This window comes from Aedes albopictus, chromosome 3 (assembly GCF_035046485.1).
Source record: "Aedes albopictus strain Foshan chromosome 3, AalbF5, whole genome shotgun sequence".
Classification (NCBI taxonomy): domain Eukaryota; kingdom Metazoa; phylum Arthropoda; class Insecta; order Diptera; family Culicidae; genus Aedes; species Aedes albopictus.
Window position 1 is genome coordinate 449,565,887 of NC_085138.1, and position 72,089 is coordinate 449,637,975.

General features: G+C 38.2%; 2 protein-coding genes across 8 annotated transcripts in view; one reads left to right on the plus strand and one right to left on the minus strand.

Moving 5' to 3' along the window:
- Positions 1-15,465: 15,465 nt before the first annotated feature.
- Positions 15,466-49,498, plus strand: LOC109425782 (cysteine-rich motor neuron 1 protein). 7 transcript variants are annotated; one of them, XM_029864595.2, is made up of 7 exons: positions 15,466-15,981; positions 17,234-17,649; positions 27,112-27,239; positions 27,448-27,614; positions 27,687-27,771; positions 27,870-27,907; positions 46,991-47,149. In XM_029864595.2, exons 2-7 carry the CDS (start codon positions 17,435-17,437, stop codon positions 47,012-47,014), a joined length of 657 nt encoding a protein of 218 aa, XP_029720455.1. In that variant the 5' UTR covers positions 15,466-15,981; positions 17,234-17,434; the 3' UTR covers positions 47,015-47,149. The 7 variants fall into 7 exon arrangements, with proteins under 7 accessions (XP_029720455.1, XP_019556651.2, XP_062712762.1 ...); XM_019701106.3 differs by lacking the exons at positions 15,466-15,981; positions 17,234-17,649; positions 27,112-27,239; ... (1 more) ...; positions 27,687-27,771; positions 27,870-27,907 and adding exons at positions 28,426-28,546; positions 30,017-30,284 and having other exon boundaries at positions 46,991-49,498; XM_062856778.1 differs by lacking the exons at positions 15,466-15,981; positions 17,234-17,649; positions 27,112-27,239; ... (1 more) ...; positions 27,687-27,771; positions 27,870-27,907 and adding exons at positions 28,446-28,543; positions 30,017-30,284 and having other exon boundaries at positions 46,991-49,498.
- Positions 49,499-62,465: 12,967 nt separating this feature from the next.
- Positions 62,466-72,089, minus strand: part of LOC109407520 (homeobox protein six1b) — a 13,086-nt gene continuing 3,462 nt past the window's right edge. Inside the window, exons 2-4 of the mRNA XM_019680579.3 lie at positions 64,096-64,230; positions 63,386-64,037; positions 62,466-62,878 (exon numbers count right to left, since the gene is read on the minus strand). Coding sequence (XP_019536124.2) covers positions 62,752-62,878; positions 63,386-64,037; positions 64,096-64,230 — 914 coding nt within the window. The 3' untranslated portion in view covers positions 62,466-62,751. The remainder of the gene's footprint in view (positions 62,879-63,385; positions 64,038-64,095; positions 64,231-72,089) is intronic.

The following is a 72,089-nucleotide window of genomic DNA, read 5'->3' on the forward strand; positions in this document are numbered from 1 at the left end:
TTGCTCAGCAGCAGAAATGTGCAGGTTCGTCACGATAGGGATATACATTAGCGTGGGACACCAAAAGACATTCTACTCCTGTACACTTTTTGAGTTCCATTTTGGTCCCTTATCAACTGTGCAAAATTTCAGCTCGATCGGAGAAACTATATTTTAGCGCCAGCCATTTTAAGTTTTCATACGATTTACTATGGAGAAAATCACTTTTTCAAAGAAAAATCGCCACAGGTTGCTCCTTAACCCCTAAAAATAAATCGATGAATGATTTCTATTGGAAATTTTACGACGAACTAACCCTCCGAAGACCGCAAAGCGATCTAAGGCATGTGGAAAAAGTTATTGACTGAAAACCGAATGGGATGTCAACGCTGTTTAACATGTAAGAAATAACAATAAATAATAAAATCTCGTCATTTTATCGATCGGGGGAGGCTTAATAACTTTTTCCACGAACGTCGCATCGGTTTGTGATCTTCGGAGGTCTGATTCCTCGTAAAGTTTTCTACTGAAATCATTCAGCGACTTATTTTTAGGGATCTAGGGGTGACTCCTAGCGATTTTTCTTTGCAGAAGTAAAATTTCCCCATAGTAAATCGTATGAAAAACTAAAAATGGCGGGCGCTAAAATATAGTTTTTCCGATCGATCTGAAATTTTGCACAGTTGATATGGGACCAAAGTGGAACTCAAAAAGTATACAGGAGTTGGAGTTTTTCCATTTTTTGTAATTTCCCATATAAACCGTGTACCAGGCTAATATACATACAGTATCGAACAATAAAAATGCACCAAAGCTGTTTTTCCATATAAAATAGTTAACTTTAGATTTAGAAGTCTTTCTGCTTGTCTAGAGGGAGCCTCCTGCCCCATCTAGATACCGTACCCAATTCACATCACTTCCACTTTTCACTGCTAAACGAACCGAACAAGAACCAAATCCAAAAACTACTTATAGGGTAATTGTTCCCTTTGTTGTGGTAGTACCTAATGTTGCGGTAATGACAATAGAGCACTTTTTCGACAAAAATGTTTCCAAAAGGCATTTTTAAAAGATGTATTATGATTAAATTATGAGATTACACTTTTTGTGTCCTTAGATTTGTCCGAAAAATATATTTCTTTAATATTTTTGCTGCTGTGTTCCTATTGTTGCGGTAGTGTTCCCAATGTTGCGGTATCCCATATATGATTTCAGTTCGGTTTCTATTTGCTTGCAATATGTCATTTGACAATTTTTTGCTATCATACTCAAAATGAAAAATGATGTTACTGCAGAAATTGAAGCTTCAGACTTCAAAGATGATGCTGAAATGCTAACAACGTTTTTCAAGTTATGTTTCAGGTCGACACTCGTGATGACAAACTGAACAAATATGATGGAAGAATAATTTAAAGATAAGATGAATAATTAAAAGTTATGAGTAAATCAAAACTATTATCCAGGCAGAATAAAAAAACAGCGCATCAATTGATCAAAAACTATTCTAACACCAAGATGACCGCATCAAAAGAACAATTATCTTTTCTATGCTTTCACAATAGAATAATAGCATGAAACGAACTCACCAATCTCGATGATCATCACTCCATTGCTCTGTTGCTAGTGGCACCTGCAACACTTCACAAACACTTTTTTCGTCCTAGAGAACAAAATAGAAACGAACTGGTAACCGATTGTCTCCACCAGCCAATTTCATTAAGAATTATTTTCTCAACACGAACATATGAATTGAATTAATATTCTACCACCATATTCAACGACCTACACACACGAACGGTTCAGATTAAGATAATTTATTTGGTACATAAACCAAATTTTCCACACATTTTCTCTGAATTTCCGATGATTTTCTTCGTTTCCTACAATTCCGTAAATCTTAAACTGGCCAAAGTAGTTTCACGGCTAAACGCATGACCCACAATGGTTCAATTTTTAGAAAAGCTGACAGAAACTCAATTTTTGAACAAGCATTTAATGGGATGCAATATATTGAGCATTCATCCGTAATAACAGGATCACTGACTGGCGCTTAAAAATTTTGGAAACATTGATTTTGTATCTTGTTACAGCATTGAATAGCTGCTGATGGAAGAAGTACTGAATTTTTGATAAAGAACACAAACAAGTTCAACCACTACAACAGTATGTTAATATAAGTAATACAATTATTTTGAAAAGTTTATTTGTAAGTTCTTGTGTATATCAGACATCTGCAATGGAACAAGAGATCAAAATGACACTTTTGGCTTCAAAATTGTCCTTGCATGTCATTGATACGAGAAATTCTTACACTTCATATTCAAAGTGTCTTACAAATCGCTCCGCGCTACTCCCCGCGGGGATGTTCCGTTCAAATGCTCGTTTATGTATGCAGAATCGGTTAAGAAAAAATGCAACTGCCAAGAGCTGCCAAAACAATAGTGCCATGCTGATATGTGTATAGTCAAATTGTATGAAAAATATCAATTTTATTCGGATTTTGTTCGAAGAAATCGGCAAATATTGAAAATGTCAATAAAATTAAATTGAGCGTCAAATCATGTTCCAGTACATTCATTTAGGCTAAAACTAGCAGACTACTATGATTTGGCAATTTTTGCCAGGTTTTTTTTTCAAATCTGGACCACTTTGCGACCTACGAGTACTAGCTCCAGATCTGCCAGAGAAAAAATTGATACTACGGGACGCGACGACGAGAAAATTAACGAAACGACGACCGATTCCGACGGAAACATTGCTGCAGTAAAAAAAATCACTTGCCAACGTTGTGTTTCAAACCGTTCAATCACTGTTGTTTTCGGAGAAATGCCAATTTTCCCGAAAACTCTCCTTCCACTTCGCCGAATGTTACTTGCAGCTTCACTTTCAACCCAACAGCACCATCCAAATACAAATTCGTACACAACATTGAATTTTCTAATTTTTGAACAAATAAAGTTACACAATTTCTCGGCCAAATCTAAAATCACACGGAAGCGAAAAAACGTGACAGCAGACCAAAACCTCGAGCAGCCGCGCGAGCAGCCTGCTACGATGTCGCTATAACTTCTTATCGTTTGGTAATTAATCAATGCAAATCAATGAACCTATTTATACATTTTCTGCTTTATTCATGGAAAAATGTCTTTTTATAGATCGTTTATATTTCTGTCTTTAGCATCAACTTACTTAATTCATAAAATTTTAACTTTTTGTTCGAACTACGAAGAGAGAACAAGGCCAGTTTCTAGGCCAAAATTGTGGGGCTTTTGTTATTTTAAACGATACTGAATATTTGTAGTTTTGTAATAAAAAATGATTCATTACATACAGCTTCAGAATTTTGATACCATCATAAGTCTTATATATGTATGTAGCTCGGGCATGATTACCCAAAGAAAGTAGACGACCGAATCATTTCTAGCCCCGACAACATATGTCAGTACTTTTGGCGCCTCGCGATGGTGAGTCAGCAGTGAATTTCTGTGGAATCGCCTCTTCGCCAACTGACAGCAATATTGAATTAAACAGATATTCATTCATACGGACAGAGCAAAGGAATCCCAGGAATGTGATCGTATATTAAACAGCACGCGTTCCGATTGAGCACTTGAATGCAGGGCGATATATTAAAATAGATTCTCAATCAACGGCGTCGAAACGCAAACCTGTCAAAGCTATACAGATGACTAATGTTGTCATAAGCATAACAGAGGCACTCATCGTTCTAAGCCTCGTCTGGGAATGGGAATTCTGTTCTATTTACTGACCATTCAACGAGCTTAACTTTTACGTACATTCGTGATAAGATGATGTGATTTATTGGCGCAGAGCACCCACTCTAGCGTAATAATCCTTCTATGTTCGAACCGATACTTTGTTTCAATTGAAAACGTCGATATCTCGAAGAATTCTCGCAATACACGCTACCCTAGCAATTTCAAGTGCATTCCTTCAACTTTGATCATGCATCTACGCTCGCTGACGCAACACATTACGTTATCACCCAGTTAGCTAGGAAGCTCTGTCACATCACTTCAAGGGCTTTGTATCTATTTTATGGCACATCAACACTCAACAGGCAGGTAAATAATGTGGGGTGTTAAGAAATCTGGAAGTCTGGTAGGGAAATGGTTAGTTTGTAATATGCCTTATTTATTAGTACATTAACATGAAAGAAGCAAAGCTGGTTTTGCGTCTTTATTCAATTAGAAAATTATTCAAGATCATTTTTCCTGGTAGCTTGTATAGACTGCACACAGCACTGTTTCTCACGCAAGCACTGTTGTAGTCATGTTTGGTACCTAGTTCTCAAAAACTGATAAGGGGATTCACTAAACAGCTTAAATAAGGGCCGGCCCATAAACAACGTAGACTCTTAAGGGTGATGGGGGCTTCTGGCCAAAGTCTACGCTTCATACAAATTTCAAAAATTTTGAGTGGACAATATTCTACGAGGGGGAGGGGGTTGGTCCTGAGATGGCCAAAATTGGTCCAAGTACGTAGTTTATGGATAGCGCCTAACTGAGTTAGCCGCTAGGTTAGCCGTGATTTTCTGGTTCATGAATTGGTTCATAAAAAGTTGCGTATGAGATAATTCCAGATTGTCTTGGTGATCGCGACGCTGATTAGTGAATCCCTTTATTATGTTATTTTCAGTGCCAGTCCAGTGGTTATTTTTGCGTTTGTACCTATTTTGTGACAGGCACAAAGATACTCTATGCCCAAGGAAGAAAAGTATATATGAGCTTCTTGGTCGTGAGATTAGTCGCGTCAGTCGCTTGGACGTTTCATAAGCACCGGAATGTGGATTCGATTCCTGCTCCAGTCCACTAAGGGAATTTCGGTGGTCAAAAAACAATAGGTCTATTCAATTTGAGTTTTCTGTTCGGTTGTTGATATATAGTAGACTACTGGGACCACTAAACCTTAGAATGTTAGTTTGGTGGTCCATATGCTTATCGAGATATTGGCAGCCGAATCAGATTATTTGAATTTTGTGGTGTATTGGACACTCTAAAAACAGTGTAAACATCGCGATCAAAAATTGCCTTGGGATTATTGAATCGACAAGCTTCACCAATTTGTAAGATTTCATTCGCATTTTAATGAAACCAAATATACTATATTAACAATATAGGCCACTCTTACGTTTTTCTGGCGACACCTTTTTAGTGAATGTGGCGCCACCAAGCGTCAGAAGAGGTACTACTACACACTAAATGCATGCGCTATCTGAATGACGTTTATTCTGTCGAACTGTCATTGCATGGTGGGGATGCCCATTTCTTCTGAAATAATCGATTAAACATTAATCGATTTTTTTTCAACTACTCAAATTAGAACAAATTTTATTCTCTCTTCTTAAACAATTTCTGGCGTATATTATTGAGGCAGCACCAAATCGAAGTTGTGACTCGTGCGACATGCGAAGTTGCAGATGAGAAGTAAATTTGAACCAATAAACGTTCATAACAAACTAAAACACAGACGACCCAAATCGAACTTTCCGTTAGCGAGCGATGAACGGTATTTTCTCCGGAAATTATATAAGAATTTCTTTGTGGAATCCCTTTAAGATTTGCACCCTGGATTTTTTTTTTCTCCAAGATTCCTCCTGAAGCTCTTGGGGGATTCCTCCTAGAAATTATTCTGGAATTATTTTAGGAACTCCTTTCGGGATTGCTCACGAAAAGCGTTCCAGCGTTCCTCCTCCATCCTCGAACATTCTGGGATTACATCTTCTTCTCCTTCTTCTGTATGGCTCGACGTTCTCACTGGAACGTGGCCTGCCTCTCTCCAACTTAGTGTTCTTTGAGCACTTCCACAGCTATTAATTGGAGGGCATTCTTTGCCTGCCATTGCATGAATTTTGTACCTTGTGAGGCCAGCACAATGATACACTATGCCCAGGGAGTCGAGAAAATTTTCCCGACCGGAACGGGAATCGAACCCGCCGTCTCCGGATTGGCGATCCATAGCCTTAACCACTAGGCTAACTGGAGACCCCAATTACATATCTCCATAAATGAAACGCAATCAGTGAAGTACTAGATTTGTAGTATAATGATTTGTATAATGAGAAAGTAGATTCTCCGTTACTGCATTAAAATTGTAACTGCAATAATGGTAACAAAAACACAAGGGTTTTATGACTGCTTGCGTGATTTGATGCTGTTTGAGCAAAACTTTGGGTAACTGTGTTGTTGTATTCTCATTTAATGCAACTTCAACAACATATTTCCCCAAAGTTTTTCTCAAGCAGCATCAAACTAGGCTAAGAATCATAATACCTATGAGTTTGCTCCGTTTCAATGCAGAAACGAAGAGTTTGGCATCTCACCATACAGAAAACCAACTCATTACTACAAATCTAGTATTCACTTATTCCTACTGGGAATCCCGGAAAAAGTACTTCTGAAGACATTCCAAATTTATAGAAATCTCGGAAGGAATCACAAAAATAATTCCTGGAGGATTTCTGATACTTCAAAGAGGGAACTTCTGAAGAAATCCTGGAAAGATCCCTCGAAAAATATTAATTAAATTGTTCATATAAAATCGCGTCGGTGATTTACAAAGTCACTTTGGAATTTCTCCGAAATTTCATAAGAAATTCCTTGAAAAATCTCAGAAGACTTGGTGGAAATCCTTAAAGGACGGAGTGAATTCCAGAAGGAACTTTAGGAGGAATACTGGTAGAAATCCTGGTTGAAATTCCCAGAAGGAGGGATTTTTGAATGAACTCTTGGATAAATCCTTGAAACAACTCTTGGTTGTTCTTGAAAAATTTTGGAAGAATTCCAGAAGGAACTCCGGGAGGTATTCGTAAAAAAAAAACTCCTGAGGGAATTGTTGAAGAGCTGAGCTTCTGCAGGAATACAAGAAAAACTCCAAGAAACTCCTATAAGGAACTCCTTGACGAATCCTAGAAGAGAATTCTTGAGGATTCCTAGAATTAATTCTTGAAGGAACATCAGAAGAAATTGCTGGAGTAATTTCAGTAGGCACTCCTGGGAGTTCCTTGTAGGAATCTCTGGAGAAATTTAAGAAAAAAAAATTACATCAATCTCTGAAGGCACTGCTGGAAGAATTTCAAAAAGAGCTCCTGAATTAATCTCAGAAAAAAAACTAGAAGGAAACCAAGGGGAATGACATATTCTTTTCTAATCGGAAAATCCGCATATATCCGTTCCTTACCGTCGCTAACGGCTGCTTACTGAGCCGCAGGTGTAGTTAGACGCGATTACCGATGGTTAGCAACAGATAAACAACAACGATTTTTTTTCCGGTTAGCAAAGGAAAAGAGAAAACTGAGAAGGATCTTCCGTTGGAAAATCAGAAGAAATTCATCTGAAGTAATGCCTGACTAAATTTATGGAGGATTATCACTCCTGCAGCAGGCGAATTTGCTAGAATATTTTTACTAACTGAAGTTCATCCAGAAGCCCATGACTGTATATTTAAAAATAATGAGCTTTGCAAGGATTTCGCGACGATCGTGTAAATGTTCAATCTTTGACAGCACAATGTTCACACATCCAACAACAAAGGAAACCGATTAGTCCGAAATAAAACAACCAGTATTCGAATAAACTCACAGTTCACTTCGGAAGAACAACGAAATTAATCGAAATTAAATTTAACGGATTCTATTCTCAGGTCCGGTCCCGGAGCTCATTTTTTGTAAGCACGGAACGCTCAAACGTTGAAATTTTGTGCATCTATCCATTAGCTCGTGCACCCTTGGATTCAATGTCTTGCACTCTGCCATAAGAAATTTGACGTGGATTTGGTTGGTGGTCTTCCGCGTTTTTGTAAGGTATTCAATCCGATGTATGTATGTCAGCGTGGACATTAAGAAAGATGATATTAAAAGCCACTGTCAAAGGAAAATAGCAACCACCAAAATATAAGTTTTTTTTTCCCTTGTTGGGTACATTTCCACTGCGACCAATTGTTGATCTATTGTGGCGGGCCCCTATTTAATATATATGCCATATGCCAGTTTGTAATATCACTATGAGTTAAGTGATTCCACTTGCTGACTGTAGGCATTATCCCAGTAAGGTATTACAGATCGAATAAAATGTATAACCTTGCTAGGAGAAGTCATCCATACGTCTGATGGTTGTATTACGCTCTTATCAAAATATACAGGGGATGGCCAAAATGTTTGGGATAGGCAACTTTTTTTCTCCCACAAAAAAATTCAACATGCTGTAACTTTTCATAGAGTGCATCAAAAAATCTCAAATTTTGACTGTTTGTCAACCTATTATATGTGCATCATTGGTACAAATTTGGGCTCGATTGATTAATTTTTCGCGAAGTTAGAACCGTTCGGGTGAAACACTATTATTTAGACAACTAATTTTTGAGCTGTCATATCTCGGAAACCAGTGAACCGAATTGAATGAATTTTTGAACGTTTATCGACAATATATTGATACTCAATACGACGTTATAAAATGTAATATTTTATCACGGCGAATTAAGTTAAACCGGATTGAAATTTTTACCCATATAGAGGAAAACAAGTCAAATTTACAATACCACACAAAAATTACTAAATGTGTTCTTCCTTCAATCTAAATAGGCTCTAATATATCTGATTAGAGATAACTTGAGAACAGAAGTTGAAAATCTTTGGATATCAACACTAAAATTTATTGACATTGATGTAAAAAAATTACATTTTTTCGAGAAAAATCCAAAAAGTGTCAATCCATGATAACTTTTTTCAACGTTTAAAAAGTACCTATGTTTTAATAGTTTGTGAAGCATTTACATATTGTTAGTGTACGTTCAAAATTTCATTCAATTCGGTTCACCGGTTTCCGAGATATGACTCCTCAAAATTGAGTTGTCTGAAAAATAGTGTTTTCCCCGAACGGTTCTAACTTTGCGAAATATTAATCAGTCGAGCCCAAATTTGTACCAATGATGCACACATAATAGGTTGACAAACAGTCAAAATTTGAGATTTTTTGATGCACTCTATGAAAAGTTACAGCATGTTGATTTTTTTTTGTGGGAGAAAAAAAGTTGCCTATCCCAAACATTTTGGCCATCCCCTGTATTTGCATGCTTATAGTTACGTCGTAAACAAATTGAAGTACATTCAATTATTGCCTGTATTTCTGCTTGAAATACAGTTGGCCATTTACCCATAGATATAGATATGTTAATTCCAGGGCCAGTGACACCAGCTCCAACCCTGTCATTTATTTTTGAGCCATCTGTGAAAAAAACCACTGAGCCTGGCCGAATATTAGGCCCCCCTGATTCCCACTCAGTGCGACTTGGAAATGTTACATTGAATAATCGTTCAATGTTATACTGCCTGTTCATCCAATCTTCATGATTAATTAAAGAATTGATTTTAAAATCTTTCAGAACACTGAGATGACCCCTAAGGTCTCCAGAAAATAGATCTCTGGTTCTTCTCAACCTTAGAGCGGTTTTCTCAGCTTCTAATTGAACAAACAAATGTAGTGGTAGCATATTTAGTATTGCATCTAACGCCTTTGAAGACGTACTACGTATAGCTCCAGTAATGGAAATAGTAGCAAGTCTTTGCAGTTTCTCCAACCTCTGTTGAATATACTTTACTTTGGTTCTTGGCCACCAAACTAAAGCTGCATATGTTATTCTGGGTCTTACTATAGCCGTATAAATCCAATGGATCATTTTTGGCCTAAGTCCCCATTTATTACCAAATGTTTTCTTACTTATCCATAAGGCATTTATGGCCTTACTTATATAAGTTAATTTTGAGGGTGAACATTTTAAATTTCGAAGTGAAACGATTTTGGTGACGTTACAATGAGGGAGCATTCTAATTCTTCTACAGATGTATTCGTAGATGTCATCTAATGAAATATAGCGCATTTAGTTCACCACTGGAATATCGCACGAGTTTTCATGAGTGCGAAAACGTTAATTAAAGTGCGCGATTGCAACAAATCAACTCGGTGTGTTCAGAGCACTTATTCAGCATAAATCAAAGAAATAGTCCAGTGGTGAACTAAATGCGCAATATTATTTTGTTTGTGTATATTGTAAATCGATTATATATTATTCGATTATTTTGGAACAAAAAACTTCGACACCCCTAACATCTTTTTTTCAGAAATGTCACCTTACACGGTAAACAAAAATTGATCAAAATACAATTATTGACTTTTTCTTACAGCAGGTGGTGCTGTTATCATTCGTAAACGGCGTCTCCATGTCGTTGTATGTGAAAACACGAAGTGACCTATATTGTTAATATAGTATATTTGATGAAACTCAACGATTTACGCTGTTTAGTGAATCTGTCTTATAAATTATAATTATAATTCAATTATATTATAATAATATATAATAATAGTTATTGAACCTCGCGTATATTTGGCCTAAATAAATCTTTTGTACTTTTTAAAAGCTATTGCATGTAGTAAAATACACTGTAAAGGGGGCTGGTGTGACTGGTGTAAGAGCAACAGAGTTTCTGACTAAACATTTCGTGTGCCGGGGCTGGGAGTCATACTAATGATCATGACTATCCGTTTATAAAGCGCCACGAGTCGTGGCTTTACCTACTAGTTCTTCACAGACCTGGTTAAACTCACCTTACGACGTAAGGTGACACTTCATTAACCCACGTACATGAGTAATTCTTCGTAAATCTTAGCGGATCACTGGGGACCTGCACATCCCTTCGTGGACAATCAGATATGGACTTTCCTAGACCTGCAGGAGATATAAAGGGTTATATTCCATGGAGTCCTTGGAAAACCTGCACTATCGTATAGCTCAATCCAGTACTTCATTTACTGGTTAGAAAGGGTCAGGGTCTGTGGCATATAGAGGATTCCTTCATAAAAAACTAGTCTCGTTTGTAGACTACGATGCCTACATTTCATGAAATTTCTACCTAGACGAGTTTAAATATCTATGAACTAAAAATTATATCCTTATGTGAAATTTCAAAGTACATATTAACAAATGGATTACAACACTGTACTTGTAGATCAAGACTACTTTAACCTTCTTCGTGCATTAGCAGATGTACACCCTGTTGACGTAGCGAACGCGCATTGTGGTTGCACACGGCTAGGGTTAATAGATAAAGCAGGCCACAATTCCAAAGAGTTTGAAAATCTTATAAGCGCTCTTGACTTGTATAAAATGGCATAATTTGTTCAAACTGGTGCGAAAGATTATAGAATTGACGTGAACATATTTTTGGGCTTGAAAATGTTCCTGGACCAACTGGGAATCAAACCCATCAACCTCAGCATGGTGTTGCAGAATACCCACAAGCTTTTGGTTAACGCTTGGGATCCACTTTTTTATGGATTAACGTTACACCATGCCGGAGCTCCTGGCGCAGTGGTCACACGTTCGCATCATAAGCGGAGGGTCATGGGTTCGAGCACTTTGTCAGTTGCTCTTCACCCCGGACACTGTTGCGGATGGCCCAAAAACGTGATCGAAATTGTTTTGACCATGAAAACATGATTTTTCATCTTGTGGTGTCTTCGGCAAAGTTTTTCTATAAAATAAGTCCTAATTTGTGGAAACATCAGTTTTGTGATCAATCCCCCTAAAAGTGAGAAACGATTTCTAACTTTTTTATTTATAAACTAAAAAAATATGTTTGTTCAGAGAAGTTGTAGACAATTTTACTTGTTCCTAGATACAAAGATACAAAATTCCTATCTTTTAATTTGTATGTACTTTTGAGACGTTTTTTTTTATGAAGCACCCCCTAAAAACCAGTTTTTGCTTATAAATTTTTCTGTACATTTTTCACAATTTTCTAATGTTCTGGTAAATGTTTTGCCTTACCAAATAACGTAACTTTCTCGAAGAAAGTATATATCTATCTCTCATATTTATCAAGTTATTGAAAGTTTCACTTTAAAAATGCTTATGTTTGACATGTCCATTTGTTAACTTTCGCACGTTTTCGCAGACCAGGATTTCCACATTTGAACATATGGAACGAGTTTTATCTATTGCAAATACAGCAATTTTTAGCCTGTTTTCGCCTGTATATTTAAATTCACATACTAGAAATGACTATCATTATAAAATGTGTCAATATAAAACAATGAACATTTAAAAAAAAATGTACTCAGTGCTTTTTCACATGAACACGCAATAACATTTTCACAGTATCGCTTGGAACTGCATCAGATGATTTCCCATAAAATTTCAGTATTTTTTCAGATAAACAATTGTTCTTAAAGTGGCACGATAAGTCTATTATACTAAATAAACGATATTGTTAAATGCTCGTGCTAATGCTCCTATTTTTTTATTATGTTTTAAACATTTTAGAAGAAAAAAATGCTCAAAACTGCAGTTTTCTTTATTTTTTTTTTTCGATTGCAAAAAATGCTAGAAAACCGAGTAGCGAAAAACAGTAAGGGCAAAATGAACAAACGATGGGGGTAAACGTGTAATTTCGATATTCTCAACTGCATGTCAGTATACTTGATATTAATTATATGTGGTGCGATTTTGAAACTTCTTATATAAAGTTTGCAATGTACTGAAATAATTATTTGAAATTTTTTTTACTAAAACAGGTGGGTTTTCTAATTACAATCTTATATTGTTTAAGTAAGATATGTTTTCTTAGCTTTTTTATATCGTTAGAGATTTCAGTATACCGAGTTTGAACAAAATATTGTAAAAATTATATAAAGTTTGAACCAACTGTTCATTTTACCCCCAAGCTCTGCTTGTTTTAAAGTTACTTCGAAAAATTTATTGAAAACAATTTTTTTTTCTAGTGATAGTAATATTTTGTTCTAGGAGTAAATTAATAGAATATGGTATCACACATGTAAAAATTTACGAAAAATAGACGAATTGATCTTAATTACGATTAGCTCAGTTTTACATCAGACCATATTGTTTGCATGATTTTTGCTATTTTCTTCATTTTAAAGTGGTTTAGTTATTTTTAAGTCCAATGTCAGCTGCACTTCTGATTTATGTTGATCTATGCAACAACCCAATCGTTAAAATATGCAAAAATAGCCCAAATGCTGTAAAACACCACCCTGCTCATTTTTTACCCACAATTCCCCTATCTCTAAAAATGAAGTATATTTGGCTTGTTGTTCGGCAAGTTTTCGTATAAAATGATATTCCCTACAACTTTCCTGAAGACATCAGTACACATGGTATCTTCACATATGGTGAAAATTGTATTTTCATCGCACCACTAGGTGAATTGATCACAAGAGCATTACTTTCAACAGAAGTACCCATGTTTATCAAACAACTTCTACGAACGAACTAAGCATGTAGAACCAACTCTTAGGATCAAAATAAACTATGATATGGATTTGAACATTGATCATAAATTAACTAAACAAATACTTCAAATAGGATTATTTGCCATTGACTGAAAATTTTGTACCACTAATGACACTGAAACTGCACAATTATTAGGGTTAGTTTTTTAAGAAAAGTCCGTTACGAAATAAGCTTTACTGGCAAACTGGCCACAAATATCAAAGTCACACCACAGTTACAACAACTGTAAGGATGTCCGTTACATACACTTTTACATTGTTGAAGTTAATATTTTCGTTGTTAGTTTATTTTTAAAATGATTGATGCAATTCAGTATCATAATTTCTATTTTATATGCTCATATCGGTGTCATAATGGCCAACTTTTCCGCACTAGTTCGTTATGCAACTGAAATGAATTGCATAATGGAAAATAGTAGCATAAACTCATTTGGGTTGCATTATGAACTCGGCAAGCCACTTTGAATAAATGTACGACTCGTGCTGAAAAAATCAACTTTTTGCAACTCGTTACATAAATAACTGTTATGCATCCATGATTCAATTTATGAACACTAGCATAACCTAAGCTGTTAACGTGACTGCCAGTTTTTTTCCACATTTACCTATTCTTTCATTTTAAGGATTTTCAGGGGCATTCCAGGGATGTTCTATGGGTGTTCCAGAGGGCTTGTGGAACGCTGCAGGGGTTTCAAGGGGTTTCAAGGGCGTTCTAGGGGGTGGTACAGAGAGATTCAGAGGGCTAAAAGAGTCCAGGGGGTTTAGGAGCGATCCAGGGGTTTCAAAGTATTTCCTGGGTCGTTCCAGGGGTGTTCCATGTGATTAATAGGGATCCATGGATGTTCCAGGGGTCTCCAGTTAGCTTAGTGGTTAAGGCTATGGATCGCCAATCCGGAGACGGTGGGATCGATTCCCGTTCCGGTCGGGAAAATTTTCTCGACTCTTTGGGCATAGTGTGTATCATTGTACTGGCCTCACAATATACAAATTCATGCAATGGCAGGCAATGAAAGCCCTTCAATTAATAACTGTGGAAGTGCTCAAAGAACACTAAGTTGAAGCGAGGCAGGCCAAGTCCCAGTTGGGACATACAGCCATAAAGAAGATGGATGTTCCACGGATTTCCAGGAGTGGTCTAGAGTTTTAGGTGCGTTCTATGGGGCTTTAAGAGGTACTAAGGATTAAGGAGCGTTCTAAGGATTTACAAGGGCCCCTTATTCATGGGATGTTGAGGGGGTCAGGGGCGTTCCATGTAGTCTCAGAGGCGTTCCAAGGGGATCTTAAGGGGTTTCAGGGTTGTTCCATGGAATCTATTTCTGATATCACCTGAAACCCTTCGAAAAAATCCCTGAAAATTCCTTGAAGGCCCCCTGAATCCCTTGGAACAGTGTTGCAAAAAATCATGTCATTCATATGAACAGTAACCAACAAATCCTTCCTGCTTTAAGGGCGGACGGGACGGTCGGGTAAATATCCGCCATTGCTCTGTTGCTACTAAGATGGTAATCTCAGATTCTGCTTCATATTTTGCAACAAAAACCTATCATTGTGTATGCTCACTTGCACTGCACATGCTGATTGTTTTTCATCATCTTCAGTGCAATAGAACTCGAGATTACCATCTTCAAAATCGCGAGGCAAATTGTTAGAAAGAGAGGCAAGATAGGAAAAATAACACGGCGTCCCGTTTCACCTTAAGTAATGTTTAAAGCGATGTTTTTAAACTTTAGACTGTAACGAGACATCAGTAGCCGAAAGAGATCCGAATCCCGATCACTAGTTTTAAACTATGGTTTTCCAGATAAAAACGGACGGGAAACTAGAAAATCTAATGACGGTTGAAAGATTGAAAAATCTGTATATGGAGTAGAAGGATGAAAATAGGAGAACCCTGTTGAACACATGAAACAGTTGTTGAGAATATGCGTGAAAGATTTGCCTCTTCATTGAAAAATGTCACCAACCTCAAAATGACAATAAAACGCTTATTCCAAAGGTTTCCAAATATTTCCTCGTCATCTCCTATGTTTTTTTGGTAGCGCATGCGTTCCCTAGAACACAGAGCACGCGAGAAGATTCCACTTGTTTGGGAAAAGCGTATCTACTCATGTTTGGGAAAATGCAGGCCACCGCTCTCCTGTTTATGCTTCATTGTTGTTTCCTTTGAGCAGCAGCAGTCAGTGGTAAAACTTTGAACTCTCGGTGGCATCGCATTTTCGACCGATTGATTCATTTTAACTCAGGCCGCTGTCGCAGAAGAATGCAAAACTGAATTAATTGTTCGAGGAAGTTAGCTACAAGTTGATTATATAAACCGCGTCGTACGGAAAAGCCGTGTTAATTGTTTATCCAGTATGTGACAAGCTGGAATAAAGAGTGCCGTGGGGTGGAATAAACAGGAATTGATGTGATTTTCATTGGAAACCATTAGAATCTTAAATGGATTTAGGATGTGCATGTGACGTTTGACGACTGTGGAATAAGTGGAAAATAATTGCTGTTGTTTCTGGATTATTGATTATTCTCAAAAAGTGCAAAACAGTCGCAATAAGAATTACTTAAATATGATAACATACTTTTGTGGTTGATGAAGCACAAACGACCATAAATCATAGAAAAGGTGTTTCTAGATAACATTATGGATTACATTGCTGTAAAAACTCAAGACGCACTCTTGGTAAGATTTATGTAATATATAAACAACGTTTATTACGATAACTTACTTTGAAGTACATAGGTATATACAACATCAAACCATAAAACTTGATTGTTTTCAATCATCTGATAACAAATGAATAAATAATTTAACAAATTTCAAGTAATTTGCTGAAGCTTAACTTTGGCAACAGTTGTGAATATCAAATAATAACTAGGTCATTTCAGATTTATCATACATTCAAAGCTCAACATTGTATCATTGATTGATATGCAGCATTTTTTTTTTTTTGATTCATAACCGGATGCTACTGCAGGCAAGGTTGTTGGATTCAGTGTGCATAGTCAAAAGATTTTCGTTCTTCTATCTCAAAGAATGTCACTTCCGGGATACGTTTATGCACAGTTTCGTTTGTAGTTTCCGATCCGCATCTCTTTCAGTTCAGTCTGCCTCCGCCGCCGCCTCTATGGTTGGGTGTACATGATACTTTTATTTGTTGTCCTTTCAACTGGTGCTCTGGCATTTGCCATATGCAAGCAAAAATGGCTCGAGTATGCGATTATATGATGGCAGTTATGATGTGTCATCAAAATAATTGCGAGCACTGGACCAATCTTAATCCGCTTTGTTTTTTGAACAATGAAAATACTTTTGCTTAATATAAAAAACGATTACTGTTCCAATATGTATATTTTTGTCCATACATGTAGTGAATGTAATAGTATTCAAAACTTTTCTATTTGTAATAGGATCGACTGTTCAAGTTAATTTAATAAGAATCAACTAGCAAAACATCAGCAAAGCTGTTAGGTCAAACAATTTATATATTTTGTTGTCATCCAAATGTTTATAACGTTTTTAGAAAGATACATCTATCTCATTTTTATAAGTCGGTATATCGATTGACATCACTACGACATTAGAACGGAAATTTTTCAGTTGTGTCTTGATGAATAATCACATAAGTAAACATCGATATTGTAATGACGTTGGTTTTGATGTAATATTAGATCTTAAAATGTATCTTGATGCTTATGCGTACATAATTTTACATCGATAAGACATTAGATATTAATGTTACGTTTAAGTCTGGTGTATTATCATGTTTTCAAATATCAGGCTGAAGTCAGAATACAATAAAACTGTAGCATAAAACGGCTGTTTTATTCATGTAGAAATTCCAAAAATGTCAAATTATAAGCATGTCAATGTTTTGACCCTTAAAGTGGCGCACAAGAAATTCACGTATCTACTTTCATTTTATTTCTTGCAGGTTGTCCAACCAAATAATGTGCTTTTGGATTCCTAAGCATCCAAATGGTTTGAATATGGAAACTGGCTACACGTCTCGATCGAGAATAAACTAACAAAGTGAACATCAAGAGCAAACATGACAGTGCCGTGAAAAGTCATAGTACCGGAAGTTTTCGGTTTCTTTGGTTGAATGGAATTGTGCTAGTAGAAATTTAGTAGAATGGATTTCATTGCAATGAAACTACGTAGTGCGATCAGAAGCGTATTTTCCAACATATCACAGTTTGATACTATAGTGAAGTTTATGATATATTTTCTGCTGGTTCTCGATGTGAGAGCTTTTGCGCTTAAGTGTGTGTGTAATCCAAATGAGTGTGACATTATTAGATCGGAAGACTGCCCCGGTAAAGGATACATAGTATGGGACCCATGCAGGTAAGTGTTTGCTGATAATTCATACAATTTTTACACCTCCACGTTATGCTATTCTCAGGACTGGATTCAGAGGGGAGCCAGGGTGGCCACAACCCCGGGCCCACACATTTTAGGTGCCCCATAAAATCTCACTACACAAAACTAAATGAGGGGGTTAGAAGCAAAGGGGTGTAGTAAGTGGAAAACCCCACTTTTGAGTAATGAGATGAATTAGTTTCACGAATATTTAATCCCATACAAAATGCATGAAGTTTCATGGAGACACCGATTTATTGTACTTTTTCAAATCATCGAAAAAACTAACTTAAAAAGTTCCTTAAACCTTGAAATCTGAATAATTTTTTGGAATGTTTGTCTTAAAATCAACAAAATGGTCCCTTATACCCAGGATTGACAGAAACTCCCTCGCTAGGAAATGAGCAAGCGATTTCGGCGATTTTCTGAGGAGAAAAATCAAACTAAGAAATCACAACGCAAATCCTCAACAGCACCGAGCGCGAGCTTGTCGCACAGCGAGGAGGTCGTCCAACCCTCATAATTGTTTGTTGTGGTTTCACGTCCACTGACACTCAAAAAGCTCTCGCGAGTTCCACTCCCATACGAAGAAAGACTCTCGAGGCAATCTTTGCCTGAAATCTGCAGGACCTCAAAACAAAAAAGAATCGAAAGTCGTTACTGAAAATTCTTGAACATGTTTCAAAGCGTTATCTGCAGAATTCTTAGAGAAATTTAATGAATTTCCATTGGAATTTAGAAAAGCTTTTGGAATTTCAAGGTTTGGTGGTACATACTAAACCTAGGATCTATTTAAATCGAATTCCAGAAAATGTCAAAACATTTTAGAAGAGCATTTTAGGTAGGTTATGTTGAAGAGATTTGCTCCAAATTGTTTTAGAATAATATGCTTGAGATTTCATTCCTTAACTAAGGATGTAGTGAATATTGCGAACTTCTGGCAAATTCCTTGAGGAGATCAAGAAAACTGTGTAAAAAGTCTAGCAGTTCGTGAAAAATTTTAAATAGTTTTGCAAACATTTTCTGTAAAAATTGGCTAGAATTTTGTCTGAGATTTCCACCAATAATTTTCTAGGAATTTCACAGAAGTTATATCAGGACCTCATCATGCATTTCTGCTAAAATTTCTGTAACTATTTCCATTACAATTTTCACTTAAAACAATAGTATTTTCAATTCTTCATGAAGTTTCGCTGAAGTTTTGTTAAAAATTGTTTTGTGAAGTCACTAGAAATCCCTCTCCTGGCAATTGGTATACTTAAGATCCACAAACATGTCGACCAGCAAATCCCTCGAAGTTGCACCAAGTATTCCACCAGAGCTTTTACAAAAAAAAAACAGCTACAATTTCGTTCAAGAAATTTCTCGGTTATATCTACTATTGATTCTCCGCGAAATTCCTTTTTAACGAGAAAAGTTAGAAGATAAGTTGCCTCAGAAAACAGCTTCAAACTTTTCAATGATCACACTTAAATCTTTGGATCATTATGCCACGAGGACACATATGAACAAAAGAGTTAGAAAGATGGCCCCCAAAACACTATGACCCCCCCCCATTTATAAATCCGGCCCTGGCTATTCTTGACAGCATTAGTACTAAATGAGCTCACTGAACATTAAAAATAACAATAAAAAAAAATCAATTAATATCTTTTAAATCAAATTTGCTGCTACAATTTAGATGAAGATTCCTCGCGTCCACTTTCTAAATAATGCGTTTACCCTCTCGATTTTGCGAGCACAAATCTACAGATCCGTTAAACGTACACACTTAAAAAATAATCTTGAGCTCGGCAGAAAAAAATGCTCCTGAATCGGCAAACCGCGATTTTGCTGATATTTCGGCAACCAAAGTCATTTTTCCGAGATTGACCAAAAGTAGTTGCCGAAATATCAGTAACTTATATTTACAAATTGGCTTCTTTAGGGGTGTTGAGATAATTCCATATTCTGAATCTGCATGTCAAACTGAGCCGAAATCCAAATTTTCATGATTTTTGGAGCCCGGGAACCTATTTAAAAATAAACTTGAAGTTTGTATGGGAGCGATTTGTCGAATCACCCCTTGTCGTATTTTGTACTGGGCGGAGCTGTCAAGCAGTTGCCCAGCTGTCAAAAGGTGATTTCAAAAAATCTCTTTGAAACTGATTTTAGGTATCAAAATAAAGTTCTAAAAATCTGAAAAAAATCATAGTGGCTCAGAAAAAGGTGCTCTTTCTAATAGAATCGAAAAATCAATACATTTTTCAAAATTTAAAAACCCAATTGGAATTTGACATTTGTTTTTGCTGAACTAGTCGGCAAACAAAAAAAATACTGATCTCAGCAAAAAAGTTCACTGAATCTTCGGCATGGTGTATCTCCTTTGTCGAGTTTCGGCAATTTACTTGTCAATTTTTCTGTATTTTTTTTTCATACTTGTCACTGCCGTCGCCACAGTTTCTTAGAGTGGAAAAGAAATATAGCCGGAGATTGCGCTGGAAAACGGTAAAATATCGGAAAGAGCTGATCAGAGTTCGTAGAATAAACGTATTTATCGGATTCCTCTACAAGTAAGTTGAAAATGCTATGTGAGTATTGAAATCTATTGCTTTTTACAGAACGCAAGATGCTGCTAGTCCGGGGAGAGATTATTCAGAGTGACCATTTGACCGCCGAAGTCGTTGTTTGGAGTTTGGACTGTTATGAAAAGTTAATGGCTTTTACCGACAATAAAACAAAAAAACTGGTTCTTCAAAGTGTTCAAAGTGCTACATTTGATGAATAAAACAATAAAATTTGCAGTGGTTTTGTCCTGATTCGAATTTTGATTTTGTGCTTTTTTTTTCATTTTGCTTTTGTGCATACAATAAAAACAAACCCAAATGGCAAAGTTCAGTAGATGTTTTTGCCGAGATTCTCAGCAAATTTTAGGACAAACATCAAATTTGCGATTGCCGAGATCCCGGCAAATTAAGTTTTTGGCGAGCTGGTTGCCGAGCACTCAGCGGTGCCATTCTCGGCAATTGTTTTGCCGAGATTCGGCAAAAAAATCTTAGTGTGTAACAGTCTACTAGATAATCAGATTTGTGCTCTTGAAAATTAGAATGAATTGCAAGGCGACTATTATGGCGGCCATCTTTGTACTCTATCAAACGTGTCCTTGAGGATAAATAACATTTTTAACCCCTCCTATCCAATATCCTTTGTTTCGTTTCGGTCAGGCTAAGGCCGGGGTGGCCTCTGCTGTACATAGTAGCCGCCTCCATTCCACTCGGTCCATGGCTGGATGGCTGTTTGTCTCCAGTTCCGCACTCTGCGTAGGGTCCGCAGATCGTCCTCCACTTGGTCGACCCACCTAGCTCGCTGCGCTCCACGTCTTCTTGTACCGGTCGGATGACTCTCGAGAACCATTTTAGTCGGGTTGCTATCCGACATCCTGATGACGTGACCCGCCCACCGTAGCCTCCCGATTTTCGCGGTATGGACGATGGTTGGTTCTCCCAGCAGCTGATGCAGCTCGTGATTCATTCGCCTTCTCCAAGTCCCGTCTTCCATCTGCACTCCGCCGTAGATGGTACGCAACACCTTCCGTTCGAAAACTCCAAGGGCGCGTTGGTCCTCTGCACGTAGGGTCCATGTTTCGTGCCCATAGAGGACGACCGGTCTAATCAACGTTTTGTAGATGGTTAACTTCGTGTTACGGCGAACTTTATTCGATCGTAGAGTTCTGCGGAGCCCAAAGTAGGCACGATTTCCTGCCACAATGCGCCTCTGAATTTCTCTGCTGGTGTCGTTGTCGTCGGTCACCAATGAGCCCAAGTACACGAATTCTTCAACCGCCTCGATTTCATCACCGTCGATATGAATTCGGGGTGGCGGGCGCGGTGATTCCTCCCTGGAGCCCTTTGCCATCATGTACTTTGTCTTCGACACATTAATGACTAATCCGATTCGCCTGGCTTCCCTCTTTAGTCGGATGTACGTTTCCGCCATCGTCTCAAATTTACGAGCAATAATATCAATATCATCGGCGAAACCAAGCAGCTGAACGGACTTCGTGAAAATCGTCCCACTCGTGTTTATCCCCGCTCTTCTTATTACACCCTCCAAAGCAATGTTGAACAGCAAGCACGAAAGACCATCACCTTGCCGTAACCCTCTGCGAGATTCGAAGGCACTCGAGAGTGTCCCTGATACTCGAACTACGCACATCACTCGATCCATCGTCGCCTTGATCAACCGTATCAGTTTATCCGGGAATCCGTATTCGTGCATAATCTGCCATAGCTGTTCTCGATCGATTGTATCATACGCCGATTTGAAATCGATGAACAAGTGATGTGTGGGCACGTTGTATTCGCGGCATTTCTGCAACACCTGGCGGATGGCGAACATCTGGTCCGTTGTAGCGCGTTCACCCATGAATCCAGCCTGATATTGCCCCACGAACTCTCTTGCAATCGGTGATAGACGGCGGCATAAAATTTGGGAGAGTATCTTGTAGGCAGCGCTCAGTAGTGTGATCGCGCGGTAGTTTCCGCAATCCAACTTGTCGCCCTTTTTGTAGATGGGTCACACGATACCTTCCATCCATTCCTCCGGTAATACTTCCTCCTCCCAAATCTTGGTAATGACCCAGTGTAGTGCTCTCACCAGTGCTTCTCCACCGTATTTTAGAAGCTCGCTTGGTAGTTGATCTGCTCCAGCGGCTTTGTTGTTTTTCAACCGGCCAATCTCCTCCTCAATCTCTTGAAGGTCAGGGGCCGGAAGTCTTTCGTCCTGTGCACATACTCCTAGATCTGTTACCACGCCACCTTCGGTACTTGCAACGTCGCCATTGAGGTGCTCATCGTAATGCTGCCGCCACCTCTCGACCACCTCACGCTCGCTCGTGAGAATATTCCCGTGATTATCTCGGCACATGTCGGCTTGTGGCACAAAGCCTCTGCGCGAGCGGTTCAGCTTCTCGTAGAACTTTCGTGTGTCCTTAGCGCGGTACAGCTCTTCCATCGCTTCGCGATCTCGTTCTTCCTGCTGGCGCTTATTCATCCGGAAGACTGAGTTCTGCCTGTTCCGCGCCTGTTTGTAACGCGCCTCATTCGCTCTCGTACGGTGTTGCAGCATTCTCGCCCATGCTGCATTCTTCTCGTTTTTCAACTGCTCACATTCGCCGTCGTACCAGTCGTTTCTGTGATTCGGAGTCGCGAAGCCTAGTGCTGTAGCCGAGGTACTACCTATGGCGGATCGGATGTCCCTCCAGCCATCTTCAAGTGTAGCTGCGCCAAGCTGCTCTTCCGTTGGTAGGGCCACTGCTAACTGCTGCGCGTAGTCTTGAGCCACTTCTACGTTACGAAGTTGCTCGATGTTGAGCCGCGGCGTTCGACTTCGACGCGTGGTGATAACTGTCGAAAGTTTTGAGCGCATGCATACAGCGACTAAGTAGTGATCCGAATCTATATTCGCACTGCGGTATGTGCGGACGTTGGTTATATCCGAGAAGAATTTACCGTCGATTAGAACGTGGTCGATTTGGTTTTCTGTTTGGTGGTCGGGTGATTTCCAGGTGGCTTTGTGGATATCTTTGCGGGGAAAGAAGGTGCTTCGGACTACCATACCACGGGAGGCTGCAAAGTTTACGCATCGCTGGCCGTTATCATTCGATACGGCGTGCAGGCTGTTTCGCCCGATTGCCGGTCTGTACATTTCCTCCTTTCCTACCTGCGCGTTCATGTCGCCGACAACGATTTTCACGTCACGCGGCGAGCAACCATCGTACGTTTGCTCTAACTGCGCGTCTAACTCTTTCTCGTCATCGGGTCTCCCTTCGTGTGGGCAGTGGACGTTGGTGATGCTGTAGTTGAAGAAACGGCCCTTAACTCTCAACATGCACATCCTTGCGTTGATCGGCTGCCACCCGATCACACGTTGTCGCATCTTGCCCAACACTATAAATCCTGTTCCCAGTTCATTGGTGGTGCCACAGCTTTGGTAGAAGGTAGCCGCTCGATGCCCGCTTTTCCACACTTTCTGTCCAGTCCAACAAAGTTCCTGCAACGCCACGATGTCGAAGTTGCGGGGATGTAGTTCGTCGTAGATTATCCTGTCACATCCTGCGAAACCTAGTGACTTGCAATTCCATGTTCCAAGTTTCCAATCGTAGTCCTTATTTCGTCGCGTGGGTCTTTGCCGATTGTATCGAGTCGTATTTTCTCCTATGTTATTCGCAATGGGGATTTTTACGGGTGGCTTATTGGGCCTACGCCAACACTCCTGTCTCGCCGGAGGGCCATCGTGCCAGTTCTGTTTAACGTCCCAACCAACACTGGGACGACCACGCTGATGGGGCTACCACCTTGGATCTAGCTGGGCGTGGTGCAGCGTTTCTTATTCAGCCGCTGGATGCCAGACGCTGTTTGAGCCGCACCTCCTTGGTGAACAGACGCTCGTACCTCCTCAATCTAGCTGAAGTCAGAAGGACAACAGTGCCCAGGCTGCGCTACCAGCTAAGCACACAACTCTTAGCTGGCGGTCTTTGTCATCGTTTGACCCGTGGAAGCATGAGGTAGGAACTTGTGAGGACCAGAGCTATATTGCACGCTCTCCTTATCGACTCACCGTTTTGCAGCCCAATCCAATATCCTACTAGGGTTAATAAATAACAAAATGAAGCATAATAATCTGTTCGCAACAGTAGTTTTATTTTTCAAAAATTGAAGCAGAGTAGAATAATTAGGAATCTTAAACAAACAATAAACAAAGCATAACATAATGTAATAAATGTTTGAAGTGGGCTTCCCACAGACTGAATGTTTACTGAAGCATTTGGTCAAAGACAAACAGACGTAACACTGGCGAAATTTCCATCGACCACGATCATTTTTAATTCATAGTTGTGGCTTTCACAACCAGAGGCGCGCGCATCGTTATTCTTTGCGTTTGACGTTTCATACTAGCGCCCTGCTGACGATATTGCACAACGCAGTGTGCAAAGGTGAATAACAAAATGATAACAAGTTCTGTTACCTGGTTATCATTCGTTTGATAATTGAGTTTGTTATCATGTAGGTTGAATTAAGAGCCAACATAACAAAAATGGTAACTCAAATTTACTTCTCGAATACAAACATGATAAGTAGAAGTTATCATTGAGTTCAAGTTGATTACTAATTGTGTTATACAATAATTTGTTTTACATTGCATTTAGTTCTTCTTCTTCTTCTTTATGGCTCTACGTCCCCGCTGGGACTTGGCCTGCCTCGCTTCAACTTAGTGTTCTTTGAGCACTTCCACAGTTATCAATTGAAGGGCTTTCTTTGTCTGCCATTGCATGAATTTGTATACTGTGAGGCAAGTACAATGATACTCTATGCTCAGGGAGTCGAGAAAATTTTCCCGACCGGAACGGGAATCGAACCCGCCGTCTCCGGATTGGCGATCCATAGACTTAACCACTAGGCTAACTGAAGACCCCTATGGGGCATCCATTTAGTACGTCACGCAAAAAATGGGAACTTTCAACCCCCCCTCCCCCCTTCGTACGGGTTTTTCTTATACTCAATACATTGCTTGTCACACTTTTCAGAACCCCCCTCCCCCCTTTAAGCGTGACGTACTTTATGGATGCCCCCTATTGCATTTAGTTATCAACATGAAAAAATACAGCTGATGATAACAGATTTTATTATCAATTAGTTATCATTCATAGCTATTTTATCGACGAAAATAGCAAAAATCTACTTTACCGACATCGTCAGCAATTGAAAAAAATATCTTATAAGTCACAACCCATGTTTTCAACTATTGCGCCCAGCGGGTCTCGAACCCTGATCGAGTGATTGCCGGTCGCAGCCTATAGCCCCTACACCAACGGGACTCAGTGAGAGCGAGAATAATTGAAAGCTACGCTTTCGTACGACTATGGAATGTGGAAAGCGTAATCTATTTTTAGCTTTGAGGTTCCCCAGACTCTCAGTTTTGTGAAAGCTTTGAAATATGTGTTTGGAAACTGTTAACATACTTTGTGGCCGGGGCCCGTAGCGTAGTGGCTACACGTTCACTTCATAAGTGGATGGTCATGGGTTCGATCCCAGCCCCGGCACTTGCAATTTTTCGTCAGTTGCTCTTCCCCCCGAGAGAAGCCTGACCCTCTTCTGAGCGTATGCTCTAACGGACCCGGAAACTTGGATATCGGCTAACGGAAACTCATAATGGTCCCCCAATCGGACTGGAAATGGAACAAGAGCCACACAGCAACAACGTGCTCATCATTCTACCATGGACAGGGTAGAAAAGTGACAGCAGCGCAAAGGCTACCAGTTCGAATTAGAATTAGTGAAATTACAATAGAATACATTTAGGCGCTGTACAAAGTGTAAGTGCTGCCGCCAATTGGAATCGCTCGCGCAGTGCCCTAGTGGGCAAAACAGCTGAAAATGAGGTTAAGTGGTTGAATGTAATCCTTTCCTGTCACTCCTGTCAAGTGTCAGCATACAACCAAAAGTTCCATCGGGGGGCCTTTCAGAGCTCGTCTTTGATGGAACACACTCAGCGAGGTGACGAAACTGAGGCCATGAAGGTATCCTTTTTAGGGTTAAGGCTGCTTACAGCCCGGCTGGTGTCACGAGGACCTTAATATGGGTGCGTATTACGTGTTACCCAGACTTTACCGTGCCAATTCAATTATGATATCATACTGTTATAACGATCTGAACAAATTTCATCTACTAAGTCGCCCACAATTGATTTAAATACCCTATGTGCTAAAAATGGCATCTTCTAGAAGACTGGCACTTATGGAAATTCATCGTATTTAAATTGTCTATCTAATTTGAGATATTTTTGCTTGTTTGTAAGATTTACTAAATGAACGGATCTCATCTTAACCTTCCTTTTGCATCACGTTGGAAGCAGCTCGCTCAGGCAGTGTATGGCTTGGTTCAAGAATTACCCTAAAGCCAAAGGAGGGTTAAGCAAAGTGCTCCTATTTTCGTCCTATCGAAAGCAAATCTAATAATCGCTATTTGTTTCGTTTTCTTTCTTTTTTTGTTAGAACTGTTAGTTTGTTTGTTGTTTGTTAGAAAAAAAACGGAATCAATCGGTTCTGTTTTTTGAATAGGCATAGGCTGAAGAAGCGTACCCATAGCCTTTTCATTTTGTTTTCAATCTTTTGTTGCTGAACAGTTTGGTACACAATGGAGACGCATGGTTGTTGGTGTATCAAGCTCATCTCCCCATGCTGAAGGCGGGCCGTTTTGGCATTTTTGATCACATTCCCTTGGCAAGGGAATCATAGAATGAACGTTTTTAGATTTACGTACACTTTCTGTCTATTCACATAGTTGAAAGCTATTAATCTACGCTATGGAAAGCAACTATATTTGTGACATGAACCGCGAATGTTTTTTTTTGCTTCTCGTAGATTTGGGATGTAATCAATTATTTTTATGTTCATATTCACATTTACAGGTGCTGCAAGGTTTGTGCTCGCACATTCGGCGAAGCATGTGGCGGTCCTGGAGGCTTTTCCGGTACGTGTGAGCCTCCGTTGAGCTGCGTGTCCAAAATACCTGTCGGAGGATCTGGAATATGTTTAGGTAATTAAAAGCTTCGTTTTCATTTATATCCGTTTATAAAAAAAAGTTCTTTTCCAAATTAGTTTCAATTTTTGAATTGTTCCATATAATTTTAAATATTGTATAAGAATGGAATTTGTAAATTAGCAAATTACTGTAAACTACACCCAACCAAAGAACACCAGAATTTCATTAACTTTTGGTTTCAAAAACATACCACACGTTTCAGATATTCCAACGCACAACGAGACCGATGTGGACCATTTCAAAAACTGTACCGAGACAATCGTTGTGGAACCGGGCTGCGAAATTGTGAACCGAAAATGCAAATGCTGGAACCGGATGCAACTTTGCAAGTCCAGATCCATCGTCAAGTGGGATTTTAGGAATATGCAGGTAGGATTCGTTTGAGTACATGTTTGAGTTCTTGATTTCTAGACAGCACTAAAATGATTCTCTCTCGTGTAGGAATGTCAACTGAACGTAGCTAACTTAGTTAAATCAGAGCTAGAGTTCGATGAGGACTATACCGTTACTCCAAGGGGTAGTTATGGTATGTTGAAACTGATGAATCACGAGTCAACTTAATGTTGTTTCAATCGTTATTCAATACCCTCAATATAAATTTGTTTGTTCTTGTTTAACCAACAGAAGCCACTATAGTGCGAGGGCATAAGGAATCCCCAAAGGTATGTTCTATATTTTTTTTATTGCTATTTAAGTTTTCTTATGTTACATGTTTTATTTTAATTTAATTCTTTTGTTTTACCATACTTGTACTGTCTCACATCGTTTTACGGTAGTGTTAATTGATAGTCACTTCGAAGATCTAGAACTGCATTATCTCGTTCGTATAGAATCAACAAAATACAGTCGAAATAATGCCTTGTAGTTTCGCTGCATATATCGTAGTAGTAGCTTACCAATACCAATTTATGTGGTTTTTATCACTACACGCAAAGCCACATTTTCATATGAACGAAGAATTGTAAACATTGGTTGTTTTTGCAAGCAAAGCGATGACCTAAGCACGTGAAATATGTTGGTGTTAGTCCAATGTTACGATATGAACGACGATCACTATGAAGATATAATTTTACCACCATACAACTGCTGCTGAACGTGTACGCATGGCGCATGACGCTTGAAAGTGTGCACCTTGAAGTGCGCACCGTTTCTGTATTATGGATTACCATATGTGTATAGCGCAGACCACAGTTGGCGTCAGGCTGGTTGACTTAGCGGACCTATTTAGTTTCATACTATCGCTCTAATAAGACGGATAGGGCTCTGAAGAACAGATTGGTTAAAATCAACCTTGTGAAGTAGTACGAACAGTTTCGGTTTATTGTGCCATAATATCGTTTGTGTTTCTTTAATTTACGCTTCAATACACATCGAACATAAATCAGTAGTGAAAGATTCGTTCGTTTACGGATGCTATAGGAGTTGATAACCGCGGACGTACGCGAAAGTGGTATTGCATATCTGCTTAAACCATCGCATCGCTGTATGTGCCTGTTTGTTTTTGAGTTTCTCTCTGTTCATAAACAAAAAATTGACCCAAGCGACGTAATATCGCATTCCCGAGCCATTACTGATATCTAATTGAAATGAGGCTGAGCAAATCATTCGGTTCAATGACGTCTCTATGACGCTTCCTGATCCGATGGTCAACAGATGCTGAAACACAAATTCCTCGAATCGAATGCCAAGAGAATGAATAATCGTAGTTCGTGTACTACCTTAGAATCGAAAATAATCATCGGCTAAGCGTGTCAAAACCTTATGCTTGTTTTTCCCTTGCCATGGTTGCGGCGGTTAGGTCAACTTTTAAAATATGAACAGATTTGTGCAATCGCTCTTTGGCAACGAGAAACACAGAACGTGAACCTTGATGTGGACATTTTTTTTTCAATCAAACCTATTTGTTATTGTGTACTCAGAAGCTCCATATCTCAAAAACGAGCAACCAAGCTGATGTGACTGATGTGTATCGAGCGTATATTTCGACGATGTCTTCGAGGCTGGTGGTGTTTATTCGTAATCTGGAAACGTCATGAGTGATACTTATAGATATATATTACATCCGCTTCAACGTGAACAATAGAATAATGACTACAGTGGAAATGTGGAAATGGAGATTTATGGCATATAAATTAGGTTTTCTTCATTTCAGTTCAGTTATTTTTGCTGAGCAATTTACAAACGGTAGCAAAACATGAAAAGTAAATCACAAGCCAAGCATTCACGTAGTGCATCGTAAGCTCGTATATGTATATCGTTTGTCGACGTAAACAGCTCGCCAAGCACAACGTCCCTATCCATATGATACAATTGTTTAACTCATCATGTCTCAGAGTAGAGCAGCAACTACTTGAGCGTTCCATTCGTAGGGTATGCCATGGCTTCGTCACCCAACACCTTCAATAGTGTGAAGTAATCATTTTCAATTTCGCGGAAAGATGGTAATCGTGAACTGTATTGCGACACTCGAATGTTTATTGCTGCTCTTGATGCACCAGATATAAATATTTCAATGGTTGCAGAATTTTTGCCTGTTTCAGGTTTAAATAGGCGAGGTACAATTCGTAAATATTCTTCAAGTTTATTAATGTGGCAGAGCTGAATCTTGATAGCACTTTTCAATCGAACAAAAATAATATCAATTGTAACTACAGAGATGTGTATCTGAATGTATTTATTCATCATCGTTGCACCAGATTTACCAACCTCGAAGACATATTGCGCGAAGTTTTGAAATTGTTTCAACTAATTTTCCGTGACAATCGATTTAGTGAAGCAGTATTCAAACTATAAAAACCATTCTCGAATTGAAAGGTGAAAATAAAATGAACAAAACTCTCGATCTCGATCGTTATTTTCATGGTGAATGTTGTGAATGATAAGCAGTGACTGGATTTAGGACTGTTGAAGGAGTTGTCGTCAAATGTGATCGTGGTCTTCGATATAAAGTTACTTCCGTTGTGCTGCACAGTGTCGAAGAAATGAAACTGATCGCGTTCGTCTGCCTGCTGACGGTGTCACTGGCTGGAGCTTCAACAGGTAATTGAGTTCTACATAAGCAGTGGCCGACGCGCGGAATCAATTATGACCAATTCATGGATCGAAAATAATAAAACCTTCAGTTGTACTGAAGGAGTTTCTCAATTGCTGAAAAGCATAGGTCACCGTTACATATAAATGAACGTCAATTTGGCTGTGTCAATCTAAAGTTTGTGGTTCACTGCGTTCTTAAATTTGCTATACAAAAGCACATTTAGTTGCTTCTTTAAGGATGCACATAGGTGTTAATTGCTGTTTTCTAGCGCGTTTGTCCCAAACGAACGATATTTAAAATCCTTCTCCGAAACGAGTTAACACTGTTTCCTGTTGGGAATCTTCTGCATGATTCATCACTTGAGTCGTCAAATGATGACTAAAGCATGATCTGTGTGGTGCATTTGTATTCTGTGTCACTCCAACTTACATTCGCTTCGATTTTAGTTCGATAGAAAACAATCATTGTTACGCCAATTTCCAAAATACACTCAAACGTCACATCACGATCATAGTTTCAATTTCGTTTATACCATGAAGCATTGTACAAAATTCATAACGACACTTAGACCCAATAGTCGTAATGTTGATTGAAGTGAGTCAACATTCGTTTTGCGATGGTAGAACCAAGCTTATGTGTTGATAAATTTTAAAATTCCAGCTCTGAAATGGCAAAATGAAAATCCTAAAATAATTTCAAACTTAATTTGTAAAAATAAAAACAAAAGAAATTCAATGAAATTGATAAAATGATGATGTACTGATGATGATATATAATCATATCTCAAAAACTAAAAAAACATACATCTCTGATTTTTTGATATGTTACGCCAAATTTCCTGAATTTTTTGATAAAAATATAAAACCAGGGTACCTCTTTGGTCCCGAGACCATGAAAACGTGAAAAAACTAATATATTTGCATATTTTATAGTACTCTTTACATTTTAGCCCCTTTAACGTATTTTTCCTGAAAACTACAATGCAATAGCTTTCAAACAAAAAAAGAAGTTTAAAATTTTAGTTTTGAAAAACCTTGATTTTTTGGACCACCCTATATGAAAATTGGTCACCCTAATGACGAAATAAAAAAATACGGGTCTAAATATTGCCGAAGAACTACAAGCCCACCAAGTTTCACGACAATCGGAGATGCACTATATCGTTTTTCTATGGAATGGCTGTATATGTTTAAAGTAAATCACAGTGACTTCTGTGCAACCAAAACCTGTGCTACAGTGACTCTTTTGTGGCATATGTGTTGCTAGGAAGAATGCCTGGAGGACTTATTGTCTCGCTTATTGTAAGAATTCCTAAAGGAATCCCTGAGTAACTTCTGAAGAAACTGCTGGAATACCTGGATGAAGAATACCTGGATAATTTCCTGGTTCCTGTATGCATCCTTTTTATATTATCCTTAAATACTATTCGCTGGAGGAATTGCTCTAGAAATTTTTGAAGTACTTCAAAAAAATCATCGGATATTCCTGGAGAAGTTCTTGCGTACATCACTGGAAAACATGATTGAAAGATTTATGATGGAATTCCTGAATGAATTTTTGATGAATAGCAGGAGGAAATTCAGAACAAATTCTAGGCGTAATTCCTGGAGGAACTCTTGGATGAGACTTAGCAGGAATCACTGAAGAAATTCCTGGATGAATTCTTAGAGCAATTCCTGGAAGACTTCCTGAATAAATCTCTGAAGAAACACCCACCTGGAACTCCTGAAGAATTCATTGGAAGATTTTTAGAGCAATTCCTGGAGGAATTCCGGGAGCAATACCTTGAAAAATTTCTGAAGAATGCCTACAGAAAATTCTGAAATTTCTGAAGGAGTCTTTTGAGGAATTCTTGGAGAAATCCCTGAAGGAATTTACGGAGGAATCTCTGAAGCAATTCCTGGAAAAATCTCAAGAGAGAGCCCTGGGGGAATGCCAGGAGGAACTTCTGCACAAATTCTTAGCGTATTTCCTGGAGCAATCTCTGAATATTTTTTTAAGGAATTCCTGGAGATATTTCTGAAAAAAATCCCTTGGGAAATTCCAGGAGTATTTCCAGAAAAACTTCGAATGATTTCCTTTACGAATCTCTGGGAAACTTCCTGGAGAAACTACTGGAGGTATCCCTGAAGCAATTCCTGAAGGTATTCTTGGAGAATTTTCTGGAAGAATCTCTAAAGAAATCCCTAGAGGATTTCCTGGAGAAATTCCTGGAGGAATTGCTGGAGAAATTCCTGGAGGAATTGCTGGAGAAATTCCTGGAGGAATTGCTGGAGAAATTCCTGGAGGAATTGCTGGAGAAATTCCTGGAGGAATTGCTGACATAATTCCTCAAGGATGTCCAGGAACAATTCCTAGAGAAATTCCTGATGAAATTCCTGGAGGAATTCCTGGTGGAATTCCTCGAGGTGTTCTTGGATAGAATCCTGTAGGAATGCCTGGAAGAATCCCTAGAAGTATTTCTGTGGGAATTGCAGATGGAATCCCTGAAGCAATCCTTGGAGGAATCTCTAGAGGAATTTCTGGAGGAATTGCTGGAGAAATCCTCGAATGAATTCCTGAAGGAATCCCTGGGGTAATCGTTGAAGAAATTTGTGGAGAAATTCCTGAAGCAAATCCTGGAGAACCTCTGGAGGAATTTCTGGAAGAATGCCTGGAAAAATATCTGTCGAACCTGAAGGAATTCCTGAAGAAATTCCTGGAGTAATTCCTGGAGAATTTCCTGGAGGTGTTCCTGGAGAATTTCCTGGACAAAACACAGGTGGAAAGCCTGGAGGAATCCCTGAATTACTGGATGAATTTCTTCTCTAGAGAATTCCTGAAAAAAAAATGCTTGAGAAATTCCGAGGTGACCCTGGAGAAATTCATGGAGGAATGCCCGCATGAATTTCTGGAGGGATCTCAGGAAGAAATCCTGAAGCAATCCCAGGAGAAACTCCTGTAAGAACTACTGGGGAATTCCTGGAGTAAATCCTGGAGGAGTTCCTGAAGCCATTCCTGGACGAATATTTGGAGGAATTCCTGGAGAAGTCTCTGGAAGAATGCCTAGATAAATTCCTGGAAGAATGCCTAGGAGAATTCCTGGTGGAATTCTTAGGGGAATCCCTGAATCATGGAGAAATCTTTGGAGGAATTTCTGTACGAGTCTCAGAAAAAAAACCTTGCAGGAATCTCTTGAAGAATTCTTGGATAAACTATTGTAGGAATCCCTAGGAGAATTCCTGGTGGAATTCTTGAAGGAATCCCTGAAGCAATTCCTGAAGGAATCCCTGGAGGAAATCCTGAAAGGATGCACGAAGGAAACCCTGGAGGAATTCTTGGAGGAATCCGCGAAAGAATTCCTGTAGCAATTCTTTGATGGATTCATGGAGGATATCCTAACTCCCAGATAAATCTCTAGAGGAATTCCTAGAGCAATCTCTGGCGTATTTCAGGAGGAATCTCTACAAGAATTCCTGGTGCCGGGGCCCGTAGCGTAGTGGCTACACGTTCACTTCATAAGTGGTTGGTCATGGGTTCGAACCCAGCCCCGGCACTTCGTCAGTTGCTCTTCCCCCCGAGAGCAGCTGGCACTTGACCCTCTTCTGAGCTCCATAGCTCAAATGGACCTGAATAATTGGATATCGGCGAAACGGCAACTCATAATGGACCCCCAATCGGACTGGAAAAGGAACAAGAGCCGCACATCAACATCCTCGTGCTCATCATTCTACCATGGACAGGGTAGAAATTGACAGCAGCGCAAAGGCTGCCAGTTTGATATAGTAGAATAAGAATAGAATACATTTAGGCGATGTACAAAAGTTCAAGTGCAGCTGCCAATTAGAATCGCTCACGCATGGCCCAAGTGGACAAAAAGGGCTGTAAATTAGGTTAAGTGGTTGAAGAATAAAAAAAGAATTCCTGGAGGATTCCTGAAGGAATTCCCTGAGGAATCCCTGGAAGAAGTCCTGGAGGAATTCCTGACGAATTTTCTGGGACAATCTCTTACCCTTTCTTTTGCATCACGTTGGCAGCAGCTCGCTGACGTAGTATACGGGTTGGGTCAAAAAATGACCCTAATTCCAAAGGAGGATTAAGAAGGAATTCGTAAAGGAATACCAGGATCAATATCTGAAGAAATCGCTGATGGAATTCTTGGAGAAACTCTGAAGGAATTCGTAAAAGCGTTTGTGGAGAAATCTCTGTAGCAGTTTCCAGAAGAAGGAATCTCGGAAGCAATTTCAAGATGAATTCTTAAGGGAATCCCCAAAAAGTTCCTGGAGGAATTCCTGAGTGAAGCCTTGGAATATTTCTTGAAGAAATCTCTGGAGGGATTCCTATAGCAATCCCTGGAAGAGATCCTAAAAGAACGCCTGTATGAATTCCCAAAGGAATTTCGTGAAACTCGTGAAGGAATCCCTTGAGGAATTCCAGGAGGAATCCCAGGAAAAAATCCTGAAGGAATCGCAGATGGAACTCTTGGAGAAATCTTGAAGGAATCCTAAGAAGAGTTTGGGGAGGAATTCCTTAAGGAATTCCTGTAGCAGTTTCTGAGGGAGTCCCTGCAAGAGTTTCTGAAGAAACCCCAGAAGGAATCCCGGAAGCAATACTTAGCGGAAAAGGAGAAAGAGAATGCCAACAAATTTCCTGGTGGAAGTACTGGAGTTGTTCCTGAAAGAATAACAGAAGAATTTCCCGAGTGAATCCCAGGAGAAATTCTTAAAGGAAAACCTGGAGGAATTTCCATGAAGAATGAGGAGTTCGTTAGGAAATCCCAGGAAAGCTTTTTTAACTAATTCCTGGAAAAATTTCAATAGATAGGATAGGAAAAAAATGATAAAGGAATCCATATTTGCAATTATTTCTGGATGAATTATTATTGGAATATTTAGATGGACTCCCAAGAAAATGTTTTGTACAATGTTCAAGGAATTCCTGGAATAATTTTTAGATTATATCTGGTAAAATTTTCTGAAAGGGTTTCTGGAATCTATTCCTGCTGAAATACTTGGAATTATTCCAGAAAGAATTACTGGAGCAATCTCTAGTGAAATTCTTGAAGCAATATATGGAGAAATTTCTGAAGAAATCTCTGAAGGAATATTTGCAGAAATACCTAAAAGGATCTCTGTTGATATCCATTTGAAAATCCGTGGAGAAATTCCTGAAGGAATCCTTGAAAACAGCATTGGAACTATCACTGGAGGAACCTCTTGATATCCCAGGAGAAATTCTCGGAGAAATGTCTGGTGAAATCCCTAGAAATTCTTGAAAAAATCTCTAGAGTTTCAGAGTAATTAGTTTTGTTCCGCTAGATTACGATCCAGGCCCTTAGTGCAATAATTATAAAAGAACCAATGCCAATTGCACTAGTTTACAAAATAAAACAAAAATCATGAATATTTGCTCAACGTACATTTTAAATAGAAGATGTTCAGCTCAATCTGAGCATTGATTACGGAAAATGAGATGAAGAAGGGAGCAACTTTGCTTGAAAGTAGAACAAAAACCGATTTCAAATCGTCTGTCTTGTATGGGAAGATGACAAATTTTTGCTCTACTGTTTTTCCCCCGGGGATCACCAGTTCAGTTCTCCTAGTGCAGAGGTTCCCAAACTTTTTGCTTTCGTGGCGCCCTTTGGCTTTTCCAAAAATGTCGCGGCGCACCAAAGTTTTTAACAGTTTTTTTTTTTAAATTTTGTGTAACTTTCACTTTACGGTGTGCAAGACAAAATCGCGAAACACTTTTCTAATATCATGTTTCCAGAATTCAATATTTGGTAAACTATTTTTTTAAATTAATTTCTCAAAGATAGTTTAAATATTTGTAACATTTCAAAAATCATAGAAGTTTTAAAAATATAAAGAAGCTTTATTGTAAAGGTAAAACAAGCTGCTGAATTTAAACAATTCAGCCAAAAATTCTTAAGTGTTAGCAATAATTAAAGAATTCTTATTGAACTAAAATGACTACATAGAACTTGACCAAAGCTTCAACTTTTTGCGGAAATTGCAAAACAGCACTTTTATTTATTTTGGTTTATTTCGGCAAACTGGGACACATGAGGAAATTGTAAAGGCCTGCCAGGTGGGCTTTGATTGAACTTATATTCATAAATTTCAACTTAACCCTTTTGGCCTGGATTGGCCATATATAATCCCATTGATGAACCGAACTTATTCGAGTTCAGCATGGTTGCGGCAGTACTGATGGATCAGTCCGGTTAAAAAAGGTCAAAGCTAGCTCTTCACACTACCAGATCAACAAACCTGCATGCCGCTAAGCAGTTCCGAAGACCTTGTAATTATTCTGAAAAGAACGTAAATAATGTTCTTAAAATTAAAGACTTTGGATAAGTTATAGTAAAATCAAAAGCTAAGCTGAAGCTTAAGAATTCCAAAAACAATTTCAAAAACTTGAAATTTTAAAATGTGGTTTCAATTGATATGTTTAAAAAGGATACCAGAAATCCTATGGAACAATCGAAGAATCAGGAAAGATTAAAAAAATGTGAGCGACACTAGTTTTACTAATAAAAAAAATTAAAGGTGTTCCGCAATACAAATAAAGAGTTTGTTTTTTTTTGTTTCGTCACAAAGGCGAAAATCCTGCGGCGCACCTGGGAAAGGTTCGCGGCGCACCAGGGTGCCGCGGCGCACAGTTTGGGAAGCACTGTCCTAGTGGCTAATGCGCACAAAACAATTTCTAGTAACCGTAACTGGTAACTGGTATTAGAAGATGTTAAAGTTTGATATTGCAAATATTGAATATTTTGCAAAACTTTAACGAAAAATAAAACTTGACAGTGCTTGGACCGGTCCCCTGAGAGCTCTGGAGAAGATTCCAAACATGGGTCAACAGGTTACATCCCCTAATATACTTCGGACAATATCACAGTGGTCTAAATTATGAACATTAGTTGAAATGAAACTGGAATTACAGCAGTTAGTATAAGACATTGAATTGTGAAAGTAAGTTGGGACCATTTTTACCGGATCTGACCCAGTAACCCACCGGAATCACTTCGGATAGCCAGACCCTAGCCTAGTTCATCTCGGGACCCACGCTTTACTTCCCTTCCGAGGGAAGAACCCACATTTTGTGAGTATGTCGAGAGTGGGGTTCGATCCCGGGTCGGCGTGATAGTCTTGTGTTCTAACCACCACATCAGGTCCGCTCCCACATGTTGGCTTCAACACGTGATAGTTAATTACTCAATAACCTTTTCTAATAGTTAATAAGATTTTAATAGTTTCCTCTAATTAGTTTCCAGAATATTTGATAAGAAAAAACCGATATCTGCAAAAGGATTATTCTACTTCCGGGGAATGTCTTAAAACCGGTAAATGAGACAATAATAATTAATTGTACGATATAGCAAATGCAGTGTAGATTTGAGTCAAATATAAACATGCTAAAATATGCACCAGTTGAGAACTACGATCACAACCACTTTAAAAATAAATTTTCTTTCGAGCTTCCTCCATTAAATATACTACACCATGTTGAAAATCTAGTCACGATATGATCACTAAAGTTTTTAGGGTCAGGCAGGAGCATTTTGTTTGAAGAAAGCATGTAGAAATTTTAAATAAATTGCAAAATATAATCACATAACACAAATTTCATAATCAAAACCTTTCTGGTGCGATAAAACAAAATTTCGAAGTAAACAAACAAAACCCCAACATTATTTCGCAAGTTTACCTAAATTGACACGACCTCAAAAATGTTGTACAGTGTTATTGCTGAATGTGTTTATTTTTCTATTCATAGCAATTCAATCATTGGTGAAACAATCTCTTAATCACAAAAACATATTTGTTTATTACTTTTGATATTTTCAATCTTTTATAAAACTGCATTACCTACTTATAAACATGCTACATTTTTTGGTGCATACTGTTCATTTCGAAAGCTACTTATAGACAGGCAATCGAACAGTAACAAAACCGATCTACCTATTCCAACACATATGTTACTTTTGTACAACGTAGGTATCACTTCAACTACCAACTTTGTGCTCTCGATTATATCTATCATTTTGGCGCAGCAGTTTCTGTTCGACTCCATTCACGTGTGTACTCGTACGTACACCTTCCATTTCTATGTTCATTATCGTGTAACGTTATCTTCAAAATTATCAGCGAAGATGTACTCGCTCTTGAGACATGAATTGATTTATATGTTAAATAGTCGCTATTCAATATTCGCTCGGTTCGCTGGAAGCCATCGGCAGGAAGTTTACAGTCAAAATGCTTAGATTATTTGCATTGCTTATCCTTCTGGTAAGGGTTAACTCCTCGCTCGCCCTGATGGAGGACATTGACTGCGCAAATGGTGCAAACGAAGGCGTATTCTTTCCGCATCCAGAATCTTGCCAGCGCTACCTGACGTGTTTTTTGGGCCAACTGATTGCGGGAGAATGTGGATATGGATTATTCTTCGATTTGGAGCGGCAAATTTGCGAAGCAGAATCACGCGTACGCTGTGTCATGCCGGTCATGAGCAAAACATAAGGTTGGATATCGTGTATTGAGTAATTGAATTTCCTTAATGATTTCTTTCTTTTGCTGGAATGTAGATGTCATTCGATGGTGGAATAATGTGGATCGTTTTGTGGAGACCTGAATGCCATGGAAATGATTATATAACTCCTTTCGAACGAGTGTGCATGAGCTGCGACTGTTTTTGAATATATCGACATAAGAATTAAAATATGTTAGTTGTTAATAAATAGCTGAGTATTATAACTAGTTCAATGTTTATTTTAATTTCACTAAGTTGCATTACTGTAATAATTGTGTCCAATAATAATTAAGAACCTTTAGAATTTATCGATGCCTAGAATATTTCGAAATCTTAAAAACTGAAAAACTGCTCTTAAATATTAGGGTAAATGGCATTGACTTCCCTTCAAAAATTCGTCATGAATATCAAGTGCCACTTTTTTGAGAAAATCGATGACAAAGGTCAAAATGGCATTTTCAGCACTGCGGTCTGTGCAATTCAACTATCGTAGATGAACCGATGAACTGTGTGTTAGTTTTTGCTGTTAATGAAAAATCAAGTGAACTAGTGATTCATTGTCAAATATGTAAATTAAACACAACTACTCCAAGTAATTGAAACTGCCATGCATTTAATGGAGCCCGTGGCCAGTTTAACCATTCTGAATTATACCGTAAACTACTATACTAAAACATGGAAATCACTCTCGAGAATAGGTGGCAAGAAGCCGAACACATTCTGCATAATAATGCATTTTGGAATTTCATGCATTCGGTCATCTCCTTCTATTGGTGCTGTAGGCCGTGGCGTAGACCATTTGCAAGAATCAAGCTTAGCAGATTTGGTCCTCTGTCGTGTGGCTCTCCTCACACGGTGTGGTGCGGTGGTCGCTCCTAGCTAAATTACACTTACTTCTTGCTGGTGCTGGTGATTCAAAAAGGAGGAATGACAATAAAGGAAGTTGGGAAACCCATCACACTTCTCGCCGGTGCGCTGCGGTGGTAGTACGCCGGTGTGGGGTCATTAAAAATTCAGAATACTAATGAACTTTGGGGATTTTGTTTTTCCGTTGTGTGAATGTTTTAATTATTTTCCGGATGTTGTGTACATCAAGTGAACCTTTTTCATTTGAAAATATGTGAAAAACTTTAAGAACGTTATCTGCTCATCTCTATTGCTTTGCTATGTTTTATGCCAATGACTACGTAATTATGTGACGTAATTTACGTCACTCAATGAGAATAAGATCAGAAGTTATTGCTGGCATACACGTAACTTTATAACGGCATCAAATGCTCTTGCACTTTATTATCCTACGTTACACAGGGGATAGACAAAATGATAGGGACAGGCAAAAATTTCACTTTACAAAAAACTGTAACTTTCCGAAAAGTGCATCAAATATTCTCAAATTCTTACTGTAAGTTCATCAACTAATTGTGTATCAGTGGTAAAAATTTGGAAAAGATCGGGCTATTCTGCAAGATGTTATAAATATTCTTGAAAAAAGCAAAATTATCCGAGAGCCAACTTTGAGCTGTTATATTTTCGGATTCAATTAACCGATTGCAATGAAATTTTGACCATTTATGACTTAAACATATAATAAGCTCTGAAAAACATTTGACTTAACTTGAAATTTTTAACAGGAGAAAAAGTTATAGCGATTTTATTTATTTCTCGGCAATCAAACTCCTCAAGGTTATATGTGACAAATTAAGATCAAATACATCATCATGAAGCAAAATCTTTGTTTTGTTTATTGAAAATCTCAATGTAAACATTGCACAAAATGGCTCAGAATGACAAATATCTTATAGGGTGACAATGGGTATTATCGGCAGATTTGTTCTCTTCGTCATGGGGGGTTTTTGTCAGCCAAAATGCCTGAAACTTGGCCATAAAATTCAGCTTAGTTGGGAAGGATTTGAGACCAACTCTGAGTTCTATAGGTTTCAAAAAACCCCCAAAGACGAAGAAAACAAAACGGCCGAGAATAGGTAATTTTCTCTATATCTTGTATATATTGGGTGGAATTTTATAAAAAAAAAACCCGATTTAATCCACCTATGGTGAACAGAACCCTTCTTACACTTATTAAAACTATTGTTGTATTATTTGTATTTAACCTATTTATTTTGTGTGATGGACCAAAAGTTCTAGAAAATATTGTGGATTTGGCATCTAGTGGATTGGTTTCCAAAATAGCATCATGGACCATGGACTAAACTACCAAAAATGCCAGACCAGAATATTGTGTGAATTTTTTAAAAAATAGCTTACATATTCTGGAATATTGTATCTTTTGTTAACTGCCAAAAGATCTTGAATCGATTAACAAATGGATAAGAAAATCAGCGAGATACACTTTGTCTAATATCTCTTAATCAGTCCAATAAATTAGATCCGAAGTACCGTCAAGGTACCATTCACCGTGGATCTAAGTTGGAAATGAACCTCATCTCGGTGGGTAAGCTGATCGGAAAAGGCGCAAACGTGCAGTTTGGAACAAACGGTTGCCAAATTTTGTCCAAGACGGAAGTAGTTGCTGTAGCAATCAAGCATGGAGGCCTGTACCGGTTGAAGATCCACGGTGAACGCGCGATGGTTGCCGGACAGAATCACACGGAGAGCTGCCAGCACACTTGGCATAGGCGTTTGGGACACCGGGATGAAGCCGTCATTCAACAGATCATCAGCAAGAATTTGGCAAGCGGAATACAGGTACGTGACTGTGGAACCGACGAAGTTTGTGAACCGTGTCTCGAGGGAAAGCAAGCTCGGAAACCGTTCCCGAAGTCCACCGAGAAGAAGTCAACAGCTACGTTGGATCTGGTACACACCGACGTTTGCGGCCCCATGGATACGTACTCACTGAGTGGATTCAAGTACTTCGTGACCCTCATCGATGACCATAGCCGTTTCTGTGTGCTCTACTTTCTGAAGAAAAAATCGGAAGTTCCGGAGAAAATTCAAGATTTCGTACGAATGGTCAAGACGCAACAAGGTCGAGTTCCGAAAGCCATACGATCGGACAATGGTGGAGAATATGTCAGTGCAGAGCTGCGGAAGTTTTACAAGCAAAACGGTATCCAAGCACAATACACTACAAGTTACTCGCCGCAGTCCAATGGAGTTGCTGAACGAAGAAACCGATACCTGTCCGAGATGACGAGATGTATGCTGGCTGATGCCAAATTGGACAACCGATTCTGGGCGGAAGCAATGAATACGGCGGTTTATCTCCAGAACGTACTTCCATCGAGAGCCGTTGATGCCACTCCACATGAAATTTGGTACGGGCGGAAACCGGATATGAAGCATTTGCGGGTCTTTGGATCTGAAGCCTATGTGCATGTCCCGAAGCCACTCCGGAAGAAGCTAAGTCCTGTTTCGCAGAAAATGACGTTCGTTGGATATTCGATGGACCATAAGGCGTGGAGGTTCCTGGACATGAAATCGCTGAAGCTGGTTGTAAGCCGAGATGCGGACTTCATGGAGCTCCATTCGGGAGGACATCAGGCAAACCAAGACATCGCGAGCAGGCCGGAAGTTTGGGAATATGATGTGGATGAACAGAAACAAGAACGGGTTCCTGTTGAGGAAGATCCTGTGGCAGATGTCGTAGATCAGGATGAAAGAGACACCGATGACAATCTTCAGGAGGAGTTTGAATCTGCTGCCGAATCGTCGTTTGAAGACCAGGAGGCGGACGTCACCGTCACACCGAGGCGTTCGGAACGAATTACCAAGGGAATTCCTCCACTTCGATATCAAGAAATCACCGGCGCGGTCGTTGATAATTTGCAAGGTGAGCCTCGTTCATACACGGAAGCTGTCAGCGGCACCGAGCGCAATCAGAGGATTGCTGCGATGCAGGAAGAATTGGACTCTCTGGCGGAGAATCGGACGTGGGAAATGACTGAGCTACCACCCGGAAGAAAAGCCATCGGTTGCCGCTGGATATACAAACGCAAGACGAATGAACACGGTGAAATCGTGCGCTACAAGGCCAGATTGGTGGCCCAAGGGTTTTCCCAGCGCTATGGATTGGACTATGAAGAAGTTTTCTCTCCGGTTGTGAAGCAAGCCACTTTTCGGATCCTGTTGACTGTTGCCTCTCGCGAGAACCTGATTGTCAAGCACGTGGACATTAAGACGGCCTATTTGTACGGTGAGTTGCAAGAAACCATATTCATGAAGGTACCTCCAGGAATCGAACAACCCAGTTCCAACACAGTTTGCCGATTGAGAAGAAGCTTGTATGGCCTCAAGCAAGCTGGTCGTGTTTGGAATAAAACGCTGGATGAAGTACTTCGGAGAATGGGATTCGTTGCATCTACGGCTGATCCATGTTTGTACAAGAGGATTACGAAGAAGAGGCACACGTTCATCGCAGTTTATGTAGATGACATGGTAATCGCGTGTAGCAGCGAAACCGAATTTCAAGAAATCATGGCTACCTTGGAGAAGAAGTTCAAAATGTCGCTGCTCGGAAATTTGAAATTGTTCCTGGGAATGCATGTGGAATTCAACAATGGCTGCTACATGGTGAGTCAGAAGGCGTACATTTCCAAGCTTGCGGAGAAATTCGGCCTTCAAAATGCCAAGCCGTCAGCAATCCCCATGGATCCAGGATATATCCAACGAAAGGAGGAGGATTCTGAAGCACTACCCAGGAATGACGAGTACCAAAGCCTTAAGGGAGCACTATTGTACGTATCTGTGATGACCAGACCAGACATTGCTATCGCTACATCAATCCTTGGGAGAAAAGTGAGCAGACCGTCTTATGCAGATTGGACAGAAGCCAAAAGAGTGTTACGCTATTTGATGATCACCCGGGACCTGCGGTTGCATCTGGGCGCTAGCAAGGATTACCTGAAGTGTTTCGTGGATGCAGACTGGGCAGGCGATGTCAGCGACAGGAAATCCAACTCAGGATATCTCGTATATTTCGGTGGAGGATTGATTTCATGGGCCGCTCGCAAACAGAACTGTGTGGCGTTATCATCAACCGAAGCTGAATTCGTCGCTCTAGCTGAAGCCTGTCAGGAGTTACTGTGGTTGAAGAAATTACTGGACGATTTTGGTGAGAACAGTGAGCCGATCAAGATCATGGAAGATAACCAAAGCTGTATACACCAACTGGAGAACGAAAGAGTGGAGAAACGCTCAAAACATATCGATACAAAATACGCCTTCACGAAGGATTTGAAGAAAAATGAAGTTATCGATGTACAATATTGCCCTACGGCTGAACAAATAGCCGATATGATGACGAAGCCTTTATCAAAAATCAAATTACAAACCTTCAGAGACGCATCTGGATTGAAATTGATCAAGAAAACTACGCTTGAGGAGGAGTGTTGAAGCATGTGCATCGTAGTAACCTTGCAATCCAGAATACTGAAGTTGTTAATCATAGTAGTCATTATACATGTATGTCAGAAATAAATTCATTCCTTCCATTACCGTTAACCTAGCTACACGCATTTTTCCTTAATTCTAAGACTTAGAGCACCCAAATCAGTTGACAGACGGCTGAGATGTTTATTATGATACATTTGGTCAAAAATCTCTCAAAAGGTTAACCTGTATTACTCCCAAGTACTATTTGAAAGACATCTCGATAACCAAATGTCAAATCCTAATAAAATTGTATAGGGTTCTACTAGGATGTTAAAGCATTCATTTGGTGCCAGGAGAACCGAAATCGGTTGCCAGACGGCTCAGATATTTATTATGATACACTTGGTCAAAAATCTCAAAAAGTTTAGTTATATAAATCCTAAGTACTCTTCGAAAGACATCTCTGTAATCAAATGTCCAATCCTAATATAATTTTTGGGCAATATACTAGGATGTTGTAGCTTTCATTTGGTACCAAGAGAACCTAAATTGATTGACACACGGCTGAGATATTTAGTATGATACACTTTGTTAAAAATCTCAAAAAGTTTAGTTGTATAATTCCTAAGTACTCTTCGAAAGATATCTCAGTAACCAAATTCCAATCGCAATAAAATTTCAGAGCGTTCTACTAGGATGTTGTAGCTTTCATTTGCTGCCAAGAGAACTCAAATCGGTTGACAGACGGCTGAGATATTCATCAATGTGCTAAATGTCAAAAATCTCTCAAAAAGCTAACCTATATTACTTCAAAGTACTCTTCGAAAGATATCTCGGTAACCAAATGTCAGATCGTAATAAAATTCAATAGGGTTCTACTAGGATGTTGTAGCTTTCATTTGCAACTAAGAAAATCCAAATCGGATATCAGACGGCTGAAAAACGTGCGTGACTTTTTTTTGTAACATACGCACACACATACATACACACCCACACACACAGACATTTGCTCAGTTCGTCGAGCTGTATTGATTGGTATATGTGACTCGGACCTGCGGGCCTCGGATCGAAAGTCGGTTTTTCGAGCGGTATTTATACCCTTCTTATGGGTGTAAGAAGGGTAAAAAACGTCATTTTCGTGCCGAGCTGCAGCTGGTCCGTCTTACGGCGGGCCTTCTTACCCCGTCTTCCCGTCTTCCTCTACATACATAATCACTGACTCTAAGACCACATTTACGCAATCCTCCAATGGTCGATAGCTGTCCTGACCACGTCCTTGCGACATGGGTGTCACATTTGGGTGTTGTTAGTGAAAAGATTAAGTCTAGAGGATACGTTTAGTCAACACTGAGGCACCAAAACGCTATACAGTAATAAACTCACCAAATTATACGACTTCCAGTAATCTCGAGACGAAATTGTTGAGTTCCTTTACCGTCTTCTGGACATCCAGCAGCAATATGACCAAAAACAGGAAGCACGCGAAAATGACGACGAATTTCGGCATCTCGATGGGAATAAGACCAACTCTTACAACAATCGCGAATTATCCTACTCAACACTACATGATCCGCTCGTCCGATAAGAGAAACATGTTGAACACCGAAGATCAACTTCCAAGCACTTTCGAGGTTATATTTGCGGAAGGCATAGCACCACCAGCCGTTTCTCAATTCGACCGGACATATTCAAAACAACTCTAAGCAAAGAAAACGCGTGCGCGTGACAGCTTTGAAAACGCAGCCGCTCGGACGCACAGCCTGCTGCGATCTCTACCTGCTTGAGTTTGAATCGCAGTCATAAAACAGGGGGATGCCCATTAAGTTGATATCTTATTTTACATATTTTATGTGTAACGTCCCAACTGGGGAAAAGCCTACTTCTCAGCTTAATGTTCAGCTTTCTCTGCCAATGACATTTATCCTACACTGAGGCAAAAATTTCCTAAGAAATTCATTACAGCGGCGGTTCTATGAAAAATTTCAAAAGAAGGTTTTTTTTATTAATGTGTATTTTAACTTAAATGCTCAAAAGAAGGTTCTCATGAAAACCATAAGTTATTGATTGATTGATTTAGCCCTTGGCTGGTTCGTTTCTTCAACACCATAAGTTATCTTATGAAACGTTATTCCCGAAAAATCAAACTTCTTATTGAACTCCAACCATCCCAACTTCCGGAGCGTCGATGGGCACGTAAGTAAAGCGCGCGTTCTCCGATCTCGACGTCCCTGGTTCTATTCCAGGTTGCTACATTTTTTATGTTGCGCAAAAACATTTCATAAGATGTCTTATGAGATGATATCATAAGAATTTCTTATGGAAATCAAAACTTTTTTTGTGTCGAAATTTCGTAAGATAAATTTATGACCTTCTTAAGATCAGTTTTCTCAGTGTTGTATCTATCCAATCTATTAAATCTCATACACCGTACATAAACCATGTAGAAATCATAAGATTTAAGAAGCCGCCATTGATATAATCATCATAATTAAAAATCGAAAGTAGTTTTCTTCATTGAAGGGATTTAAAATGAAGGTATTCGCTTTACTTCATTCTCCATCAGAAATACAGTAAACACGTTTTCACTGCATTTTTTTTTTTAATTTTCAACGACAAAACTGCTTTCCCATTTTCTATGATGACGATTGTGTCAATGGTGACAACTAGGGTCTCTGACCAAAGCCTACGACGCTTCATAGAGTTTTTTTTTATGTTTATTTTATGATAGAAAGTCTACGAGAGGACGGAGTAATTCGAGATCAAAATGTGATTCTTCATAAAAAATTTCATCAAAATGTTTCATTCCAATTGTGTCTATAACATCTAAGCTAATTACTGTGTGTTTTTTGTTTGATTCTCATTCCAGAGAGAGCAAAATGTAAAGACGTAGCGTGTCCTGCCCCTGAACCATGTCCCGACGATAGCGAATTGAAACCTGTCACGAAGCATTATTCCAATCATGTTCACCACCATCTCGATAGTTACGCTAAGGATTTCACCCGAACCAGGCGCGCTCTCGCCTATGGCGGACGGCAAAGAGAAACGATAAAAATAATTCCAGGAGCTTACGATCATCACAATCGTAAACGTAGTATTATTATTACTGATGATGAAATGCTTCTTCAACACTGTTGTACACAATACGAATGCGTATGCAAGCCCAATTATTGCGACCAGGAATGTCCAGCAAATAAAATACCTGCAAATACAACCAATCCCACCGAGAAATTTGGAGTCCCTGGTAATTGTTGCGTTCCCTGCAAGGATAGTTATTGCATGCATAATAGGAAGTACCGCAAGCATGGAGATTGGTGGTCTGACGAAGAATGTACTACCTGTACATGTGAATATGGCAAAGTGAATTGTCTGACAACCTTGTGTAAGGCACCAAATTGTCTAAAATATAAGGAAATACCTGGAGAATGTTGTCCTGTTTGCGATGAGGATGATACGAACTTTTGTGCGGAAGATCGACATTGTAGTATCCACTGTAGATACGGTTATCAACGACAGGGCGATTGTGATCTCTGCCAATGCGCCACGCCACAAACCAACGGATCAATGCATACGCCAGGGGTACATCCTGAAGTCAAACCAGCTATTGAAAATACTACTGATAGCGAAGGTGGCACTGAAGATATTGTTCGAAAAGGCCCACATCAGAATAATTCATATGGTGTTTTTATCAAACAAATTTTAATTTATCTAGTATCTTGTTTAACTGCTCTTATATTGATCATAGGAGCTGTTGTGTGCTACTGTTATCGGAATAACGCAAAGTACGATGCTGTACAAGTATAGCACAACAATTTCAGTAGCATGTAAAGGAATTAATGAGCACCGTAAAGATAGCTGGTGATGTATAAAACTATCATTCGACAAAAAAGGGTACACCGAACACCGAACTTTAAACTATTTGAATCATTATACTTTGTGTTTTTACTACACTTGTTATCAAAATAGCTATTGTTAACCAGATATTTCATTATCGAAACTTTTAAACATTTCAAAGTCTGAATAGCATGCGAAAGTCTTCCGTAATTAACGAACTGTACGAGGCTCCGAAATCTGTCGGTTCACGTATACTTAAAGTCTATTATTACGAAACTACACCCACAATTAAAATTTAAAAATTTAGTTTCGCAACGTTTGTGATAAATTGTATATAAATTTTGTGTTCCATGCAGTTACGACGACTTTAGTTTACAAATCGAATTTTACCAAATTTGATATACTATAAAGTTGAGTTTAGGCACTGTTAGTTTTATTTGTAGGGTATTTTTCACCGGCGTGAACTATTACAACAACGTTGAAATGTTAATGTTTGACTGTTTCTATGAAAAATGAAAATAAGGATATAGTTTATTTAAAGTAATTGATTTTCCGATGAACAAATTTTGAACAAATAGTAGCACCTATTGCTGTTGTTATAAAATTACCGCCGATAGTTGTATAGTTTCGATTTTTAGTTCGTTTTAGTGCGATTATTTTGTCCTTAAAGGAAATGTATATGAAAATTAAAAGTATTATTTATTATATATTATTGTTGAAAAATTTTCTTGTTCGTAAGATTAGTTATATGAGAGATCAAGACGGTTAAGTACGATGATGATATGGTGATACAAAATATGAAAAATGAAATAAAAATGCTTCCACAAAATTCAATATTCCTCAGTAAAACAGAATAAACCACAAAAACCAATGCTACCAATCATATAGAACAATTTTGATTCCGTTTTAGAACAAAAAAAAACTATTCATCGTTACATTTTCTTTCTACAATATTTTAGTAAAAACGCAAGAATAAATCAACTGTCTATTGAATCCGAATACTAGTATCTGTAATAATAGCTGAATGTAATTTTTAATATTAAGTGAGTGATAAATAAAAGAAATATCTCCTATTCGCCTCGCTTACATTATAAATCAAAAGACTCTTGAATAAAACTGCAAAAATATTGTGCAAACCTCTCAAGTATGTATCGTAAAATCAATTGTTCCAGCATCTATTTTGTAGCATCAAAAATCAAAAACAAGTTTCCGAAGCTGTAAGTGTTTAGAGTGTTTAATTTCGAAACAATCTTCTTGATACAAATTTGTCAGTATAACAGAAGAACACAGTATAATATCAGCTATAAATCATATCATTGAACAATTCCTTTTCTATCTGTACATGGCCACAAAGTATAAACATTAGAATCATCATTAGGAAACCGAGGAAACTCGAAGTTTCATTTTCGTTATGGAACGAAAGTACACCCATGTACATTCAAAGCATTTTGTGGCTATCAGTCATGACAGGATTTGAAAAGTACAGCAATATCATGGAAAGTAAAATTTGCGTTGTTAATAAAAAAATGAAATAAATCTAAAACCCGACTTTTGAATTATGTATGACATTTTCCCATTGCAAATACAATTTAAACTCACACTTCACATTTCAATATCAATCCGTCAGGATGCAATCTAAGTGCTTCTTCCGTTTCGCGCTCTTTTCGGACGTGACTGCATTTGCTGCATATTTTATAATTCCTGTGTGTTGTTCTTTTGCCCTGTGAACAATTTCGACTGCGTATGTTCATCTCCCTAAAATATTATCCGTCATAAAAACAGCTACTCTTTTATATATGTTGCACTTTTATGCAACGCGACCTTCCCCTCTCGCTCCGGCCGAACAACCGAAACAGCTTACGTACACAACATTTTAAATTGGTATTGTACGCTCCGTGCACGTACGAAAGAGTTGTGCGGCAGCCAACGGAATCGTAATAGAATACATGTGCAGATATGTATATCTACTCGTTCGTTGGTGCTGTGTGGCGTCTACTGAAATGCATAATTTACTGCTGTTTCCGCGTAGGAGCTTTTCCGTAGAACAAACGATGCTTTAAGCTATTAAACTTCAACCAGCAGTCATGATAAAATATGCTCCCAAACACGCATTTTGGATGCAGTTTATCTTATTGGACTGAGACAATCTTTATGACTATACGATGTTATTTATAATTTGATTTATTTGAACGTATGATCTTTATTGAATTGGAATTATCTCCATTGAAACAATTTCACGTGCAAATTCCAGTAGGTTAGACGTGTAAAAATAAAGGAGATAAGATTCGAGAAGATAATTTGTTATACATGTACGTACTCAATCAATTTCAACCAACATTCATTTTATCATCAGTTTATAAACTATTTGGAATGTTTTACAAATGTTGTTCGAAATCACCACCCGATAAGCATTAATGTTTTCAGTTTTTCAAATGTTGCCCGCTAATCGCGATAGCATTAATTACCTGCTACGGTCCTTTTACCATAACGAATGACGATGAACATTATTATCTCTATCGGTCGGTACTATCATTACCACAATTTCGCCTCAAAAACGTACCGGAATGCGAACCCATCGTCTTTATGTACTGGCTGACTGCTGAAACTGCAAAGCAAGCTGCAGGGGATGGTGGTTGAAACCCGACTCTTCGGGTTTCTCCGGAATAGCGCCGTTGCCGCCAACAGTGTAGTTGTATTACTGTAATGTTCAGCAATCAACTGAATGGAGACACATGGTCGCTAGTTGTTCCACGATGCGCTGCTTTTAAACAGCTACTATCCATCGTAAATACTAAGCTTGCTTTTAACAAGTTCAGCTGGTGCGATAGATTCTCAGCATAATTTATAAAACATAACTAACGATTTCGCCTTTTTGCATGGGTAGCGTGACTCATAACTTGGCGTGACTTATAAGTTTTAGATCGCTGTTATGAGAATTGCACCTTTCCCGTCCGTTACCAAAGCACAGAGATTTGGGGCCACTCACTGACTCTATAAGAAAAGATTGACACAATCCTTCAACGGTCGAAAGCTGTCTTGGCCTAGTTTTTGCGACAGCTGAAGGATGGGAAAGGAAGATTAGTTGAACACCTAAGAAAGGTACGTCCTCTCAGGCTTAGGCGTAATGGAAATTTGGGTGTTATTTACTAGTAGAAGGATTAAGTCCAAAATATGCGTTTGGTCAACGTTTAGGCATCAACACGATATACAAGAACAAGCTTACCAAATTATAATAATTCCAATACTCTCGAGATGAAATAGGTGATTTCCATTTGCGTCTCCCGGTCATACAGCAGCAATATCACCAAAAAGTACACGAAAATCACGCGAAAATGAAGACGAATTCCGACACCCCATTACCTGCAATCGGGATAAGACAAACTTTCGCAATTATTAAACAGTGAAAATCAATTCGCGAGCACTTTTCGAAGTAAAGTAGCACGATAGCACCACCAGCCGTTTATTTATTCGGCCGGCCATAAAACAAAGCGGAGCAAAGAAAACGCGTGACAGTTTAGAAAACGCAGCCGCTCGCGCGCAGTCTACTACGATTCTTACGCAGCTTATAACTTGGCTCATAAGTTGGCTCAAAATAATAGTCCTGTTCAACGACATAGGTTGAACTTGCTCGAACTTGCTCGCACTTGCTCCATCCCGCTCTTTCTCATTTGTTGACAAATGGGTATGAGTAGGATGCAGCATCTTCGAGCAAGTTCGAGCAAGTTCAACCTACGTCGTTGAACAGGACTAATCTATACTGTAACACCATGGACTCATGCAGAATTCATCCACCATAATCATGTTAGTGCCTATATGTATGGCCGTATCAAAAAGGGGATCGGTTTGTGCTACTCTCCCCTGAACAATGACATAGAGCCCGTTTGGAGTTTTCATTATTTTCTTTGGAAGGGGTCGAGGAAAATTCTTCGTCCAACGCAGCAGAATGGACATGGATTGCGAGGAAGGACCGGTATAATATATTTAATTCACTCTCATAAAATACTACTGAGAAGTGAGAAGCTGTGAGAAGAGTCATGCCGCCCATTGAAACAAAATCTGGTGTTATTTGATTCACTTTATATTGAAAACTAAAAAGTTTGAGATTTCTTACTCGAAACATCCGATTTCTTGAATATTGAAATAAAATTATTGAAGTTCTCGACTGAAAGTTATTAAAGCGACGAAAGAGGCAAACGCTAAAACATGAAAATCGAATGAGGCGAAAGCTTTTCGCGATTCAAAGCTTTCTGATCGACCTCTGGAAAGACCGAAACAAACGAGCGTATTTGAGTAACGCATGAAAGCTTTCGCTTTGCGAGTAACGTATCACATTCACATAAATCTGAACTTGAGGCATGATTACCTACACTGACTGTTTTCTAATGCGAACAGTTATATGAATAAATTAACGATTGACATAATCTCTATTTATGAAAAAGAGTTTGAATTCCCTCACGAACAGATCAACTGATCAGCTTGATGTTTGCACGCTTTGATTTGTCTTCGAGGGGGCTGCATTTATGTTTAGAAAAAGTTACAAAAATCATCTAAAGAAGTATAAAAATTGTGAAACTACTGTTTTTTTTTCTGAGCCCGGTTGAAATTCAGCATGATCGAAATTAAATCAATATAGAGTGCGGTGCTACAATGACCTCAACAGTTGTAAAACCACCATACCCGACAAAGTTAGCCAGGATAGGAAACCATATTCATACGACAGAGTCCAAAATACCAAAACAGCCCAACTTATAAAATCGTTCCTGAATGTGATTTGATTATTACTTTCTATTATTGATTAGGTGAATGGTGTCAACATATGTTTGCATAAAACATCCTTCTAGTATCCGGGCTGGCAAACCTACGGATTTTTTTTTTTGATTTCCCAATGAAAATTGGAAATTTCCGGATTTTCTTGCTTGCAACTAAGGTTTTAGCTCAGTTTCGTGCTCAAAAGGAATCGCTCAGGAAAGTTCTAGACCGATTCCTGGCAGAAACGGCACTGCCGACGCCCGATGTCGACCCAACCGTTGCGATCACGTGAGTATCGCGAACGAGCGAACCGCGCGACGCGAGCCGCAAACGCAGCAAGCGGGTTCAAATTTGAATAAGAAGAGGAGAAGTGAAAATTTTCTCGTGCGAACAGGACGCACATAGTTGATTGCTAGAATAGTACAATGATTTGTAAATGCGCTTGTGTTAAGGTGAATATATGAAGAAGCCACACCTCAAATTTTCAAGACCACGAGCTGAATGAACCAAAGGTCGGATTGCGCTGAAAAGTTGATCGATTGGTCACCACCGGGGTGTGACCAATCGATCAACTTTTCAGCCCAATCGGTCGTTTGGTTCATTCAGCTCGTGCTCTTGAAAATTTGGGGTATGGCTCCGTCATATAATGTCCTTAAATTAGATTACTAAATGAAATTAGATAAAATTGAATGCGTAACTCGTGAATTATTAAAATAAAATTCTGAAGTAAAGTGGCTTTCGGTGAAGGAAGAGTAAGTTTTTGGTGTGGTTGTTTGTCGGAACGTGCGTTTGTCTTCTAGCGCGACTGTGGTGTTAGGCGGTTAGGAACCCGAGAGAAACTGAAATTGGTCCTGACCTCCACTCCCTTCCCCAACACACTACTAGGAAACCACACAACCAAAGTCTTTGACACAACCGTCCCGTCCCGAAGGTGAGCCCTCTATCGACTCGAGTTCGAGCGAACCTTCTGGAAGATTTTGGTCCTTCTTCCGTCCCGCAGGTGAGCCCTCTGACGACTCGAGTTCGAGCGAATCTTCTGGAACAGGGACAGAGAGGATAAAGTGGGTCCGGAATGCCAGAAAAATGTTGGACGTCATTTTTCAATGTCGTTATTAAGTAGCATCTTATCAATGTCCACATTTTAACATGGATCTTATCCCATGGCAGATTGCCGTTTTGCAGCACTTCCGTTTTACGAACCAACTTTAACAATCGATGAACATTGAACATGCTTTAGTCTCTCGAATATTTCTGCTAAAATGTCAAGCAAATATTTCAAGCAAATGAGACTATTTATCATTGAAAACGATGACAGTTTAAAAAACGCCGTACAACCTCCCTAGTGCCTACTGCCTACTACGTTTTGTTACGTACAGTTAAGTAAGCAAGGGGAACAAAGTCCTAAATCCGAAAATGGGGTAAAATGGCCCAACTCATAAAATCATTCCTGAAATGTGATTTGATCATTACTATAGGTGAATACCCAAGTAACCACAAGCATTATATCATAACATTAATTCAATCGTATTATAGTTTAGCTAATGCAAGATAACTTTTATTTTACATCTGTCAAGTAATGAAGCGTTTAATCTACATTATGAAAGCATTGAAGCATTACGAGATTTTGACAGTTCCGTATAGTTCTATAGGGCCGTTGTGTAATGCTTCATTGCATTACAGGCGTACCTCGATAGTACGTACCCTCGATAGTGCGTACCCTCGATAGTACGTACCCTCGATAGTACGTACATTTTGCCTCGATAGTACGTACACCAAAATTAAGTTAACTTTCAATCTACAAAAATGAGTTCGAATCATCAGTAGACGAAAAGCAAAGACTCGGATACTATGAATTTATGTTATACAGACTCCTATAACACGGATTTTCATTAATCAGTTTTAAAATATAGCAAAATGAGCATGAGCGAATACGTTTAATGTAATGATTGCAGTATTCTTTGCTAATATCTATGTAATTTTTTGCCAGTCATAATATCTGGCATCATCATTCTGGCGTTACATCCCAACTGAGGAGGACTGCTTCTCAGCTTAGTGGTTGATAAGCACTTGCACAGTTATTAACTAATCGTTTTCTTTACCAATAGAATGTCGTAATAAAATAAAAAAGCACATGATGGTTCTATTTTGCGTGGTAATAAAAAAAAACTAAATTTGACAGCGAAGAATTCTCTTCAAAACATAAATCAAACGCATCAAGTTACTTATCCAAACCATTGATTTCAGTTCACTTACTTGTTATTTTTTTTTCGTTTTCCAACAAATAACGTTTTTTTTTGCGATACGTGTGAAATATTTGACAGTTTTCCATGAGTTTGGAAATTTAAACAACTTTGAGTACCGTAGGGCACTGCAAGCCGCGGTTCCTAAGAAAATGTTCTTAGTTTTGGACGTTTCGTGACTTTGTTGTTTACGATTCGCTTATCATGAGTAGTTGGATTTAACTCAAAAAGGGGGGTATGCGTGCGTGTGCTGTTTTATAACTTGATGGTGGCATGGTGGCTCACCTCATGAAGTTCCTTCTGGGATTCCACAAGAATGCCATATGGGACTCCCCTCGTGATTTGTCCACAAATTTGCTCCAGAGCAATCTTCCGGGATTCCGTAAACTCTTACTGAGATTCTTCCAGAAGTTTATTTAGGATTCCATCAGAAGTTCCCTCTGGGGTTTTCCAGGAGTTTTTTTTTCTGAGATTCCTTGAGAGGATCCGTCTGGAGTTCCGTCAAAAGCTCTTGCCAGGATTGTTCCAGGAAGTTCCACGAGATTCTTCCAGAGATTCCTGGATTTCTGTAGAAATCAATTCTTATATTCCTTCAGCATCACTCCTTCTAGGATTACCTTAGTAATTTTTCCTGTAACTCTTCCAGGTATTCTGTCCGTGGTTTCTCCACAAACATATTCTAGAATCCCTCTAGGATTTATGTGATTCTTCAGGGAGCTATAACTAAGTTGCTTTTTCCTATGTTTATTCAAGGAAATCCTACAGGAACTACATGAGGAATTCCATTAATAAAATAATCCAAAAAGTTCATGATAAACTCCAGGAGGATTTCCATTACAAACATCTGAAAGAATTCCAGAAGGGTCTGCAAGAATTCCTGACGGAGCTCTTGGTAGAAACCAAAAAAAGGTCCCTAGATGATTTCTGGAAAGAGTTCTCGAAGATATCCCTCAATCAGTTTCTGAAAGAATTCCCAGAAGAAGCTCTCAGAGGAATCCCGGAAGAAGTTCTTGAAAAGTAATTCCCTAGAAGAAATTACCGGAGGAATTCCGGAAGAAATTTTCGAAAGAATCCTGGAAAAATTCCAGAAAGATTACCTGGTGAAATTATTGTAGGAATCTCAGAAGGAATACTTGAATCATAAGAAGCTCCCGAAAAAAAAACGTAAGAAGTTCCTGGAGGGATCTTGGAAAAACATTTAGAGGAACACTGAATGAAGTTCTTGTCAGGGATCTTGTAGGATTTCTGGAAGGGTTGCAGAAGCAATTCCTAAAGAATTCCCAGAAGATACTTCAGGAAGAATCTCGTATGAAATTCCAGGAATAAATCTTTACTGATTGTTGCAAGGAGTTTTTGAAGAAATCTCGGTAAGAATTTCTGATAAATACCATTTCCAAAAGAACTCCTAGAGAAATTCTGGGTGAAGATGCTAGAATTTCCAGGAATATCATCTGGAAGCCCAAAAAAAAAAAAAAATCCAGAGACATCAAAATAAACTATTTGGAAATCCCGGATGAAATTCCTGGAGGATTCCAGGGACTCCTTGAGAAATTCTGGAAGAAATCCCTTGAAGTCCGAAACGTGAACAAGAAAGTCACAAAATGTCAAAAACTTTGAAAAATTCTTTAGAAACCGCGGCTTGCATTGCCATATAGGCTGTCCCAATTCAATTGTTTCGCTGTCTCGCTCCCTTAAGATTTCGTCAAGTTTCTTTCAGTTCCGAAATTCCTCTAGGTGTTCGTTCCGAGATTTCTCCAGGAATTCTTTCTGGGATTCCTTAGGGATTCTTCCAGAAGTTTATCCTGCGATTCCTAATGAGATTCCAGGGTCTCTTTTTGAGATTTCTTAAGAAATTGCTTCCGAAACTTCACCAAGAATTTCTTCTGTAATTCTTTCGGGAATTTCAGGATTTCTTCAGGAATTTCTTCCAGAATACCTCCAGGAATTTCGTTCCGAGATTTCTCCATGAATTCATTCCAAGATTTCTCCAGAAATTCATTCCGAGATTCCTACAGGAATTCTTTCTAAGATTCATCAAGTAGTTTTTCCTTGAATTCCTCCAAGAGTTCCGGGATTTCTCCAAGAGCTCCGGGATACCTCTAGAAATCCCTTCTCGTAAAAAATTTAAACACTTGGAGGAGTCCTAGAAGAAGCAACGTTCAGAAGATTTTGAAAATATCACGGCAATTAATGTTGCAGAAGAAAATACATCTAGAATATTTTTCTTAACAAGATATAACTGATCTAGATCGATTCATTTATATCTAGACCAGTTTGGATGGTTCTAAAAGATAACTCAAATAAAATCAATCTAAGTTCCCAGAGACGAGATGTCTCTACGAAGCATCCCCAGAGCACAAGAAGATTTTTCCAATAAAGATATAGGATGCTATCAAGCAAAATTACGTAATTAATAAACGGACCCTTAGGCCACATGTAATTTTTTGGCAATCCTGACGTTCTAGAAATAACATTCTTTGATTTAAAAATGAAATTTGAAATAAAATATTGTGATTCGATAGTACGTACGTTTCGATAGTACGTACACTAAACGAAGCGGTGGTGTACGTACTATCGAGGTATGCCTGTACCATGTTAAAAGCTTTATAGCAATCAATAATGCAAGCATGTATTACTAAATATATGCCTTTACTAAAGTTTGTAAACAGAAAAATACCCCTCAGTTCGGAAAAAAATGTAAAACATTTTTAGAAGCAGAACCATTCAAAACAAAATAAAAACAAACCAAAATTTTCATGAATTGCTACGTAGCACTTAGATAATCATGCTCAGATGTTGCTGCTTGAAAATTTATATTATGTATGGTTTTTTGGGTTTCTGGTTAGGACATGAATACAATCAGATGCTGAGGGAACAAAAATGATGTGGGGTAATGGTTTCCATATTTAACACTTGGTTGATTTCATAAAAGGAAGGATAAAAGCACTGTTTGTATTGTTTCTCATTTATAGAATTTTAGAAGTGAGCACGTATGAAAACCAAAAAAAAGCAGAATCAACACAGACGAATTTATATTCGAGAGTAAGATAACTGATGGAATTCAGACCTCAGCACATTTTTTTAGAGTTGGTGAAAACACAACTCAATAAGGCACGAGCTAAATACGTTACCTTATGTTGCACATTTTTCCAGGTGCAAAATACATGGTATCGTAGCACACAGCATTAGCGCGTCCGAGTTTCAGCAGTCCAGGTTCAATTCCCATAATACAATAAAAAACATCAAACTGAGAGTATCGGAGCAGGTATGAGAAGATAAAAATAGATAGAAGAATGAAAAACATACTTTTTTTCTTTTTTGACAGGATGCATTAAGTATGCATTCCAAACGATTTGATTACATTAGCTATATGGTTCAAGCATTTTATATGCTTTTGCAATCACCACAGTAAAGCTTGCTTTAAATCAACAATAGTAGCGCCACTTTCGACTATAAACCTACTTTAATGGTGCCTCTATGACAAAGCAACTTTATATCGCATGTCATATAATACACTATATAGCGAAATTAATGCTCTATATCCAGCGTCATGGTTACTTGGGTAGTGTCAAGATATGTTTGCAAAAAAACATCCTTCTAGAAGCTAGGCCGCCAAACCCGCGGGAAATCTTTTGATATCTGAATAAAAAAATGACAACTTATGGTTTTTTGTGCTTGCAATCAAGGTGGTGATCCTATTACCAACCATGTGTTTCCAAGGAGATTGAAACACACATGGAGGCGCATGGTTGTTGATGTTTACGCTATCCATATTAATTCAAATATGACTACCATCGTTTAGTGGAGAGGAGGGTGACACTCAATGTATTCAGTATACGAAAAAAACGGGACAGAGGGGGTAAGGGAGTCGGAAATGTCCGAAAAATGATGGACCTAATTTTTGAATGTTTCCATGAAGGCCGTGGCAGCTGGCCTTTTATCACTATACTTCCGTTTTTCGAACCAACATTTAAAAACGCTTAAAATCGATGAAAATTTATTGGTTTCGTGAATATTTCTGCCGAAGTATCAAGCAAAGCTGGCTTTCGATTTGAATAGGTCGCAAGTTTGTTGTGATACCTATGTACTGCCCATATTCGCATAGTCGATGTAAGCGCCACTGTACTTTTCAGCATGCTTTTGAAATTTTAACAATGAATAAATATAAATTTCAAGATTTTTACCACGTTGACATCTAACTAAGGGTTAGATGTTGTGATCTGATTAATAAAACTGGTCACAAATATGCACACGCGTTAGAAATTAGCTTTTGTACGATGGCATTGCCATTGGTGGTTACATCGACTATGCGAATATGGGCAGTGTAGATTCGACCTTTTCAAACCGAATAGGTCAACAGAATTATTAATTATTCGAATGCAACAGATTTTTTTGCTTCCGTTGACCCGTTTCAGATAATTTGTGTCATGAACGCCAAATAAGGGTATTCACTAAACAGATTCAATAACTGCGTAAGCTATGATTAGCTAATTATTGAAATGTTTCATGAAATTGTGAATGAAATAATCAAAAATTGCCGACGTTTATATAATCAGTTTAATCGGCATACGCTGTTAAGTTAATCCCTCAAATATTTATATTAAAAATTCAATAATTAGTCAGTAAAATGATTTTGAGAACACTACAAATGTTTATTTCAGAGCCAGTTCGTGAGAGCGAGTGACAAGTGACGCAAGCGTGGGTAGTTGCGATGGGGATCTCGGCCGGGATGCATGAATTGTTCGGCGAAAGAAAAAGTTAAAAGTGACGCGTGCTTGGGTAGTGGCGAAGGGGATCTCGATAGGGATGCGGAATAAGTGAAAAGTGACGCGAGCGACAGTTGCGAGCTCGCTTGGGGTGTAATGCTCGGCAAAGTCTCTTTTCTCGTGAATGCATTACCCTAAGTGAAGTGATGAAAATTGATACACACTTGGTAGCCAACAGTCTACTATCTTCGGTGCAGAAAATTGAAGGATTCAAGGCATGAGTACGGTCATCCGACGATGGAACTTGGTGAGACTATCCTGATTTTATCTTTGTATCGTAGGGGAATTCGGGGTAATTTTAACAATGAGGTATCATAAGGACTGACCTAATATTGAAGCCATAAACGTGTTAGAAGCTCACAGTAATTTAGAAAAAAAACAATACAGAATTGGTCATATTACCCCAACGGTCACAGATTACAAACATCATACAACACCAGGGTACGCAGCAACGGATCAGGCATAATGACAAACGTTTTGTCCTAAGCGATGCATGTTGGCAACCACCACGCTTCGCAACAAACGCTTATCATGCGATGAAGGCAATAAAATAAATAAAATAAATATCGCTTGCCGTGCGTGTGTTCATATTTCGGGGTTTCCGCCAATATTTTTGATTCTCGTCAATGATTCCAAAAGCAATCTGACTAAATCAGAATCTTTCCTAATACAAAGCCGAGTTTATTTTGTAAAATAATGCGAAAATTACGTGATGATCAGTGGGAGACATATATTGATTTCGATTTTGTTGTGAACAAACTAGGGAGCGATCTTTGTCATAATCTGCTAACGAAAACACAAAGCGTTGTTGCCGCGCCTTCTTTGTTGCCTGTTTTTCGCTTGCTTTGTCATATTCTTCACAGACTGCAAAAGACTACCTTCGCTTAAATAGCTTGAAAGTTTATTTTCCGTATACTGCAAGTTGATACTATGAATTAAGCGATATAGTGACGCATTTCAAATTTGTTTTACATTAAGTAGAATGAAATTATCGCATTATCGAAAATGCCATTACGAATGCGAGGTTTTCTTCAAGTCGAGCACTTGGCACTGAAGAAGTCTGTAAGTCGCAGACAAAATAGGCCTATCTGTCCGAAGATAAGCAAAGTAGTGGAATTAAAAGAAATTTGCTCGTCCTTTTCTAGATTTTCTTTAAAAGTTTCATTTTTTAGTATTTCTTTTTGCAGAAGTGAACAGTGTTTTTTTTTAACTAGTGATTCAAGTAAAAAGGTTTTTAGTAGAACCTTACACAACCTTACAAAGTGTTAGTGAAACATGATTTTATTTAAATTTGAATTTTACATGTTATTGCCATAAACCTTTCTTAGCCAAGTAAACATTTTAGTTGTATAAAACCACTATTCAGCAAACTTTAGCTTAAGAAACTGATGTTCAGCTACTTCTGTTTCTTGGGAGGACAATATACAAGGATTTTGTCATTATTATTAGTTATTGGCTTGTTATGTCTGCAGACATTCAATGGTGTGACATCCATTATTTACAATGTATCAAACAATTGCCTGTACAGCTATTTTTCGTCAAAATCATTTGTCATTCTAATGTTCTTAACTTTTTTATATGGTCGTCGTTAAGTCAGACCGGACCATCTGTTTTTCAATTATTTCGAGAAAATGTCTTGTAAGCACCTGAAATTTCAAATCTCTGGCATGACTTTCAGAAATACTATGTGTAAAGCACCATTGGTAATATTTTGAGTGCACATTGCGATTGAAATTTGTATAGAATTGAATGTAAAAACGAGCTTTTTTCATTTTTCTCATAAATTGTTTTTGTTTTGTCTAAAACTATCTAACGAATGACATTGAAGTATTGCCTAGAATATGCCGAAAAACTTTACCGAAGACCGCAAAGTGATCCGACACTTGTAACAAAAGTTATTACGTTCAGATCGTCTGATGGTGCTAACATTTAACATGTTAAGGAATAACAAAAATAATAAAATCTCGGATACTTTTTCAAAACGACGTATAATACACGCAAATCCTATGTTGATACGTCGTTTTGAATAAGTATCCGAGAAATCTTAATTTTTAACCTAAATTAATCAGAGTATAACTTTTGCCACAAGCATCGGATCACTTTGCGGTCTTCGGCAATGTTTTTCGGCATATTCTAGGCAGCATTTTACCGTCATTAGTAACATGGATTTAGTAAAAAAAAATCAATTTATGAGTACACTGCAAAAAAAAAATATGTTTTCCCATACTAAATTCCAAATAAATTTCAGTCGCAATGTGGGGTTAAGGAGTGTATCGGAAAGTAGTTGAAAATGTTCAAGATGCTCTATTTCGAAGCTGGGTTGGTATTTTTATTTCGGTTCTTCTATGAAATCTTTGATCGTTGATCTATGAAATCTTAACAATATAGTTAAGTTTAGAACAACTTGGAAAAAATTGGAAAATGTTTAGTATTATTTAAAATATGGTTAAATGAATACACCTCATAGAATAAAAATCTGCACAAAATGCAATTTTGTTGAAATTTTTCAACATTTCAAACATTCGCGTTTATAAAATGTTGCAAACATTTGAATAAAACCAAAATATGACGAAAAAGTTCAGTACGGGCAATTTTTTGATACACTGTACTTAACTAATAATGAAAACAAATTTAAAGGACATATGAGATTGATAGTTTTATAGTTAAATCCCTTCAGGAACTCAACATAGATACTACAACCATCGCCGGAATACTCAGGTAAAAACACATAAAAAAATAATAGTGCACTGGCATACACACATCTAGACACAGAGTCAGTTTTTCACGTGCTTCACATTTTATTTCAATTTTTGACCTTAATTGTACTATTTACAACGGAAAAGATTGATTAAAACAATTCGACCGCCTATCACAATGTTCTTTGTATGCTGTTATTAATTTTGCACCGTCTGCCTTTGTCCCTAAAATGAATGAAGTTGCTGCTCGATAAAAGACCCAATTTAGCGATCTTTCTGCGCGGTTCCACAAAATTACACACTGGGCACAAGCTAATGTCGTATGTTCGATTATGATGAACACTTTCACTGAACCGCGTACATATCATTTGCATGATAAGCATGTCCTCCATAATTGGCAACATTAAACAGCCTCTGATAGCTGCCATCCATCTGGGCAGAAGTCACAGGAAGGACCGGCATCATCATATCCCTGGAACGGAATGTAAAGAAAGAGGGAAACAATATAATAACAAATCATTTAGTAGTGATCTTCACGAGGCATACAGAAGTAGAGAAGTCATTCATCCTGAATGTTATGAAAATAAACATCATGAAGTGATGGCCGTTGAATTGATGATCATTAGCCACAACAAAGCGTGCTCGCAGCATCATCAATCGTTTTAAGTTTTACGACTGAAAGCAATATTTGTGGTAATGGCATACGACATAATTGTCGAATGAGTTCCAAACATGCAAATCAATGAAAGACGTGTGTGGATGGAATCAAGTTGAAGATTCATAAGGAAAGCAAAACTCGTTTTTTTTTTAACTTATTTGAATTCAGCACGTGCATCGACAATCGACCCGAAATAAGGACGTGTGTACCGTTACACAAAGTTTCACAGCTGGATATTCCTTTTACAAGTAGGAAAAAGGCACGCCTGAATTACATCGAAACGTCTAATTACAAACACATGTTGCTTGTCTTGGCACTTACGGTCTAGCTTGTGGTGTCCTGTCCCGTTGTCGCCTATTTTTGAACCAGTTAGACACTTGAGTCAGCGTGAGTCCAGTTTTCTTGGCAAGTGTTTTCTTCTCATCTGGCGTTGGGTATCGGTTCCTTGTGTAACAATCTTTCAGCGCATTGCGACTCTTTTCCTTGAAACAGTAGACGGTTTCTTCGCCATCCCAAATAGTTTTTGGCAAAGGATATTTCTTGCGCAATCTGTATTTATCAACTGCACCCAGTGTCCGTCCTCTCACTTTTTCTGCCTCGCGATAATGGGCCTTGAACCATAAGTTTTGTAGGTCGGGGTGGTACTTTGGAGAATAAAAGTGCGACTCCAAGAGGGCGTATAGCTCGTGGAATGCACCTCGATGATACGCCACCATGCACCTAGCCCTGAGCAAACTTTCATTACTGCTGATCAGCTCGTTTTGCGGTATACTCCACAGGAATGTTGCTAATTTCTCTATATCACCTTGCTGCTGCAATGCTTCACACATGCACTGGATTTGTTCTGGACTAAAACATAAAATTTTCCTGTCCACATCGTTGTTATTCAACTGAGATGGGATATTCTGGAGAAACTGTACACTATTCGTGCCATCCCTCACATTGGTTGAATGAAGTTCATTTACGGGTTTACCTGCCAAATATAGTAATCAATATTGTACCAGTTCATATAATTATTTTCTTCTTTATACCTGTAAAATAAGCTACCTCTGATTGAGATTGGCTTTTGATTGGATAAGCATTTTCATTATACTTTCTCTCATAGTCCTTGTCAGTGAACTCCTGTAAAAACAAATTTTTCATGGAGGTGGTAGCATCACGATAGCCTGAAAGTTAAAAAAAAATATTTGTTTTAGTTTCGGTGTGCCTATCAAATAAATTAAATCTCTGGGAATTATTAACATATGGACAACAGATATGAAGAATTACATATGCTTTCAAAGTTGGACTGATGGAGAATGTGTGAAAGTAAATGCTCTAAAGTGATGCCTCGATAAAACGTAACTGTATTTTTATTTTCGTTACGTTGTATTATCAAAGGGCAGACAATTAAGGACAAGGTATTTGGAGTACATAGCTCAAAATTTCTAGAGCACCGTTTTTTAGAACCGTTGAACGGATTTGGATGAAAATGCATCACGCTAATTGTTCAGTAGTGGTTGTCAACAGCGTGATGCATTTTAATCCAAATCCGTTCAACGGTTCTAAAAAACGGTGCTCTAGAAATTTTGAGCAATGTACTCCAAATACCTTGTCCTTAAACGTTCCATAACACAAGTTTACAAAATAAAACGAAAGACGTGAACTTCTGTCAACGACCAAAATTTTTGAAGCACAATTTAGTGCTGATTCCGAAACCGACCTTCAAAAATTTTTAAGTAGAACAGTTTTTGAGTTTTAGCTCAATATCGAGTTTTGCAACTTTTCAAAATATGTAATTTACTAAAATTCAAATATATTGCGTTTTGTTCAACCAATTTTAAATCTTTTTCCATAAATCAAAAGCTGAATACAATACCATTCGATCATCTGAATACAGGTTTTGCGTCAGATTGATAAAATTCAAGATTTTGGCGAGTTTTAGGGACGATCTTCTTAAATTTTAGCAAAATTCCCAAAATTTCCCAACTACAAAAAGTCGTCCAACTACCTTTTTTTTAAGTGATCGCTAAATGGGTACAGGGCTGACGTAATTCAAATATTACATCTATTTGTCTATAACATTATATAATTTTATTCAAAATTAATTAACTGTTATCTATGAGAACTTTATTTTATTCTCAAGAATGCCTGCTGCAATTGTGTCAAGAATATCTTCTGAGGTTTATGGGGTTTCGTCAGAAATATCCCCAGTGATTTCTCCAGGGCTAAAATATAAACGACTCATAAAAAACTGTTCATTTTCCATAACAAAATCAGAAATTGCCAATAAAGAAGTAGGGGTGGGAGCAATAATAAACTACAAAATTTCCATAAACAAATCAAAAAATGCATAAATAAATTAAAATTTCCCATAAATACTTGATTTTTGAGCAATAAAAACGCCGGAATTTCCACGAATAATTCAATAATTGCAATAAAAACTACATTTTTTCACCAAAAAACTTCAAATTTTCCATAAATAAATATGATGTTTCCATAAATAATTTAAAAATTTCCAATTGAAAAACATCAACAAAGCAATTGAGAATTTAGCGATAAATACAAACTAATGAGCAAAGTAAAAATATCGGCCGAGCCATGCAGCGAAGCCGCATAGAGGATTGGGGAACTGAGGCGGCAGAAGGCCTCAGTTTCAACATGAACTGGAAGAAATCAGTTGTTTCTGCTGAGATTCCTTCAGGAGTTCATTTTAGGCTTTTTCAGGAATTTCTCTAGAAGATTTCTTGAGTGAGTCCCTAAGAAATTCCTTCAGAGTTATTTATCAAAAGCTCCTGCTGTGATTACTTTAGATAATCCAATTGAGATTCTTATTATTATAATTGCTAGGATTCCTCTAGAAGAATGCCTGCTAAAAAGCCATTTAACACTAAGCTGCGTAGCGGGCTTGGTTCGAGGGGGATGTAATGTCATATAAAATAGTATATTTATTACGTTTATTATTTGTTAAAAAAAGTTACGCTAACAGTTACAGGACAGTTACCTAGTAACAATGAATGCTGAACAGTGAGAGTATCAGCTCCAGATAGCTTAGGTTAACTAGAAACTTAGGTTCTTGATATTTCAAACACAACAAGTAACGCTTTCATTTTCAAGGTTGTGTGTGGTGTAGGTGCTATGATGAGTGACTATAAATCAGGAGGTCCGAAATCAATTCCCAGTTACCCAAAAATTACTTTATACATTCCTAAACATCTCTTGTAGGAAAAGAAAACTGTAAATAGAAAACAATTTTTTAATTTTTCACCAAAATAATTATTTATGACTGATAAAGCGCATAAGCCTTGAATCAGCCTTTCAATGAACTTTAAAACAGCTAAAGGTTGAATAAAATCACCAAAATAAGATGGTGTAACTGAATAAAGTATTGTAACTCTTGTGCTCAGGTTTTGTTCATATAAAGGCTGCTTTAAAATAGTTGAGGAAACGTTTGCACAGCATCAAATTGTTACCTGGGTCAAAGTTTTTGGACTTTGACCTGGGTTCTTTCTCGGATTTTTCCTAACGGTTAATTACTCAAGTTTATGAAGCTCTCGATTAACCCTCTAATACCCAACCCCGCCTTTAGACGGGGTATAGTTTGAGCATTTTTGTAATTTTTGTTTCGTGGAAAATCATTTTTTTTTTATTTTCGGCTGATATTTAGGACTGTTTTGTATATTTCAAAATGGTTTTTGGTGTATTTTAAAGCGTATTTACATTTTTTAAAAATCATTGGAAAATTGATGTTTTAGTCACCTTTCAGAAGTCATTGTTTATTTTGCATTAAATCGCTACAATTACCATATTTTAAATTTTTCCCAAATCATTCTATCCTAGTTAATAGTTTAATAGGAATCGAATACACTCTAAAATTATTTTCCTTAAAATTACACGGAAAATAAAATTTACTATGAAAAGAAAATAAAAATATTTCAACAATAATCATAAAATCTCAAAATGTTTTCATGTAAAAAAATCCGTACCCCAAAAAGGCTTCTAGGAAAAATATAAAAGTGTGGGGATGTTCAAAAATAAAAATTAGAAAAATCAAAAACTGAAATTCACGAAATCGAGAATTAAAAAGAATCATCTTCCAAAACATGTATAAATCGATTTTAGATGACGAAAAATGATCAAAAATTTGGGTATTAGAGGGTTAAGATAAGCAAGCTCACCACAAAACTAAATAAATCCTTAATTTTTATACATGCGTGCTGAGATTGGGTCAACAAAGTCGATTTTTTTGAAACAAAGCTTTTAAAATTCCTTTTAGCGTTTAAAACAACTGTGCAAAATTTGAGAACGAAAGGTTGCTTTCCCGAATTCCGCATTGCGATTGAAATTTGTATGGAATTTAGTATGGGAAAAAGTGCTTTTTTGCATTTTTCTCATAAATTGATTTTTTTTTGTCTTAAACGAACTAACTAATGACGTTGTAGTACAGCCTAGGATATGCCGAAAAACTTTGCCGAAGACCGCAAAGTGATCCGACACTTGTGAAAAATGTGATAACCTATGAACTGCCCGGTGGTGCTTAACATTTAACATGTAAAGGAATAACATCAATAACAAAATCTCAATGTTTGGCCTAAGTTATCAAGCGAATAACTTTTTTCACTAGCGTCGGATCACTTTGCGGTCTTCGACAAAGTTTTTCAGCATATCCTAGGTTATACTTTAACGTCATCAATTACATGGCAGTAGACAAAAGAACTCAACCTATGAGTAAAATGCAAAAAAGTTCGTTTTCCCATACTAAATTCTATACAAAATTCAATCGCAATGCGGAATACGAGGACTCAAGCAATCGCTTCCAAACTTTGCACAGTTGTTTTGGACGCTTATATATATGTTGAGTAGGATGAAAATGGGATGCACATGCTTGTTGAGGGACCCAATACCCTACATTGAAATTTTCAACATTTTCCCAATTGAGTATAATATGCTCTTATTCAAAAATAAATATATTTCTGAAGATAATTAGAGTCTCTTAAAACTGCTCTAAAGTTCAAATGTTCTTGTTTGAAACAAAGATTTATGTACAGTCGTTCGTAACCAAAAGTGGTCGAATAAAAAATAATTGCTCTTGGCTTAAATTTCGATAAAACTTGAAACGGTTCACTTGAGAGCTTGGGATACTGTCGAACGATCATTGTTTGTCATTTTCAGTGTTGGTTTGAATCGTGAATAGATCGGTTATAGCTTAATTGTATACACTCCAATCTGTTAATAAATTAGTTAAAAAACGTCGGTTCAAAGTGCTTCTTATTTCATACCGAGACCGTTTCATTACATCTGGGGGCCAACCGGGATATACTTCCCACCGAAGTTAATCGAAAATGGACCAGAAAGTTCTTGATCTTGAGCAACGGTTATGTCAGCTAGAGTTAGAAGCTATACTCAAGAACTTCTTCAGTGTCGAACTGCTCCAATAGACAACACCCGAGGAGGATGCCGATGGTGGAAACAATAGCAGTGTTTGTTCGCAACAGTCAATACAGCTACTTCAGCCATCCACAGTCACACTGGATTCTGTACCACGCCTAGAACAAAAAGGGAGAGAGAATATATATGTACCAGTGGCATGGGCAGATATCACGATTACGACCAATAACATTCAAAAGCCGTGGTTTACTCAAAGATGGTTAGAATTCTAACCATCTTTGGTTTACTCCAAACAGTAACTTTTTCACAGTAGCGGAGTTTTTGCAACGGTTTGAAAAATACTCGCGTGTCCACTGATGGCCACTGATAGCTGGATGATCACCATGGTATATGATTGCTTGTCTGGGTCACCTAAGATTTGATATGGGATGTATTATTACAAGTTTGTTAGGTGGGATCTCTTCAAAATGCTTTTCCTGAAACAGTTTTGGGGAAATCGTCGTCAACGAGAATTCAAAAATCTGCTCCACAATGGAACTTATGAGCAAAAGGGTAAAACTTCCAAAATGAGCACGTATTTTGCGAGGATGCTAAGTAAAGCAAGATGTGAGATCCTACGGATCTACGGATCTACGGATCTACGGAATGTGAAATCCTATCTCTGTTTACCGAACATTTTCCAAAACCCATCCGAGAGGACCTGCGCCATGCCAACAGAATTGAAGCGTTTTACGACTTCTTGATCGAAGAGGATTTAGCGAGAAACAACAAAACTTCAAAGAAACCGTCGTTTGGGGAGCTGAGGATTACCTAGCGTACCTGCTACACGAACTATCATTACTTGTTGGACAAATAATGAATGTTCTAGGGAGGGGGAGCTGTAACGGTTCACCTGAGAGCTTGGGATACTATCGAACGATCATTGTTTGTCATTTTCAGGGTTGATTTGAACCGTGAATAGATCGGTCGCCGCTTAATTGTATTGCTGTGTGCATTCAAGATGCAAATACCAAATGCGGGAACATTAAATGCGGTAAGACTTTCTAACAAGTAACCCGATGTCAGTGGGAGCTTTTGAATCCTAGGTTGGCGGTGGTTTTGACTATGGTTGCTAAGTTGCCTTTAGTAACACTGTGTTACCGCGTTTGGAGCGCAGTTGGGCACCATTTACATCTTGAACGCACACAGCAATATACACTCCAATCTGTTAATAATCAGTTAAAAAACGTCAGTTCAAAGTGCTTCTTATTTCATACCGAGACCGTTTCGTTACAAACTAATGAGAGCAGTTCAAGCCTAACTTTACCAAACACCGTATGTAACATATGTAAACTAAAAGAGATTTTTACATGAGGCGCTGAATTTCGTTCAGGACTACTTATATCACTCACCTTTGGGGATGATTTGTGAAAAAAATACCCGGATTTGTCACGTTTCCGAATATTCAATGTATGAGTTGCTATGGGAACACCGAACTCCCCCTTCGATTTTCTCCTCTCGTTAATTTTGTTAGATACAGTGTTTGGTAAAGTTAGGCTTGAGTTAAGCTTTGACAAAGCTTGACACAAGCTGTCCCGGAAAACTTTGTTCTGCCCCTAGTTCTGCCCTGTCTTGCCAAGTTGTGGTAGTTTGACAACTGCGTTGAAATCATTACAGCATCGCACCCTAGTTTGGTTTCATTTCGATCGTGTTGAATGTCTTTGCAGCTCGTGAAACATTCTGTACTTTCACAAATTTAATACTTTTTATCGACAAAAGTCTGAAAGTGGTAAGTATGAAAAGTTTCCGATTGATAAAAGAATGTGCAAATTAAGAATCAATGGCCAAACCACTGACTGATAATGCCAAAGACGCATCATAAGCGTAGTTTGATTGCGAGTACCATCGCTTCCCAAACTACGGCGTCAAGATCATCATGAGAGACCTAAACGGTCGAGTAAGTCAGAAGACGAAAACAGGATAACGATTGGAAAGTTCAGCGTTCACCTGCTGACGAACGAAAACGGCTTACGTTCGTCGTCAGGATGCTAACAACGACTGTGGTCATTACCTGGCCAATTATTGGTCAAACTAACGAACGGTTTCTTGGTAAATCTATGCCCATTAAGAATGTACGGTACCGACGGTCGCCTCGGTATGACCTAGCTAGTGCAACTGAAACTATTGAATGTTGTCAATGAATGCGTTCAAAATCTCGAGTCAGCATTGCGGAACGAGAGGCTCGAAGTGGCTCCTTTAGAGGATTGCGGGATTGTTCTAGTCTAGTCAAAGTAGCTATCAACGAAGCATCCGAGAGCACCGTCGGGTACGGTAAACGAAGTCGATGGAAGGATTTTCTCGAGCAGTGCAGAAAGTATTTGAAGGTTAAGAACAAAAAGTAGCGATAATGTTTTTTTTTGGCCCAACCCAACTGATTTGACTGATTTTGATTTCGAAAAACTAAGCTGGTTTGCTTCCTTTGACTCATTCTAAATATTTATTCAACGAGGTGATTTGGAGTTCGAAAGGAATTTGAATTTCTCTAGAAATTGGTTTATCTTGATGCATTGAAAATTCCTGCAAGGAGTCCTTCAAGAAGCTATTTTATTTGATTGGTTGCGCACCGTATTTCGCGAAACAACCAATAATTGTCGAAGACCAAAAAGTGGTCTGACGCTCATGAAAAAAGTTATGCGCTTGGCTATGCTAACCCAAAACTGAGATTTTATTATGGAATTAATTCCTTTATAATATAAACGTTAAGCACCATCAAACGATCAGCACCTAAGACGCGACCACGTTCAACAGCGTGGGTAGGACAAATTGATAAATTGATGGAGAAAATGCTAAAGATTTTATTCAGAAAGTACTAGGTTTAGAATAATACTAAGAATACTAAGAATTACTTAAACTCGTTGAAGAAATTTTTTAGTCAACTCATTGAAAAAAAATACTGGTAAAATCAATGGCTGATTGTCTCAATGAGACAAAGTCTCATAGAATTTTGAAGACATTCCTGAATATATATTTGAATAATTTTAAAGAAGTTTCAGGTAGAAATATGGAGTAATTTATGATGGAATCTTAAAATGAATTAAGCGCTGGCACTCCGAGTCGAATTCATCGAAAATAAAACCGAATGGAATAATTGAGAAGCTCCAAGTAAACAACAAAGAAAATAGTGCTTTGAATCTCTGATAAATTTATGCTTGAGAAATGCTTGATGAAATGTACTATTTACTCTCCGTACTTTAAGAAAAATCTCTGTAAAAATGTAAGAAGGAAACTCAAATAAATCTATTCAGGAATTCATACTAGAAAATGCTTATGGAATCTTTTGAATAGAGTACAGTATATGTAGGTAGAGATATACTTGGACCACATTTGTGAAAATGTGAGAAAAATCCAAACAAAATCTATAAATTCAAAACGAGCTTAATTAGAACCTATAATAAAACCAATAATAATGAAATTAGTAACAATCACCATTGTGCTCAAGCAGGGGTTTTTCAGACCTATTGGCTTGCAGTTCACTTTTTGGAAATAAACTGTTTTACGGTGCACTTATTGACATAGTACGCCATTTAAATTTTTCATTTTTTTAATATGATCCAGCTGCACACTTATTGTCGGCATATTTTTTTCACAAAATTCCTGAACCATTTGCTAGTCATATTCC

What these genes read in the sequence shown, in the direction of transcription:
- LOC109425782 (XM_019701106.3), top strand. Translation starts at nt 30,227, where the DNA reads ATGAAACTGATCGCGTTCGTCTGCCTGCTGACGGTGTCACTGGCTGGA. An exon ending in ACTGGCTGGAGCTTCAACAG is followed by an intron (nt 30,285 to 46,990) that starts GTAATTGAGTTC and finishes TTCTCATTCCAG; the next exon opens with AGAGAGCAAAATGTAAAGAC.